Source organism: Buteo buteo, chromosome 2, assembly GCF_964188355.1.
Source record: "Buteo buteo chromosome 2, bButBut1.hap1.1, whole genome shotgun sequence".
In the NCBI taxonomy this organism is placed as follows: domain Eukaryota; kingdom Metazoa; phylum Chordata; class Aves; order Accipitriformes; family Accipitridae; genus Buteo; species Buteo buteo.
The window spans coordinates 76,583,568-76,655,014 of NC_134172.1; the positions used below are offsets into that span (position 1 = coordinate 76,583,568).

A 71,447-nucleotide genomic window follows, 5' to 3' on the forward strand; every position below is an offset into this window, starting at 1 on the left:
GCTTGCAAGGATGGATGCATGGCTACCTACGAGTAACACACCCAAAAGAGGTTGCACGTTTTTCATCCTGTTAGAAAAAGGGTGGATACTCAGGTTAATAATTGTGATGCACAGCCAGAAATAATTAGAGACTGCAAGACTGGCAATCATAAATTACTTTTCTTTTAATAACATAACGAAGGCAGAGTTGCAGAGGTAATAGAAAAGTGCAGCTCAAGCAGAGAAGTTCAAATGAAAAAATCAAGGCCAAATCCATTTCTTTAATTCCTTTCTTGCACAAAGGACAATATAATATTCACGGTTTCCAATGGACTAACTTTAACTATAGGTGACTTTTTCCACAGCTAACTCATCGCAGGGAGAGGAAGAAATAAAATCTTAAAGGAAAGCTCCGCTGTCTATTTAAATCTATGAAATGTAGCACTGGAAAGTTTTCCTCCACAACTGCAGAGGGATGCTCTGACCGGGTGATGGTGGTTGGAGACAGGATTGGGTCTGATCTAACAAGCTGATTGCAGCTCAAAATTCCAAGAGAAATTCTGGATACTGGCCAGGGATGCTAATGCGAGCACCAAAAGCATAATTCTGCAGTGGGATTTTCTTGGGATATATCAAAGTGATAGTTTTTCTGTTGCTGGAGACATGCTGCCAGCCTCCTGCCCAGTTTGCTCCCAGAGCTAGTGCAGAAGAAATTAATAGGCTTAATAGAGGTGGCTAAGCTAGCATGGGACAAATGATCCTACAGTGAGACCGAATGATTGACTTAGTGCCTGTCTTCAGAAGCTGAAGTTGGGGGAGATGAATCCTCCTGAGAGCAGCAGCCTGGGGACTGGCTTTGTTTTAGTTCAGTATGCAAGGAGCGCCGGAGTTTGGAGCGGTGAAAGCAAGATCATTGAAATCTGCTGAGTTGATGTTATCCATTGCAGTGATTTTCTTTAATTACAGCAGAAGCTGAACATCCTTTTGTCTGTACTGTATGACAGACTTATTAAAATATAATGTAAAACTTGAAATGTAACAAAAGGAGGTGAAATGATTCCTAAATCACTGTGATTCTTTTGGAAAAGAGGAAAGGCTTTGCTTCCATGCCCAGACCTATCTTGCAGAGATAATATCAGTATTTGAATTACAGTAGTATCTTAAAGTCCTGAGCTCGAGGTTCAGTTGTCTTGGGTGGTATCAAGCAAAAAAATTGTACAACCTTTTACATGAATATCATTAAATACAGTTTAATATATTTTCCATAAGAATGTAAACATGTCTGAGCCAAAAATGGGCTCAGTTTGAATTTTATAGATAATGTAGGCTGGAGGTTCCAGTGTGACTTTTAAGCAGGAGTCTGCAATTTGTTCTATTTTAATTGACCCATCCATTTTGATGGGTAGTCTCATTAATACAGCACAGTTTTACATTAGAAATATCCCCTTTGAATGATATGAGGCCTAATGCATTCATCCCACACTGGAATAAATATAATGTGTGGTAAACATATTATACCTGGTGATCCTTAATGTAACTAATCGATCATCAATTTTCAAAAAGGGAAACCATCATTGGGTAGAAAATAGATCAGCTATTGAGCCAGACAATTATCTTCCCTCCTGAATGAGATTCTGCGTGCCAAACCAGAAAGAAACAGCTATTTGGCAGAACAGTAAATGTAACTAATACCTTTAGGACATGTTGGACAAAATTATTTGTTAATAGTGCTCCAAGGACTGGAAGAAGGCTCCAGGACCAAGGTACGTGTCCCATTAGTGGCATGAAAACCACTTTATGGTGGTACAAGGCCCCGCATGGAAAAAGTTGTCACTGCCAAGAGAGGTACCTGTTGACTTCACGACTGCTGGAAGGACCAACGATGTCCTCCAGTCCACCTTGCCTCCATCGGGGCACCTTCCTGCGTGGGGAAAGCGACACCAAGACACACTGCTCACAGCAGCGCTGGGAAGAGAGATGGGTGGCAGGGTTGGGCAGGGTTGGGCAGTTGCTACCAGAAGTTCATCACCACTTGGCCACCTGCGGTGCCTGGAGCACCCTGTCGGGGCTGGTTCGCCTCTCGCGCTGCCTGGATGGAGCTGTGGTGCAGGGGAACGATGTCTCACCTGCCTGGGTCTCTTTGACCTTGGAGAGAAAACTACCTCCGTCTTTCCTGAGTCACCCGTGACTGCCTCCGGGAGCTGTTCTCACCAATATGAGAATAAGAGGAGAATTAAGCTACGTTGGGTTAAATGAGCTCCTAGCTGGATGACTGGCTGACTCTCTCTGCAGGGATTTCAAAAGCATCCCTACGTTTTGCTGCCCTGCGAGATGTGGCTGCCGGGCTTGGCACGGTCCCCACGTTCCAACCCGCCCCAGAGCAGGGCTCCTCACCAACCTGCCGCCGGCTCCCACTCCTCCTGGAGACCTCAGCCTCCAGCTAAAGGTAACACGATAGAAGTCCTTCAGCAAAATGAGATTATCCGCTGTCGCAATCCAGTTTGCTCTTTTAAAAGATGTCTGTCAGTTTACATCAAACCCTTTGTTGGCTAATGGAATATATCAAAGGGACGCTGTCAAGGGTTTTTGGGCCACAGGTTTGACCTACCTTAAAATAGCTGTTATTAAATGGGATAGTTATTTGAAATTCGGGTGTCTTTTTTTTAAGAGGAAAATGACACTCTGCCCTTGTAAATTTGATGCCTGCAATTACATAAAAATGAAAACAAAAGATCCAGATCAAAAGAGAAAGAAAAGCACTCTTTATTTTGTTAGGGTCTATAGAAACTTGGTTATTTCTCCTTTTGCAGCTTCCAAGCCTGCTAGCTGAAGCAGCCTGTTGCTCGAGCTGCACTGTCATTGCTGCTGAGGCTGATACACACGCAGAGAGATTCTGGCATGAAGCTCCCTTCCATTAACATATTTTTTCTATGAATGGCACTGTTTGTCCTGCAGAGTGGAAAATCCCTCTGCTTGAAAAAATGGTCTCGAGGGACCACCTCTGAAGGGAAGAAAGAAATTTATTCTTCCAGGCTCTCACAGTCTTGGTCCCTCTGCCGAGAATGACAACCAGCGTGACTCCATGTGTCAGCAGAGGTCCTGGCTCAGGAACTGGGCTGAGAAATATGGGGTAATTTGATGTTGACATTAAAACCTGTCACCATCTGCAACAGCAGGGGGAAAAAATAGCAATATTTGCTAAAAGGCAGAAGATAAAATCACTAGATGAAATTACTGCTTCAGAATGACCTTCTAAAAATACCTGCGGTGATCAGTCTGGATGGCTGGAGAGCTACAAACCGGGAAGGTGGAGACTCTGCTCTGAAGCCAGGTCTTCCCTGGAGGAAGGTAATTTGCACCTTGCAAAAACACTGTCCCCAAATAAATCACGGTCATAACAAACCACAAAGACGACAGACAAAAGGAGCCCTTTCCTTGTAAACAAAGGATCAGGAGGGAAGGCTCCAGCTCCAGCTTCAGCCAAGAGCCCGGTCATTATCTCTCATTAGCACAAAGGTTAACGAAGAAGGTCCTAGCAGGCAGACTGGGGCTGCAGCTTGGGCAGACCCAGGCCGTTTCTCTTCGTACATGCTGCCAGTGTGTCTCCTGCAGCCACCTTCCCCTACAAAACAGGCAACGATTCATTTGCTGCTCTACTTTTCCCGTGTCCAATGCCACCTACGGGAGTTTTCCAGGGAGCTCTTTGCAGCAGGAGCCCGGTTTGCTTTTCCTGCTACCTCTCAACAAGGGTGACATTACTGACGGACTCATGGTAGGGCTGCATTCCCTATTTTGTGCATAAATCCCTTTTGATTTCACAATCTGTTTGCTACAAGCAGGAGCACTAGCACGCAGCTGGGTACAAATAACCCCACGGGCCCGTGTACACTCTTAATTTCCAATGCATTAGCAGCACACTCCAAAGCTCCATTCCAAGACACAGCCAATAAAAATGAATTAACTGAACAGTCATTAGGATATAATGTGGTAGCATTAAGGTGAGTCACAATATAATTACCATTATTTCTAATGGAGTTACCACGCCATTACTGCAGAACAACACACCTCACCTCTACCTTCGAATGGGCACACACCTCATTGCACACGCACTGTGGTGCACGCTCGATTCGAGCACAAAAATCAAAGAGAGATCCAGTGCTTGCTTGGAAATTTGCAGCCCCAAGTCAGACGCGTGCAAAGCCCACAGGTGCTGTTAGTGGCTGGACTTGTCAGAAAATCTGGGTCTGCGTCAACGGCATCAAAATGAGCCTTTTGTGGACTGCAGTGAGTTTTGGATCAGACCCTCAGGCTTCTTGACATGGATTCCTGAAGGAAGGTAGATTAGGCGTTCGCGATCTGTGGGCATTTAAGTAAGTTTTGAACCTGAAAGCCAAATTCAACCACATTCATGGGTGGAGTAGCAGTCAGAAGGCCATGGACTTCTAGCAGGCTGCAGCAAAACCTGCAGCTGAGGCAAAAGCACGGACTCCTGATGGCCCCATGAAGGAGAAGGCTGTGGCATCTGCTCCCCACTTCAAGCTCCAAGGAGACCTTTGGCTTTAGCAGTGTCCTCTGCAGTTTGGGGTTTGCTTCTCTCAGGACTCCTGGTTTACAAGGTGGTCGGTGGACTTTTCGCAATGTTCACTTCACTGCCAGCTTTGGGGCATGTTGGCTGGTTCCTGAGAGGTTCTTCGTAAGGAGCCTGCAAAGGCAGAGAATATGGGATGTGACATAAATGTATTCTGCTAATGCTGTAAATTAGTCATCTCAAATATGTATTTAATATAATAAATTTGGAAGACAGCTACTGTAGGTTAAGTGGCAACTGACAGCACTTATAATGAGGATTAATATACATACAGGTCCTACAGATTTGTTAAACTTCAATAAATATTTATTATAATCCACTGGTTCTTAACTTACACTTGAATAAATTGGCTAATGTTAAATAAATAGAGAAGCATGACCGAAAGGAATGGGCAAGAGCCTGTTGGTGCCACTGTAAGTTCATGACTCAGGAGGGGTATGTCCTAAGAAAAACCAGCCTACTTTGGTTTGGCTTCAATGCCGGTCGGTTTAACAAGATTTGCATGAGACCCTTCATTTCCAGATGTGTTCCAGAAGGGAATTTCTTTACAGTTTTAGATGAGATGATCCTTTTCAGTCAGAACACAGCTAAGGGTTACTCGTGTCCTTCCTAGAGAGCAGCCTTTGCTCCAGTTATTCCAACAATCCCAAGAGGAAATTAGTGATTCTTGACTATATTGCATCCTGATGCAGTCTGAGCATGAAAAACTAACCTAACTTTTGCAGCTTGAGGAAAAAAATACCATTTACTTTCCCTTATATTGGCTCTGTATTTTTTAGGGGAAAGGAACTAGAGCTGTGGCTGTAAGTCTGAAATGCAGCAAGCACAAAATTGCTCCCATCGAGCTGTTGTGTCCCCAGTAGTCTGGGAAAGCTCCAGTTGGAGATACCTGACCAGAGTCTAGATGTGGTCTAGGTGCCATCTGACCACGTCTCAGCATGGCATGTCCGATACGGCTCTTCCACAACTGGTTTGATCACAACTAGCTCAGGTCCATCATGCTTAGCTGGAGGCACAGCAGTGTGCTTGGAAGGAGCAGATTTCCGAAAGTATTTGGGTCTTTTAAGACATGGGAGGAAGTTCAGTTGAATTGCAGAAGTGCTTTGCCAGAAGTAAGCATCTAATTCACTGTTGCGCTTTTGGAAACATTACCAAGCACCTATCTGTCTGCATGGGTTGGTGCCTAATTGCCATTGAAGGTCTGGCAGGCGCAGGGACTGCATTAAAAGCTCCACAGACATTTTAGACCGGTGTGGAAGGCTTTGCACAAGGTAGAGATTAAGAAGAACAGCAAATTTTTGAACTGCCTATCACGACGGTAACAGAGCACCTTGTTTTGCTAAATCATTTTTGCACACTGCTTCACCTATAGGGTTTTTTTGTTGATTTTTTTTTTCCTGACTTATCAAAGGATTCTTGGATCTTTCAGAAGAATTTTTACCCATATCTGATGATAAATTGCCTTCTCCTGTAAGTGCAACACAGTGCTCACTCTGCTGGCTGGCACCGCTGTTCATTACCATCTTTCATGGATCATCTTGTTGGCTTCCCCTCCATCATTATGTCTTTGCCTACGATAACCTCCTTGACATTGTCTTACTGATATTTTCTTAGCCTTCCTGGACCCTTCTCCTACTGCTGTCATGCGCAGGCTTGCAATGAATATTTCCTCAATCCCATGTGACAGATAATAATGTTTTTCTTAATTGCTAATCACATCTATTAGTGAGTTACTTGCAGGAGAACAGTTAATTCCAGACCACTTAGAAATTCTGCAGAAGGGCTGAGGGTACGTGCCATGATTCCCAGGGCAACTCCTGAGCTGGTGAGCTCTACACCACTGGCACTGGAGCTAGAAGTGATGTTGTTTCATTCCCAACCCTGGACAAAAGAGGAGGAGATATTAACCTTATGGATGAGATTGATCCCACCCAGCAGCACAAGGTGTGTGTAATGCATTTTTTGGGGGGAACACAGACCCCGTAGGAAAGGTGAACTTGTAGAGAGTGGTTGATCTGAGCAAGGGCTTGGCTCAGCAGAGCATCGGGCACGAAGCTGCTGGCACAGGTCCCTCGGAAGATGTCTCGCCTGCTCCTGGGCAGGCAGCGGAGCCTCACTGATGCCCCTGGCTGCAGTGGGTTGCTCGTTTTTAACACCATCAGCACAGCGCTGCAGGATTTTCTTGGCTCAGATGTTGTCAGAAAGTCAGAAACAGTCTCACAGATTAGATAAAGGTGGTGGGGTGACCCTCAAAGCCAGGCAGTCCCGACAATTTCAGGGAATTGAAATGAAGCCAGAAGTAAAGACTAAGTGAGAGCCTAAAGCATCCGTGCAGCACAGCCTGATGGGGAGATAACTGTAGGAAAACGAGAGGGAGGGGGTAAAATGAAGCGGTGAGCGTTTGTAAATGGGACTCCTCAGAAACTGAACATGATTGCCTAAAAACTCCCACACTTCCTCTGAACAGCTGCTTTCTCTGTGCTAAATAAATCATGTATCTTGTTACCTTATCCTGTACGCACGGAAAAAGATGTGTTTGAGAAAAAAAAAGCGCGGGGCCCTTCCAGCACTTTGTTTTTCCCATCAGCCTGCGCCTCTCTCATGTCAGTTCCTGATCTCGTTTCTCTCCCATCCTCCCCCAGTTCCTCTGCTCCCAAACCAGTCTGCTCCAACCCTGGCTCTGGCCAGCCATCAGTAGTGACCCCAGGCACTCCTGGTCTGCGATTTGCCGTGGGCGAGCTTGATAAGAAACCTGAGAGCAGGTTCATGCTCCGTGGGATGGTGTGGAGATGCTCAAGGGGACTTGGACCATCTCCACTGGTGTGCCTGCTGCAGCCCTCATCCCTCCAACGATGCTCTTCTTGCTCCTTAAAACCTCGCTGAGGATGGTACCCTGCAGCAGGCGGCATTTGGGGCTGCAAAGGGTACTGCTGCATTTCAGGTGTGAGTTATTCGAGGTAGCGGGTCTTTGCAGAAGAACGCTGCAGCGCTCCACTAACGTCAGGAGATATTTCTGTAGCGTGCACCAAGCCACGAGTGTCCTTTTTGCTGTTAAGCACCACAAATGTTAATCTGGGAGGGAGCGGGAGGCGTGCTGGCTCAAGGAAGATGTAGGAAACCAATTACAAGTTCTTACAGAAATCCAAATGTGTCTTCCTAAATACGCCGCCTCTCAAAATGAGGCTGAGATTTAGCTTTCACAATAAGCCTGAACTGTGAACTTTTTAATTTGCACATGGTTTCAGGAAATCTAACTCATCCTATCAGAAAAAAAAGCCACTTTAAAAAACCACTCTTTTGCTTGTTTCTTTATTCCAGGAGCAGAGTAATTTATGTACTCATTTAATTTTGCTCTGCCACAAACAAAACCACAGTATATAATGTGATCTCTGTTGCTGGAACGCTTATTGTTGGAAGGACATCGGAGAAGACATAAACGTCCCTGACACAAAAGAAGATCCCAGGTTTCAGAGAGATCACACAGATTGGAAAATACGGGGGTTTTGGTTAAATTTATGAGTGGTCCTTTGTTCTTCCCTTTATAATATGATAGCATAATAATCTTTTAAAACCACAGTAAGAGCCAGGTACCTGAGAGATTGGTGCTTTATAAATACTTAAACAGATAGACCGCTATGAAAACCTTTTGTTCTGCTGCATTTTTGCCCATTGTTAATATTGCTCCAACAATGCAGGGAAAAAACCTCTAATAATTGAAAAACATTTGTGTTTGGAGGTGAGGTGGTTAGCGTCTTCAGAGAAATATCTTCCAAAACAAAAAGCATTATATTACACACGCAAACTGCAGAAACAACGTGCTCGTTTTGCGTATATGTGCATATAGAGATACCGAAAATCTCCCAGCCAGCCAGTGAAACAGCCATATTTCATCGTTACGATAGCATCCAACGGCTGTATTTCACAACTTCTGAAAAGTCGAAGAAAAACCCAACCCTTACATCTCGCTGAACAAAAAAAGCCCGCAACATGTGAATGAACTCAAGTCGGCTGGTGGGTAATTGGCTAAGTTATCTCTAATGTCACCGTTTCATCCGCCAACAGCGAGATGTTGATAAGCCCCCGGGAGAATGCGGGGAAGCAGCCCGGCCTGCCCCAGCACCCCCCAGCCGTGTCCTTGCTCCCCGGGCAAAGCAACCCCTTCTCCTGCCTCAGTTTCCCAATTAAAAAAGGGCGAGCATCTCACCGCTGCCTCCCACATTAGGATTTTGAGAGGGAAGGGTGTTAGTAGTGTGCTATCAATGAACACAGCTTCTGTTTGTCATTAGTTTTGAAAACTATTTTATTTTCTTTCTTCTGCAAAAAACACCAAACAAAAGGAAAAAGCTTTGGGCGGGGGGGAAGAAGCACCTTTTGCATCGTACCGCATGAACTGTGTGTCGCACAGACGTGTTATATCCATGTACAGTGGAAAAGGCTGGAGTTGGCCTCTGGGAGAAGTTAGGAGATGTGTTTTTAAGCACCATTACGTTGCAAAATGGTGATGCAATTGCTGCTTTCATCTGGTGGGAGAGTTGCAGGCAGCTGCTTCCCTCGGTCTGTCTTCGCTGGTGGGGCTGAGGTTTTCTCAAGTAATGTGAAATTTTGCAGTGGGCTCAGTTAATGGAGAGGTGGGACCCTGTACAAAAAAGGGTGCTTTTTATTAAAAAAAAAAAAAGAACTTAAGTTACCAAAAGGAAGAAAATTAGCTTCAGGAAGATGAAACTGAAATAAACACTCTTCTTTTGGGTCAAACTATAGATGAGGTGTTAGGGTTGTTTGATGTAAGAGCCAGACCGCATGCTGACTTAGGGGACTTTGCAGGCAGCTCCAAAGCCCAGAGCTGATCTTTCCCAGTCATTAGTAAAGGACAAAGCCAAGAAAAGATTCTCTTTTATAAAGCAAAGAATATAAAAGAAAGAATAACTCATTTATTCTCTAGGTTTTTGGGGTATTTGGTTTTTGGTAGGCATGTGCCAATTTGTCAAGACCTTAATTTTTGGAAAGAATTTATCTCTGTTGAGACAACCACCACTGGCAAACGTTAATTCCACCTACTGATGGAATTTTGGGTCAAAGTAAGAAAAAAGAGACAAAAAAGAGAAAAGGCACATCCCCAGCAACCTGATCAGCTAGGAACAGGACAGAGCCACTTTCCAGCTTCCGTGCCAATAAAAAATAAATTATTCATACAAGTTCTTACAGAGAACAGAGGAAGACCAACCACTGGGTGACCAAGAGCCTCCTCACCACCAGCGAGGTGGGAAGGCGCCTGGGCCAGCAGGTTGCTGGGAGCTGCCCGGCTTTTCCAGGAGCTCCCTCGAGCTGGAGGTGTTTGGAGGTGCTGGGAGGGTGAGTGGGGTGCATCGTTAAGTCAGTTTGGCTTCATCCCAGGAAAGTGCAGCATCCTCTGCAGGATGCAAAAACCTCATCGATCTGACTCTTATCACAGGGTACCGTCCAGGTTTTTCAGTTCGAGATCAGATTTTGGCCCAAAGAAAACCAGAAATCCATACAAAAAATGCTCCAATTGGGTCAATAATCTGCATTTTTATTTTTTATTATTGGAAATATTTATATTATAGTAGCTTGGTATTTTAGAAGGCTATAAATGCATTTTTATATAATCAGCATTTTTTAAAGTCTATAAACATCCACTATGTTTGCCTAATGTACTATAAAAGCTTCCAAAGGAGCTGTTATTATCCAACTTGTCACCTCACACATGCTCCGAGGAGGAATTTTTTTTTTTTCTTGTCTGCTGTTAATAAAATGAAGCAAACCATTAACAGCTTTGGAGCTGCAAGGAGAAGTAAAGGGGCTTGTAATCTTGGACTCCAAAGGAAACGTCTGCAGCTTTGCTCCTCGCCTCTTTGAGATTCCCAACACGCAACAACAATTTCAAACAGACAAAATCAGTTTAGGTTACATAAATTCAAAAGCCCAAGCCTGCTTCTTTTAAAGTAACATCTTGCATTTTGTTTGGAGTGTTGCAATCCCTCACATAATATTTTGAACTGGTTCAGTTTTACAGTCTGCCGTGCATCTTCCTCAGTTTTCTTTGGTTAAAGGAGCTTTAATGCAGAATTATTATGTGCACAGATACATACATTATTATTACGTACGCATAGGCATATATGTATATGTGTATATATGTATGTGTGTATGCAAATATATATATATATAAAAAAATATATATAAAGTCTAGCAGGCTGTGGGGGTTGCACATTCAGGACCCATCTCTCCTCGCACTCTCTGCGTGCCAAACTCCCAGCGTTATCGGCGCATGGAGCAAGCGCCAAACCAAGTCCTGATAAAAAGATGCCATGCATTTTGGAGAGGAACGCAGATATTTCAGTCCCCGCGAGCTCAAGGGTGAGTGTGGTATTAGTGAAGGGAAGAAATCAGTGTGCAAAAAGCAGGTTTGGGGTTTAAACGATCTCTTAATTCACGTCTCAGACATTTGCTTGTTGTTCATCTCCGTTTATAGTTTGCTCCTGTTCCCAACATATCTCGGTGTCGGGACGGATTCTCAACCCTGGGGAACCTGTCAGGGATGTGATAACAACTCACTCAATCCAAAGAAGGGCACGATTGCGCCTGCGATAGCGAGCAGCTCTTAACAGCTCCGCTGCCGCCGGTGCAGGGTCCCGCCGGGGCACAGCGAGCCGCTCCTCCCGGGGACTTTGTGATTTCGGATGGGGCTGAAAATAGCATGAGAACCTGACGCTTTTGTTGCTGGGGTTCTCAAAAACCCCAAGATGCTCCCAAGAGAGTAACAGGCAACGAATCACCCTTGTGCTGGCTGGGCTGGTATTTTGGGTAAAGGCCTTCTTGAATGAATTTGGGGTGCTTCTGGGGTGAGCCAGGGTGGAGAAGGGCTTCCATGGCTTCAGTTATCGAAAGGGCGTGGGCTGGGAAGCGTTGAAAGTCCTGGCTGATGCTCGAGGGGCAGCAGCTTGGACATCCCTGCGGTGATGGAAAAGAGAAGGCATAAAACCCAATGGATGCGGTTCATGCCACTGCAGGAAATTCTGGGCTGTTCTGCAGGGAAATGAGCTGAAGGTGCAAAGGGGACATTGGTGGTCACAAGGACCACGTTGGGGCAGAGGAGTGGGGAGGGAGGAGAAGGTTCCCTACAGGCTCTCTCCCCACTGCCAGTCCTGTGGGGGGTGGCAGGTTTGGTCCCTGGGATCAGATAGAGCTGCCTGGGGGCTGCCTTATGTTGTGGCCACCGCAAAGATGGCTCTGGCATCTCAGGGACACCAGATTCATGGTTTTGCTGCCACACACCCCATCGTGGGCTATCCAAACAGGGACGGTGTGGAACAGCCTGTCCTTGGGACCAGGAGGGCAGAGGGAAAACCGAGTTCCCAGCGTGGGTTCAGGAGGGCCGTCGGCTGAGACGGAGAAAGAGCCAAAGCAGCCCAGGACAGAGAACAGACGCGTCAGCCGTAGCAGCTATTTCTGGCATCGTCCTTGGAGCTGGGGACCTCAGACATCAGGGCATGGGGAAGCACCACTGGGACCTCCTGGGAGTCCTTCCCACCTCGCGGCACTATGGGGTGGTTCCTGCAGGCATTTCCCATCCTTAGATGACGTGCTGTCAGCTCCCAACAAGTACAACAACCTCAGATGAGTGTTGCCTGACGGTGTCACACGGATGTCCCAAGTGGAGGTATCCGTTGGGATCGGCACTGCCGGGTCTCTGTGCAACAGTGCACAGACCCCGTGGGTGGGCATCTCCATCACGCTTCGCTCCACGTTCGTTGATTGCTGATGGGAGCAGAGGGCGTTGGGCACCTCGTTGGGGTTCATCCAAACTTCCCACCCCGGGTCCACATCCAACCACCACCACCCAAGCATGCGTTGGCAGATAGCGGTTCCTCCAGCCCCGATCCCCCAAAACCTGCCCACGGCAGTGGTCCATCAGCAGCATGAGATGCCCTTGGGGTGTGAGGAGGTGGTGTGGTCCTTCTGGGTGAGCCTCGACGAGGCAGCACGGTGTAGAGACCTGGTGTGGGCAGGGCAGGGGGGTCTTGGATTCAGAAAGTGGGGGTCTGCTGCAAACAAGCAGGACAGGTTGGCTGAACGTAGCCAATGCCATGTGTGCCATCATTTATCTGCTCTCCCAAGGTGACATCCCCAGGGCTCTGCTGTCCTGGACATCTTTACTTTGAAGCTGGGTCTAACTTGAGTTTCTAGAGACGTTCACCTGCTTCACTGAGCGCAAGCCAAGGGCAATGCCTGTGCTGCCAAAATTGCCCCTCCTCGGTGTACCGCTGGGTGAAACTTTGGAGGCTGGAAAGCTCCCACGACCTCAAGGCCCATACTGCTGTGTTTGTGACCCCCATTAACCCACCGTAGCAGGGGGGTTTCCCTGGCTGGTGATGGGGCTCCCCAGTGGTCCCCATGTAGGACAGGAGGTCCAACACCTTCCCAGCCTTCGGCACCTCTGGAGACACAGGAGGACAGATGTGGCCAGGCAACGAGGTGCCCAGGGCGCCATGATGAGGGACTTGGCCCCAGCATGAGGTCTTTGAATCCTGGTTCTTCCCTCTGGAAGGTGAAAATCCGAATCCCTCGAGCTTCTTCCCCACCTGGATGCCTTTCTACTGTGGAGGAAGAAATAGAAATGAAAGAAAGAAAAGGAGAGGAAAAGAATAAATACGGGAGGGAGCCAAAGGTCTTCCGGCACGGACAAGGTCTCCGCTCCGCGTCTCCCAACGCCGACGCTTACCAAACATAGCCAGGGCCCCGCGAAACCTCGGGCCGGCAGAGAGTAGTAAGATGAGCTCCCTCTTTATTTGGCCTAGCTAAAAATAGCAGAGAGGGGAAAAAAAAAAAAAAAAAAAAGAAAAAAAAAAAAAAAGGCAGAGTCAGGACCCTGCAGGACCAGTAGTCAATGGGCTGCGAGGAGCGATTGAACTCCAAATACTGCTCAGCAGCCTCCAGCTGACAGGCTATTTTTTGCCGTGGTTGACTAAATATGGGCAGGGAGGGAAGAACACGAGAAGGGGCCACTCGCCCGGGAGTGCGTGTTTCGGATGCTTCGCTGGGTATATAAGCACTGGAAAGGTGGACTCGCTTTCTGACCAGCTCTACCCCCCCACTTCAACCCCCCCCCTCCTCCCCGGGCTGTGCTTGTGTATCCCTCCTGACCCCCAGCCCGGGTTGACCCCCCCCCCCCCCGGGGGGGAAAGGAGAAGGAGGGGGGGGGGTGTTGGGGAGGGGGTGAGGAAGAAGAGGAGGAGGAGGAGGAGGAGGATGGGGGGGGGCGCAGGCACTTCTGCAGGCGCAGCCCTTTCGCATCAAGGTGTGCTGCAATCCGGGCGGGCAAGGTTGCTTCTCTTTAACTCCTGCCTCGCCGGGAGCGTTCCCCGGAGCCCCGCTTTGCCTTCCTCCCCCCCCCCCCCTCCTCTTCTCCCTCCCCGGCTCCGGCTCCGCCGCTCAGCCCCCGCTGTACCGCGCTGCCTTCCTCCCCCCCCCCCCTCCTCCTCCTCCTCCCCGGCAAACCGCGCTGCAGCAGCGGGGATGGAGTTGTAGTGGTGCTGGGTGGAGGGGGTGAGGGAAGGGTGGATGGGGAGGGGAGGGTTTGCCTGTTTTTTTTTTTTTTTTTTTTAATTTTTTTTTTTTTTTTTTTTTTTTTCTCCAAGTGAGGACTAATACCATTCCTGGGCCTGCTCTCTTTTTCCCTTCCTGCATTAGAGATTGGCTATAAGGAGAAGGCTGACGGCTGCAGCATGAAGCGCATTATTACCTTGTGATTCCATGACCCTCCTCTATGCATCCCTAACTCTCGAAAGCTGATTCAGCTTTCAGCTAGTGCTCTGGTGAGTCCTCTGCTGCAACAGAAGCTCCTAACTGGTATGTCTTTTTTTTTTTTTTTTTTTTTTTTTCCCCCTCTTCTGCTCCCTGCCTTGCCTTTAACTGCTACCAGCTCAGCTTGTTTTTAAACACTTTTTCTGGTCGATGCAGGACTGAGTGCCCATCCAACTTACCTGGGGACTTAAATGTGGGCTTTTGCATCCGGCAAATGTATGTGTGTGCGTGTGTGCCGCGTGTGTGTGTCTGTGCGGGGATGTGCTGGGTGTGTGTTTGATCTGTGGATGGGTTAGGAGACCTTCCCCCCCAACCCCCCCCTTTTTTTTTTTTTGTTCTGCTGTGGCATACTCTGCATTTAAAAAAAAAAAAAAAAACCAACTAACAAACTGCAGAGCAAGCAGTGCACTAGAATAATCTGAACTGAAATGTTAGAACTTTGACATGCAACCGTTCTGCAAGGTTAAACCGGCTTTTAAATGCCTAATTCAGACACAGGCTGGCTAATGACACCTGGGGGGATTGGGGCTTTATTTATTTATTTGCAACAAACTAGTGCTATGAGCTAATACCAGCCAGAGCAAAAGGGTGAAATGTGGTTAAACTTAGCCTAACTTGCAATGATCTGGATGCTGCGGTGATTAACTGTTAAAATGCCGAGAAATGAGCGTTAATTACAGGCGCATGGTTTGTGGACGATGAGAAAGGGAATGTGAGGAGGAGGAGGAGAAGTTAGGTTTTCCCTGCAAGGGTTTGGAATTCAGGTTACACTTCATACATCAATTGACTGTTATTGCTTCTGCAGCTCAGAGTTGACTATGGTCATTGTGTTTTATATGATAGTGGTGATACCTAGTCACATAAATATATAGGCATCGGTATTGTGAGATGGGTACTGTGGTACGTACACACGCGCACACAAATTTAGGTACGTTTTATAGCATGCATATGCATATTTTACACATCTTTATACGGAGGTATGTAGATGCTATATATAAGCAGGTGTAACATATCATCCAAATACAGTGCATCTCCAGGCTGTGTTGAGAGTATGGATACATGTATATGTCTGTGCCGGAGAGAGTGTACACTCAGCAATTGTGTGTAATTGTATAGGCAGAAATCTGTGATTTGTGCTGTTAGTTTAATTGCTGGCTTTCTCTCGAGCGCATGGTTGTGTCTGTGTCTCCCAAGGACCGAGCCCGGCGCCCAGTCCAGCCCAGTCCCTCTGCCGTGGGCTGCGCTGGGGCGAGGGCATGCCTTTGCCTCGGCCCCGCTTGCCTCTCCCTTCTCCGGCACCCAGCCCTAAATACGGGCAGTGTCCAAAGTCCCCAAAGTTTTGTGCTGCACAGCTCCAGCTCCACTTTGCCGCCTGGACCCGAGCAGCACCTTGAGCCGGGGGCAGAGCAGGGATATAACACACAGCACCTTGCTTTCCAACTCTCCCACCATCCTCCTTCCCCCTCTGCCCCCAGGCAATATTTATTTGCCCCTTGGCCTCGGCACTAGCCAGGTCTCCATCCATTTTTCTCCCCAGAGCAGCCACAATTGTATTGCGCATGGTTTTTTTTCTGATAAGAGCAAGCCCAGGAGCTCAGCCAGCCTAGGTGGGTCGAGGACGTTGGATGACGCTCGCCCACCACCACTTACTCTTGGTGGTAGCTGCAGGATGGGAACCACGGGGTGCCTCCGGCGTCACCGTTAAAAGCACCGTCACGCCGTTTATCTGCTCCTCCACCAAAAGGCACAACCCTGGAAAGCGCGAGCTTCCACCCGGAGCCTCAAAGCAAATTTAAATCTCCAGGATGAACTTTGCTGCCGCGGTTGTGTCGTTGCCTTCAGTTTTAGTAAGGATTTAAAAGGTCATTATTTTAGCTCTTGCCTAGTGCTTTCTTTGGTGGCCGGCAGCCGCCGTCCCGCTCGTCTGCAGAAGTTGGGGACCGTTCAAGACAGCCTATGTCAAATGCATTTGAAGAAAGCAAATTGGGTATGAGTTGCAGATGTGTAATTGTCCAAGAAGTCCAGTAGCTGCCCTCCTGTTGTCGATCTGAAGGAAATTCAATACCATGGAGTACCTTGGCTGTGCTAAACCCCCCACCAGCACTTTGATTTTTGTTGGGGGTTTTTTTTTTTTTTTTTGAATCTTAAGCACTTAGACTTTCCCTCGCGCTCCTCAGCTCTCCCTTTGCTTTAATTTCACTGCAGTCATGCATTACAATGGTGCCACAGCTCCATCTCTCTTCCCCTTAATCCAAACTAAAGGTTGAAATTTGCCTCAAAATGAGACAAATGATGACTAAAAGGGCCAACAAACTCGGGGAACGAGGAGGGGACCTGCACAGAGCCAGGACGGCGGCACGTGCCGGCGGTGCGTGAGCGGTGTAAAGCCATTTTGGGGGCAGGGGGCTGAGCGCGGCGGATTTACACCCCGGCTCCGCGCGGCCTTTGCTTTTCGCGGTGCTGGAAGTCGATGGGGAGCAGGGAAATATTTACTCCCCAGCCGGCAGCGATATTTTAAAAAGCCGTAGAAAAGCATCGAAGCAATTAGGTATTCCAAAGCGCTTAGTTTGCCACTTGCTAAGTTTACTTAAACCCTCTTTAAAGGGTTCATTAGGAGACCGCGAGGAACGGTAAAATTCATTAAGGCGAAGGCAGCCATTCCGCCTTTGCCTGTAAATTGGTATCGATCGGCGGCAGCGGGGCGAGGGGCGGCGGGCGCAGGTGAGCGTGCCCTGCCTGCCCTGCTGAGCGAGCAGGCAGCGAGCAGGCAGCGCCCGGCGTGACCTCCGCCGTCGCTCCCTGCCTAAATCCTGCCTATAATAGTCTCCTATTCAGCCCGGGCGGCGTTTTTGCAGCCCTGCCACTCGGCCCACATTGTTCGGGGAGCTTTAAAGCTCAGCGCGGCTGCGAGGAGGCGAGGGAGAGGGGGAGAGAGCCAGCGGCCGAGCCCCACGGGCGCACAAGCGCGCGGCGGCGTGCGCGGGCGCGCGTCCCACGGGGCTGCGGGAAGAACTCGGAAAAGACTTTGGCCCCAGCTCCCGACACCTTGCTTCGGCTGGCTTTTGTGTCGCCTATCTGCAGGTGTCTCCCCGAAACCCCTTAGGTGGCGTGGAGCTCAACCGGATGACTTCTTCGAAGCGATTTTTAAGTCCTTTTTTTTTTTTTTTCTTCTTAAATACCCTGAACTCCCCAAAAGGCATGTGCTATCTTCTGGGGTTTGCTTGTCTGCGAGGTAGTGTCTCACTCACAGTGACCAGCAGAGGAAAAATCATTGGATTCACTAGGTAAGATGCTTTCTTCTTCCTATGCTTTAATCTCTACTTACTGATGAAAGCAATTGCTTGTCTGGGGCTGCTGAGTTTTCTTACTCTGGCAAATGGAGCAGTCCTTCCCTGTGTCGGTTTGTAAATCAGTAGCTGGCCATCTGATTTTTGGCTTTCTGAAAACAAATTGGCTTTTTGTTTCCAAACTGCAGGATGGAGGCAATCGGGAAAAAATGTGTATTTAATTTTCCCCCACATGGCTTTGTCTAAAATGATATCTATGTGCGTATAGAGCAAATCCCTTCCACTAAAGCACATTTTGGTCTTTTTAATTGCTGAAAGTTTACGATTTCAAATGAAACACCTACTTTTTAGGTGGAGTGGGAGGTTGGCTTTTACTCTGTGCTGTTTCTGTGACAAAGAGCCCCTGCCAGGGCAGCCACCGGACCGCTGCCGCTTTGTGTCCTGTGAATTATCCAGTTCCTCTTCCCAGGGACCAAAATCCATCACCTGCCGAGGGCAAAGCCCGGGATTACCGGCGAGGAGCGGGAGCTGGGGGTGTGTGTGTGTGTCTCCGCACATGGGCTGGGCAGGAGGAAAGTCTGCTGGTTTAAACTGAGCCGTGACTCACTCTCGGGATGTAAATTGTAAATCAGTGTTATTTTTCCTCCTGTGACCATATAAATGCGCATATTGAAACTACCTGCTTGAGAGACATACTTCTTTATATGCCCATATGAACCTGGCAAGCTATGGAATGTAAAGAAGTATGTATTTCAGGTGGGAACCCTTCTCGGAGGAGCAATGTGTGACCCCGGGCAAAGCGGGGGAGAAAGACAGACAGATTATTTTATATTATTATTTTTTTTAAACTGCCTGACCTGGCAGACCGACTGGGGAGTCAATTGATGATCTTGTTCCAGCGCGTGTATTGTTCTGTCACTTTGCCTGTGTCAGCAGGTGGAAATGCTCATCAGGACATTAAATATTCAATATGCTGACTGCGGCATGGGCTTTGAAAGGCGATGCCAGAGGAAAGCTGGCTGTCCGCTCCTGGGTTTTAACAGGGATGCAGGCCAATCGCTCCTTTCTCCTGCTTCCCCGTCAACCCTTTTCCCCCCAAAAAAATAAGGCTAGATAGCAAAAAGAGCTGGCTGATCTTTAAATCTAGGAAAAACAAAAGGAGATGGGTGGGGGGAGAAGAAAAGAGAGAAAAAGGATACAACAGTTGTGACCCAGGCGTGCAGTGTTTTAGCTTTAAATTAATGTGCAAACTCCGCTTTTCGAACCTTTCCCACCTTAAAACTTTCTGTGCTTAAAACTGGAGAGAGGGAGATCTTCCTTGTCGGTGTGACGAGCCATCGAGTCAGCAGATCACAGCTAAAGCCAGAGGAGTGCTCTGAATATAGGGGTCTTATTTTCCCAAAGGAAAATAGGAAAATTAGCTCCTTTAATTCTGGAAGCCTTCACTAGCTTTCGCTTTTCCTTTCAACCTTTTCCAATGTAAAACAGTTGGCTGTTTTTCCAGGATCCTACAATAATGAGGCAAGATGAAAGCAACTGGGTTTAAACACAAGCTTAACGTTCTGCCTAGGTGGGAGTCGCGGCCGAGGGTTTAAAGCTTTCAGCCCCAAACATCCTCACACTTCTGCGACGCCTGTAACGACGGGCAAAGCCAAACTCCTCAGAAAGCCGCTCCCCAGCTCCCCAAACTCACGTTCCCATCTCCGCGGGGCAGCTGAGAGCAAGGTTTTTGCTTTTGAGTGATTTCCCTGCAATCCCGACACCCCTCTTCACTTGGCTCGTGGGCTCCTAAGCCATCGTTTGGTCGGCGTGATGCCTCGGCATCCCGCGCCGAAGTTCAGCAAATCTCACCCGTCGCAGCATCCTCTCCCGGGCACGGGGAGCGGGCGAGATTCGGAGTTTGGGTTTTGCGGAGTCTTTATCAGGCTCGATTCCGTCGCTTCTTACACATACACCAAAGGGGATTTAGCTGTAAACAGGCGCTCGCGGATAGCGGGTTAGAAAAGGCAGGCTGGGCTATCGGGGAGGTTTCCCGCGTGTAGGATTTGGTGGGGTTTATTAAGAGCTTTTTTGGTTGTTGTTTAAAGTAAATACCGTGGGTGACGGAGGTGTGGGAAGTGCTGAGCCCCTTCCTAGCGGAGGAGGAGCCTTTTCTTTGCCAGGTGGCCTTGGGAAGGCTGAGTTTGTGCTGGAGGGTGGTTGATTTGCACATCATCCCGTTGGCATTTGAGGATGCTCCGGTTATGCCGGGCCCTGGAAAGCCGGGGTTTTCCTGGCCGGCCGCGGCGGGGTCTCTCGGAGCCTCGCTGCGGGGATGCGGCATCCCTTGGGCTCAACCCCACCAGCAGCCACCCTGCGTGGGGGGTGGTCCCCACGAGGATGGGTCCTGTGGGTGTCCAGCCCCGTTTTGGGGTCAGATCGAAACATGAAGCTGGTGGATGCTGGGAAAGGAGCTGAGCCCCAGCAGGGAAGCTCTGGTGCCCAAGCGGGGTTGCAGTTTCGCTCCCTTGTAAATCACCGATGTTAGCTTGAGTCTCCGGATGAAAAATGAGGACAATTCTCACCATTCTGGATATAACATAAAATTATATGTTATATATAATTTATATATAAAATCTCCCTCCGTTCCTTGCTGAGCCTTTGCCCTACCTCTTCTCCTTTTCCTTTTCCTTCCTTCTGTCCTTTCCTTCCTTCTTTCCTTGTGCTTTTTTCCCTTTTTACTTTTTTCTTTTCCTCTTTCTCTCTTTCTCTTTTTCTCTCTTTCTCTTTTTCTTTTTTCTCTTTCTCTTTTTTCTCTTTCTCTTTTTTCTCTCTTTTCCTCTTTTTCTGTCCTTTCCTCTTTTTCTGTTTTTTTCCTCTTTTCTCTCTCTTTCTCTTGTAAATCTTTTTCTCTTGTAAATCTTTTTCTCTTTTAAAATATTTTCCTCTTTTTTCCTCTTTTTCTTTTCTTCCCTTTTTCCTCTTTTTTATCTTTTTCCGTCTTCTAATCTTTTTTGTCTTTTTTCCTCTTTTTCTCTTTTTTCCTCTCTCTCTCTCCTTCCTGTTCTTTCTTTCCTCAGCACAGGTTTTACTAAAACTCCTGTGCCACTGTGCGTTGCTCTCGCGAAGGTGCTCATGGTCTGATTTACAGTAGATACCTGCATTCCTAATGCAATTTTTATCTCCTTCCCCCCCTCTTTGAATTAATACGCTTGTTAATCACATGGAATTGCTAACTTTAGGAAGTCACTAAGTGCTCAGATTTATTTTTTATGTAAATATTTTCAAAGCTATAATTCTGAGCGCTGTCTCGCAGCATGGGAGCGGAGGTGGCAAGGGAGGCTTCTCCTGTGGCGCGTGTCCCGAGGCATCCGGGCTTGGATGATGATAAAAACCAATATGGGGTGTCTGCGTGTGGCCTCCCCAGAGCCACGGCAGCCCCTTGCTGTTGGCGTCGATGGAAGCAGATGACGGCTGCAGGCCTTCGGCAACCAGTTTGCGCCATTCTTCTGCTTCGTGGCAGCTCTTCTTCCCTTTTACACCTCTTTGGATTAAAACTGCGACTGTTAACATTGCACTAGATCCACTCTATTTGGTAGCTAAAATTAAGCCGCACCGTTTTCGCTCTTTGTAAACTGGTGAGCATCTCCCAGCCTGGAGTGCCGTCGCGGGCTGCGAGGAGCATCTGTGCTGGACCCGCTGCCGCGCAGCAGCGCCGGGATGCTCAGGTGCGCCCATCCATCCTGCAAACTGAGGACTGTGCAGTGTCGGGCATGGAAACAGGAGCTTTGAGAATTGTAAAAGCCATAAATCCAGTGGACCAAATTAGTTAAATTTTTCTATTCTATGCCTCACAAAATCCAGCCGTTCTCGAGATGAATTCTCCGCATGTAAGCGGAACTACCGGCAGGTATAAGATGGATATTTTGCACGTGCACACGAGAGCGCAGGGACGAATTTGTGCCATGCGGTTTTCCCCGGCGGGTTTATTTTTTTTAGTTTTGTGTGTTTGTTGTGTTGATGATCTATTATTACTGTTGCTACTATTACTTAATATTGGAAGACAGGTGGTCCCATAAATTCCAGCACCCTCTTTTGAAAAAAAAAAAAAAAGGGGGGGGGCATGTTTGCAATTCAAGTTTAATAGTGCATTCATCAAGAGCAATAAAGCATTTTATTGCACAAGTATTTCAAGGGATGTGCTGGCCCTGGTAAAAGCATTAGTAAAGGGGTGCATCAGCAATCTCATTTAAAACTGTCGACCCAACGTGAAAAATGTTGCGTTGAAGAATAAACTGCTATTAAGCATGATTAGATTGACCTGCAGGACAGATATTTTAGCTGCAGCAGCACAAGTCGATCAAAGTGAGCATCGCTTAGATTGCAAATTTTTTTTTTTTAATGCCCTAAATTAAAAATGAAAGAGTCTCAGAATATTTAGGACCAGAGAGTGACTTTGGGGGTGAGATTTGTGCGTTCGATTCAAAGCGGTTTGGAAAGGTGGGGAAAGGGGGAAAACGTATTAATTGCTGCCCCTTTAGCATACATTGAAAGTATGTTACTCAGATCAACCAATCAAAAAAGAAATTGTGCTGACTCAGCATTCGGGCTAGTCTGCACGTCCGATTGCAGAAGAGATCAGCACTGCACTGCAGTATCTCTCCCTGCCTTTGACACCAGCCTAGCTGGGCAGGGCTTCCCTTGTGTTTCCCAGGACTGGTTTAGGCCAAGAACAAGAGAAGGCCCTGAAGAGAGGAGGAGAGAGTCAAGGTTGCACGAGCCTTGAGCTGCTAACGATCCTTTTTAGTCAGTAAGAAAGAGCTTCCATGCTAGGTTTACCCTGCCAGATGCAAGCGGCATGAATTGCTTGGGAATATATCTATTTTTAAAGACTTTCACCACATCTTGCACTTAGCAGTGACTGTGGGCGAGGGGGTGGTGTGTTCCTCGCAAGAGAAATATCCTCACTCCTCAGCTCGGATCCCTTCCCTGAAAGCCCAGAGCCGATTTAAGTACCGCGGTTGCAATTGCCTCCCAGAGAAGATGCTAGGTTTAATGTCTGCCGCTTGATGCTGAAGTTGCTCTTGACCTCGGCCAAGCCGGCAGCGATGCTGCGAGATGCTTTCCCATTGGGATTTGGGGGGGGCATGGCGAGAGCAGCTGGGATGGGATGGGATGGGGAACTGAGGGCATGGGCTCCACCGTTGGCTCACTGGGCTTGCAGATGAGTCGTGCAGCTCCCCTGCCTCAGTTTCCCCCAGAGGCAGAGTAGGTGTTCGCCCTGGAGATGTTGAAGCCGCTGCTTGCGCTATGAGGCTGAAGCTAGAGGAGGCCAAGGCCAGTTGATGCGACTCCCCAAGGACAAACTTGTTCTGGGTTTTGTAAGGACTTCCCTGCTTTGGTGTTGGCTTGCACGGCGATGCCTGGCGTGTGTTTTGGGGAGATGGCACAACCTGGCTGGACTGTGCCCCCTCTGCCCTCATGCCGAAATGCAAAGACTTGTCCAGACTTCCCAAAATCTCTGAGCGGGTGCAGGGCAGCGAGATGCCGAGGCTGGACCTCCACCGGGACCCCGCGGGGCCGTAGCTGCCTGGGGGATACCCACGCGGGACCGAGGCGTGCGCTGAGGTCCACGAGATGCTCCAGCACCACGGGGCTGCTCGCTGCCTCACGGATCCTGGTTACCAGTCCGGGCGCAATACCGGGCATTGCCGGCTGACTCTACCGGCACCGGGGAGGTTGTGCAAAGCCGGTGTGACCCCCGGGCTTGCCCAGCCGTACCCGAGCAGAGCCGTGAGTACCTCGGTGGGTACCTGCATGTGCAGGAGGAGCAGCGTCCCCGTGGGCTGCCTCCTCCCGACCGCCGCTGCGCCCCGTGATGCTCTGAAGGCATTTTTTGTTTGCACCGTTTAACAAGCACCAGGGTGAATCCCTGGTTTGGTTTGTGTTTTTGCAAAGCGGTCTGTAGGGAGGAGCGGAGGCCGACGGTGGATATCCTTGTGCGCAAGAGGAAGGCTTTTAGACACAGATATGCCTTGAATAAAGCAGAATTTAATAGTCAAAGGTTTTAGCAGTTGGAGCAGTTGCTGGTGGTGCTCAGGAGACCAGCTACACGCTGGGGCTCGGGGGAAGCAGGACGACTGACATCTCCAACAGATGCAGGGTTTTCCTTTTTTTTCCCTTTTTTTTTTTTTTTCTCATGAAGCACAGGGCCATGCCTCTAAATGCCTCGCCATGCCCAGATATGGCCTGCGCTGGGACCTGTGCCGCTATCTAAAAAAGCCCTGGGCAGACTGATGAGCCCAGGGAGACCGGGGAACAACTGCTATAAATAGCGTTCATTCTCAGCTGCCCTTCTGGTGGGACCGGATTAGGTGGCATCTGGGCAGCCAAGAGGCGCGGGACTCGTGACCACTGACCGCAGAAGTCACCCAGCAGCTGTAAGGATGGGAGCCATCCCTGCAAAGCCCTTACATAGGCAAGTCGACCCTGGTATTTGGGGAGTCGGATAAAGCCACGGGAGCAGGAATCCAGTGACCTAAGAGCAATCAAGAATAAAGTTCACCGCGACGGCCGGGGCAGCGCTTCCAATCTGAGAAGCGAGGCGGTGTCGGAGGCAGGACTTGGCTTTCGGCTGTTGAAAACTGTTCAGTGCAAAGGAAGGAAAGCGTCAGGAGGGAGCTGGCAACGCGGGAAGCAAAGTGTCGCAAAGAGTGGCTGAGATGAGGAGGCTGGTGTCCCTTTCTGGGATGCCGTGGGTTAATTTGCTGGCAGTGAGATTATTGAAAGCTCTGATTTAATATTTGTGTTTACTTCGGGTAAACGAATTAACAAAAAAAACCCCAAGTCTTAATTATTTAAGGCACCAACTTGATTTGGGCTAGTAGAAAATAATGAATCTCATGCAGTGATTTCACTCCTAACCTTGCAGAAGGTGGACAGTGTGTGTAGTTTATGTCTGCGTGGGTGCAATATAAGTGGTGCCTATATGCGAGGGGTGCGTGTAGCTACAGGCTGCAAGAGTGTGATCCAGCTCCTGCAACAGCAGTGGAAAAGGACTGTATTTTGCTTGAATTAAGCTCAGCCTTGAGTATTTGAGGGGAAAAGATGGAGCCAGGGAGTGGGGATGGTTTGGCCGAGCAGAGGAGATGGCTGTGCAGGTGCTACCTGGAAGGGATGTCCTGAAATATCTGCAATCCTTTTTATGGGATAAAAAGCAGGGAGTGAGCTGCAGCTTGTCCCTGAGTGGGTCTGCTGTGGGACGGGGACTGGGATGCATGGGCAGGCAGGGCGAGAGGGGTATTTATACCCAGGCTTTGTCCCTTCCCTTCCTCACCGGTGTCAGGGCTGCGATGCGCAGGGAGCCGCACCACTTTGCTTTCTTTAAATTAAGCCAGCTTTGTCCTAAAGCCTCGTCTTTGAGACAATAAGACGCACCCGCACCCACTAAAATCTATTGTGCCATTTTTGCAAAGACCAGCAAAAGTCACCCGTGCGCCGTCCCCTCCCTGTCCTCCACGCTCATTTGGCCTATTTGAAGCTGAATTTATTCCTGGGAAGGTTCCCCATCAATTTGCCTTGCTCTTTTGTTGACAAGTTTATTAAAAACCTGGGCAACTACATATTAAACTTTTATCAGTGTCGAGGAAGAATACGTCCTTTGAGCGGCCACAAAAGTTATAGATTGGGTCTTAACGTTTCTTGTTCCACCGTTCGGCTGAGTCAGCGTAACAAATAAAAGCTGCCACCTCTTTTTTTTTTCCCTTTCTTGAGAGACAGTTCCCTTAACAGTGTAAGTAAGAGTGTCCAGTAATGCAAAAAGGTTTCAGGTCTGGGTAAACAGGAGCTTTTTTTCTTTTTTTTTTGTGTGGCCATAAGTCTTTAATAATTTGTATTATTAACTTAAAATGGAAATAAAATACGAAGTTATCGCTTCTTAGCTCTGAGCCAATAGTTTTGATAAAATAACAGATACTTTATAGGGTTTATATGAAAAAACACTCCCAAATTAATAATGTTTGTTGTGCCACAAGTAATGTGCTTCCATCCACTGCGAGGGCATGAAGGGGTTGGGGCAATGCTTGGCTGGGGATGTACCTTTTGTGCCGCTGCAATATGGGATCTTTGCTCTTTTTCTTTAGTCATAAGATGAAACAAAGAGGAGGCCAATATGTTGCACCAAAGATGTTAAAAATAAAGCGTTAGAATTGCATAACCTAGTTCCCGTTTTGCCATGCAGCTGAGTTTTTAGGAGTTGGAAGAAGCCTGAAAAATAATCGGTGAGAAGGAGTTTGAACTGATACAACAGACAGGCAGGGAAAAAAGTGAGTGTCTGTGGGACTGAGCCACAATTCTGAAACTCCGCCAGATAAATAAATAAATAACTATCCCCAAACAGCACCTTTCTCTGCCTGTCACTGTGTCCAAGGATTTTTTAGTTCTTAAACAGGTTTGCTGGCATAATTTGTCAAGTCCAACAGGGAGGTTTCCGTGTGACAGAGGATCATTTTTCACCACGCACAGTGGTGCACCAAAGCAGTCCTGCAGGCTCTGAGCAACTCCATAATTAGATAACAGTTAACATACGTGTATTAGATGGATCATCATTCATGCTATAGGATACAGCAGAGCCCGCCACCGCCGATGCTGTGCCCTGCCGAAAGCAAGCAGGGAGCGTTCTGGACAAATACGTCTTCCTCCAGGAGTTTATCCGCATCACCATTTGCTCCAATTATAACTAATTGGACACATATTGCATTTTCATAGCATCTAATTTTCTATTGATTTTAACGGGACTGCTGGTGTTTTGTACTATTAAGTGGTATCTCGTATCAGTTGCTGTTTAAAAATGCTGAGTACACTCCCCTGTATGGAATTATGCAGTCAGCACATGTTTTAAAACCTATTTAATTGTTTGGTCCATAAAATGCACAAACTGTATTAGGGAACGGCTTTGTTCTCTTTTGAGTGTGTGAGTTGAAAAAAAAATCCAACCCCACAACTATTTCCACCGCCGGTTTCAGGAGATGCAGCTCCCAGAGCCTTGCATTTGAGGCAAACAGATTCGGAGGGTCCGTCTCGGTCCCGCGTGGAGCCGGAGCATTTGCAGCTCCCTCCAGGTATCGATGCTCTGCATTGCCAGAAGAGATCTGGTCTGTGCTTGAAGTAGGACCTTTCTTTTTACCGGAGGCCTAGGACCAAAATTTGGATTAAGGCAGAGATTCTCATATTGAAAGTCAAGATTTTGATAAGGTCACACTTGACTTTCTGTATAACTGAGGAATAAGGTGATGGTTGTAGGGTTTAGGGCTTTTTTCTCTGTCGTAGGTATTGCCACGTACCCTGGCAATACATCCAAATAAAACCGGACTATCAAATTAGCCACTGCATTTCAGCAAATACTCAGTGAAGCAGGATGAAAGCAATCGTCCTCTGTTCAGCATCATTTAAAGAAGAAAAGATTTAAAAGAGAGATTTAGGGGAGGAACGGAGAGGTGGCCTGACAAAAAGCGTTTCCAGCAGTGCGTGGTGGATCATTGGATCACGGATATTGGATAACGGTATGAATGGCAGAGAAGGCAGATAAAAGGCGATGGAAATTATGTTATGGGGCAGCTGAGCTACCCCAGGGTGCTGGTGAGTTTGCTGTCAACTCGCCGCCTTCGCTGGTCGTTAGCGAGGACCACGTTGTGTCTGTGGGAGACAGGTGAGTTCATGGGGGTGTATGAATTAAAGAGACTTTATTAAGTTCAGGTAATAGTTTTGGTTTGAAAGACTGAGTGGCTACTGCAATGTCAGCAACTACTTTAGTGCACAAAGGAACTGAGTGCTTTTTAATTAAGTCAAATAAAATCCAAGCGGGAGACTCTCAAGCCTTGTCTGGAGTCTACTTTTTGGGTTGAATATCTATAATTTTAGAAATGTTAATAAAACACAGTCCACTTTTTCCCTGTAATAATATAAGTTAAATTAATATTTGATGTCTGTAAGGAAAAGGATGAAAGCGGCGAGGTTGTATTTTTTGGTTTACAAATGGCACATTGTGCAGAATACAGCGACTGTGGCATTGATTTAAGCATCCTCACAAAGACACCATGCAATAAAGTTGAATCATCTGCAGTACAAGTATGGCTGTTTGGTGGAAAAAATAGCAAAGGGAGAGAGTAGACATTTTCCTGTATTATCAAAAGGCACTTCATTTTGGGGAAATTTCCTCCAATTTAGTAACATTTGGATGGAAATCAAATAACACATTAGCTTGAGGAAAGGGGAAAAAACCTTCCAAAGCTAATTACGAAGGGAATGTGCACTTCATTAAGATAAAGCTGTAGGAAATCAATGTTCTGTATTGTTGTTTTTTCCTTTTGATTGGATTTTAGAATGATGAATTGTTAATGCATTTGATCTAAAAATGATTTGTTTATTCAGATGAAGAGCAACAGTACTTTGTCTCATTTGGCCTTTTAGCTTATAATGATAATGGCTTCGAGGGATGCTCATTTCTCAAAAGGGTATTGGACTGGAATAGGCAGGAGATTTCTGGACTCAGAAGGATGGGCCCAATGCAAGGGTTTGTTGTAGGCTAATTCTATTGCATGTTGAATCTTCTGCTTCATTAGGAATATCGACAAATGCTGATAAATTCTTTGGCTTTTCTGTACTGTCTATAACGTGTCTTTATTAGAATATTGAGGCTAAAGTGGAAAGGTCTTCAATAGAGCAGATCCTCTTACCTTGCCTACTACTGATCCTACTTGCCATGGCCGTGGTTTGGTAACGTGGGGCTTTTGCCTGTTCTCACGCCTCTAATCGTGGACCAAAAGCAAACCAGAAGCACTACCCAATGGTCGACAGAGAGGGAAAAGCGATGCTCTCCTGCCAAATCCTGCCTGCTGAACCTGGCAGTGCGGAGCAGGCAGAGGTGAACCCCGTACCCCCCCATTTCATTTCGCAGGGGTGGGGGCCCGCAGGCGGTCAGGGGATGCGCGTTGCCTCGCAGGAGAGATCGGGAGCTTCAGCACAGCTCCGACCTTTGGACGCGTCTGAGCGAAGCCTCTGTAATTCATCTTGCTCGGATGGCTCGTACAGCCTCGGAGCCCAGGCTGGCGGCACCTGGGCTGGCGGAGAGCTCTGCTCTCCCTGCCGGGAGGCTACAAGCCCCGGTGGGATGCAGCCCTCTCCAGCCGATAATGTGGGCTGCTCTTTCTCGGCTGCTGGGAAAGCCTCACCATCAGAGAGACATCATTAGTTTTGATTAATGGCATCCAGAAGAGAAAACCTAATTTTCTAAAAAGGAAAACCTCACCCATAACTCACTGCAGAGAATTTAAACAAAATGTTACAGAACATCTATGCCAACTCGCATTGATTTCAAACGTGTTCCTGGGCACTCCTCGAAGAAAAGCAGGATGGAGTCGGGACAGCACTCCTCCCCGGCAAAAGATGCTCGGAGTAACCCCCGTACCACTCTCCCACGGTGCCACTTTCAAATGACTCTCCCCAACTCAACGGGACCAGGACAGAGCAAGCATACCTGAGGAACGGAGCGTGTTTTAAGTGTGCAGTGGTGATGCTCAGGCAGCTTGGTGCACGCTAACCCCAAATCCACGTGCCCATCAGAGTTTGGCTTGCAGGCTCAGCGCAGCCTCGGTTACTGATGGCACTTCCACCTCCGCTCAATCACTGGTAAATAATTACTTTCCTTTGCCTCCTGTAACTCACCAAAGGATGAATTTAATACTTCCAGGTCTTCACTGTCTAAGTTTCCATTTAGTTCCTTGGCTTGATTGTCTCTTGAAAAGGTACCTAGAGATAACTCGATTAAATTAATTGTGGAGCTCTTTTAAAAAAGCTATTCTCTCTCTTTCTCTCTCTCCCCGTCTCTCTCTCCATTTATTTATAGGCAGCTTAGAGTAACGGGTTTGGGCAGTTAAGTGATCTGCAGTACTTACCGTTACAATGCAAAGCCTGTATTTCTTGGGGAGCTATAATGCTGGCCCACTTGCAATATTTCTGTGTGCAGTGGTTATAAGCGCATGTGCTTTTTCCTAGTATCATCTTGCAGGGTGGTGGGCTGCAAGGAAGAAGGGGGAAAGTCACCTTTGCCTTATGACGCATATAAATTCTTTAAATAGGTTATGCACATGGCAATGTGCAATATCTGCATGTGGCTCTAGGTTAAGAAGGAAAGGCCTGACTTTATTGGCTCCCACTGCAGAAATGATCGGAGCTGCTGTGATTTTTAAATTTGATTTACTGAGTTATTTTTAGCAGTGGGGTGTTCATGCTGCAGGGCTCTCCAGGAGAAATCAACTCCCCAGCGCTGCAACATGAACCATCGCGCCAGTGACTTGGGCAGCGGCGGTGTGGCAGGGCTGCCTGGCAGGGGCTCGCTTTCGCCGTTTGGGGGCAAATTGCCTGATTGCGAAATTGCAGGAAAAAAAAAGCCATTTTTTTCCATTTCCCCCCCCTCTTTCTTTTCCTTTCCTCCCCTTTCCTCTTGGTTTCTGGCGACGGCAAATACAACCATTGCTTGTCTCAAGCAGATCTTAAAACCGCTGAAACCACTGATTTTAATGCCAGATGAGAAAAGACGGGAGGTGGCGGGGTAGGGAGGCAGAGTTTGCTAACCTCTACAAAAGATTGCAGGTATTTCAGCCTTTTCCCTCCCATTTGCCAAGGAGAGCCCCAAGGGGAGAAGAGCTCTGCAGCCCTGAGTTGCTGGTCGGAGCAAAGGACATCTCTGCTTTACCTGCTGCTGCGCGTTAGCTGGCACTTCAGATACCAAAACACAGGGCATGGAGGAGGACAGGAGACCGTAAAACATTGAAAGGAAGAAGGCAGGAGGTGACAATTAAAGTATCTGGATTAAAACAATAGCCTTTACTTATGTCACACTCTAATAGCAAACATGGCTCTCGAAACAGACGGAGCCGAGTATCAGGTTTAAAAATGCTCCAGGCTGGTGGTTACCGCTGCAGACTATTCCACTGCTATTAAACCTGCCTCTTTAATTCAGACCCACTCTTCAGCCGTAGCCTCTAAGAAGCTTAAATAAATCCCGACTGCCTGAAAGTGAAGCCATTTGAACTGGTGCAACATCAGGCAGCGAGTTCAGAAGAGGTCCAGGCGACTGGGAAAGAAAAGACCCCGAGGAATTCCCCTCTTTGCTGGCCACAGCCCATGAGGCCAAATGCTTTGCTAAAGCTGGTAAAATGGAACCAAATCAACTGTTCAATGGATTTGGTCCCCTTCAACCAGCTGTAGCTGTGCATTGATCTCTCAGACGCACCGTGGAGGATAAAACACTTGAACCGGACCAAGGCAACTCAGGTAGCAGAAGACAAATGGCCACATGAACAGCACCGATAAGGAAATTATGATGACTGGCATCTGCAGATCTATCACTCGGGCTCTAAACTGGTGGGCTGAGCCTGAGTCATTATGTGGTTGCCAGTCAATTCTGCCTAACGGAGACCACTCAAGATTGATAATCTCTATCGTCCTCCTATATTGATCTCAGCTGTAATTCAGGACTCTGTATTTCAACTGCAAATGCTGTGCATTTTCATATGTAGTCGCTCATGCCCACCCGGGAGCCCCGTGCCTCAGTGTTTCATCTGCTGCAACGAAGAATAAATGTTTTGATCTGAAGTTCCCTCCTTGTGTTTTGTACTACGCGCCGAGCTGCTCATTCCATAGGCTTTAGTGAAGAAATGGGTTGTTACAGGGCTACCGGAGCAGGGAATGAGGTGGGAATGCCAGCTGCTTCCTAATTGCCCCAAACTGCAAATATCCACAGCTTGTACTAGCCAACAAGTTTTTTTTTTGTTTGGGAGATAACAGCTATGCTCCTAAAAAAGAGTCCCCTGTTTGACTTCCTTGACCTAAAAGACTTGTAAAGTGTCTACCCCAGTGTGGTCCTTATACGCACTCATGTTACGCTAATGGACTTAAAGAAAATCACTCACTTTCCCATGTAATAATGATTGGTGGGAAAGTAAGCTGGGCGTCATCTTTTCCTAACCATCGTAAATCTATAGGACTATCACAAGCTATGAATATTGCTGGTATAACGAGCCGTTTGGATGCAAAAGTCCGATGTGAGATTATTCATGTCCTTACTTCTTAACGACACCTGGCCCAAGTTAACCCCTGGCATCAGAGAGTGCAGAGATTTGTCTCTCTTCACACACCAGAAATTTGGTTCACTTGATTCCACGTCTCTAGTCCTTTAGCTACCATTTAAATGTTCTTACTAGGGCCAAGAGTATTCATGTGCTTTAAGATAAGGAGCTGTTTGCTGGATCTGAGGCTTAACATGCATCTAATATTTATGTCACTGGGTATTTAAAAGGCAAAGACATCAGGAGCAATGTTACTGCAGGAGCACCTTTCCTCAGCTAAAAGGAAAACAGTGCTTACCCAATTCTTCTAGCTCATTTTTCTGCACTTTAACAGTGCCTAAACATCCATGCCAAAATCCTACTGAAGTCTACATGGTTTTTTTTTCCCCACACACTTCAATTAGATCAGGCATGTACCCAGTACTTCTGCCCAAGAACAAGTTCAGATTGAAAAGCACACACGCAGCTGAGAGCTCAGGTCTCCAGCTCTCTTTTTTGGGATGCAGTGATCAGTTCCCATACTGAAAAGACTGCTAAGATGTCAAAACTTCACTAAATGTGACTAGTGCCTCTATAGCTGCCATGCAGTGAGACCATCCTCCATGGTGAAACCCTCTTTTGCAAGAGACTGGATCTGTGCAACAGTGATGACAGATACATTTCCACGTTGCTGCTGGGAAGATGTAGGTACTAAACTGTTCTATTACTTTCTTCCCTTTCTGTGGTTCATCAGTATTGAAGTGTAAATAAGCCAGCAAGGAGAAGCGGTTGTATCAGAACTGCTGAGAAGCATTTCCTCCCTTTTTTTTTTTTTGAAAAACGCAAAATGTGGGAAGTAACAGATGAACCCTTGGAGAAGGATATTTTTCCTTCATGCCACCAGCTGATTTCCTGGAAACATGTAAAAGAAATTACTGTTTTTCTTATTTTTTAATTTTTCACAAATGCAACATCTTTCCAAACATCCAACAATGCATCCAACAGGGCTTTGACCTGGCCTAATAGAAGAGACCTAAGCCTTTGCAATATCCATTTGCTGACATTTGTGCCTGCAAACAGAGGAAAACAAGCAGCTCCAACAAATCCCCGCATTAGCACGGAGCCGGTTTGCAGCCGTGGGTAGTAAGGATGCTCGTGGCTTTCCAGATGCAGCCACACAGCCCTTGGCAAAACAGCCAAGTGGCCACCACCTCTGCAGCTCCACGTCACATCTTGACGCATTCTTTCCCAGCCAATTATTTGCGTTGCAATTCGCAGTGCTGGTTTCCGAGCGCTACCCCATCCCACCTCCTAATTTCCATCTCGGAAGCATCAAGCGAAGGCATCCGCTGAGACAGGGATGATTGCGTGAGTAGCAGTCGCTGAACAAACATCACCTTAACGCTGTTGCTGTCAGTCCCGAGATTCATAAACAAGGAAGGATGAGGTCGAAAGCACAAGGGAAGGGGAATCCTCAGCTCAAGTCCCTAATTGCTGGCAGTCTGGGCTGTGAATGATATTGGGACTCTAGAGGAAAAGGTTGAGTAGAAACAGATGCTTCCAGCAGGCTGTGGCCTGGGTTTCCAAAATACCACGCTCCTCCCTCCTGCTCCCGCAATCTGGGTTATTCTCTCTCACTCCCCAGGGCTGCATCCAATGTAAACAACGCCATTATTAAAATTCTTCCTTGGTAGTGATAACTAAGTTACTAAAAAATGTCAAATGGGGAAGCTGGAGGCATTACGATTCGAACAAAGCCATGGAATGTAAATGAAAATGTTTTCTCCTTAAAGATGTGTGGTCCATATTTAGGTACCACCAAAGTCACCTAAGCCTTGAATAGCAGGAAAGCTCCCAGTTCTCTTGAAGCTAGAGAAGATATGAGTACACGGGGATCCCAAAAGTTGGGCCATGTATTTAGATGCCTAAATGTGGACCCCACCTTCAGGCACCCATCCTTGAAGATTTCTGGCAGTATTTTTATTGCCTAATTATATCTTTGTGGAATGAGCAATTCAATTCTCTTAGCAAGGAATTTCTATAACAATACAGCCTATTATGGTCTGGTCGAGGAAATACGAGGCCCAAGCAGAAGGCAGCAGGTAGACTTGAGGGGAACTCTCTAGGGACAAACCTAAGGCATGGGCCAAAAAATTACAAATATCCCTCCCAGAAGTTTGTGTTTCAGCCCTGCTCACTCCCAAATCCCTCCTGATGCAACAGCAGGGTTTTGGAGGAAACGGAGCTCCCTTACGGCTGCCCATTGCAGCCAGGAGCTCCCCAGGTCATGAATCTGCCCATGGTCTCAAAACTGGATCTGCTTCTCTCAGTTCCCCATAAAGCACAGGTCTGAGTAGAAGTTTTGTCACTGCCTTTAAAACCCAGGATCAGGTCCTGGCTAAGTCATTATAAGCCTTTAGCCAGCCACCATTAACTACATCAAATCTAATTGTCCTCCATATGCACTAAGAGGCTGCTCTGATGGCCCACCAGCCACTGCTGGTTTCCTGGAAACACTATTAGCTTCTCAAACAAGACAATCCTGAGGACTCAGTCCTGCAAACCTTCTGTGCAAATATTAAATAACAGTGAATAATTAGCAGGAATAATCCTTTTTTGCTTGACCCTCTTCTGTAATAAAGACCTTTGTCGGCAAATGCAAACGTTATTTTGAGGAGCAATTCATAATCTAGAGCTGCTAAACACATCAGCCTAAATACACTAATACTCTAATATCCATATTTATACAGGACTTAAGACAGATAAAAACAGACATATTATCTGTCCCAAAGACCTGAAGGCATTCATCGCTCAAGTGTAGGAAGAGAAGGTAGCAAAAGAGGTGGTAAAGAAAGGACCCACTTCTCCCTTTGATACATCTGCAAGCGCATCTCTGGGTAGTGCAGTCAGATCAGCTGGATTCTGTCCATGGAGTTTTATTATGTGCATCCTTTTCCTTCATCTGTTTTTTTTTCTGAGAGGAGAGAAAGAAAGGACAAGCAAACCAACAGGCAGATAATTGTTCTGTGCTGACAGTTTGTCAAGTGAAGGAAGCACAATTTTAGTCAAGAGATCTGCATTAGCACAGCGCTTGAGCAGAAGTCTCTTCTTTTCCTCCCAGATGGCATTGACATATAGCCTGAAGGGGCTATCAGGATACAAAGCTAAAGATGGTTAAAGACATTAAAAACTGTACAATGTGAGCACCATCTACACCAGGACCGTCATCTAAGAGGAAGATTCATCTTGACATATTGGGCAGAAGACAGAGCTTCTACTGGTGTTATGTATAGCTGGTGAGCCAAAGGTATTTTTGAGATAGATGAAAAATATATATATATTCCTGCTACTAACCATGCCTTTTCTAGTGGGTCTTTATTGACTCTTGAAAAACTATGACCAATGAATGTAATGATCTGCCTTCCCCTTTCTTTCCTGGTGAATGATAGCTCCTGCAGGGTATTTATCACTGAGTGCAATGACTGGCTTGAGCCGTTCATGTCTAACTCTGCTTCCCAGCAAGCTATTGAATGCATCCTCTTCATCACAGGGCCACCAGGGTTTCCCTGGTCCTGCCAGGGCTTCTGTTAATAATAAATATTGCACTCAGAATAAAATAGTAAATCTTGCCATAGGATGGAGGGAATTTGAATTTCTGCATTCCTTGAGTTTGGTGTTGCATAAGTCCCTGTAATTTACTTGCACAGAGAATGGGCTTAATACTCTTGCCTTTTTTTAATAAGCTGCGCAGCCATTTCATACAGTGGGTGCAGCTGGAGGGATAGAGAACTGCAAAGAGAGGACTTCACCTGCAGGAAAATATCCTCTACTTCCCCCAAAAGCGATGAAAATGTCAATACTATTGACACAACCCCTAATTAAAAATGACTGCCATAATGATGCATATGATAGCCGTAGGACATTAGTTTGGATTAAACATAAACAGCGAGGTGTGCTGCACGTGGTTTCCAAAGGAATAAAGGGCTGGACGATGGTATCTTCTGTACATCCAAGCAAGACGAGAAGAAGGATGCCTCGGCTCCTATGCACGTGCTGCTCCTTCGCCGCCCAGCCCCAGTGCCCTTTCCAATGGCGACTGCCCGCACAGCCTGAGCTATTTGCAACCATGAGATAAAACGCGTCCACGTGCAACTTCTTTGGCTGAGGTTTAAGCCAATTCCCTTTACTTTGTGTCTGACGTGGCCAGACAGCACGGGCATGGCTGGTCGTAGCAGCTTGGCGGGTTCATGCATTACCTCAGTTACTGCGGCGGTGCTGAGCTGTAGTAACACCCTAGCCTGGGGTGTGGATAAGTCCTCCTTTTTCTCCCAAGGAATAAAATCCTTCATTTTGGGGTATTCAGCAAACAGAATTACAACAGAAAATAGCTTGTCGATGCCCCGTGTAAATTATTTTCTTATGCAATTGGTCTGCCTGGATTGGACAGACGCCCTATTTTAATGTTCATCTGCTCTTACCTTATGCTTGTGATATTAATGCACACCCAGGCTTCTCAGCTGGCTATAGGTAGTTGTCTGGTATTGTACAACAGCAAAAATAAACACCGCAATATTCCCTGTAGTCCCAGGGCTGCGAGGTAGGATTGCACCACAGAGCTGGGGCTGAGCACAGAAGCACCATCTGCTACAGGTGGGCTACGACCAGCTGAATAACTGAGTGACGGAGGCAGAGCGTGGCCAGACTTTCTCTTGAAGGCACAAGAGACTGAACACCAAGGACTTCTTTTCCACCTCCATGTGGGACAAGTATTTCACATCACTTAGCACCTCCTTCCCATAACATTTACCTCCAGTTCTTTCTGCCCTCCCCCTCCTATAAATCGTTTTGTGCAGTGAATGATAGATCGCTTCTGCTTTCTCCTTTTGCTGCTATGAGGAGGTGGGAGAAAGAATGAGAGAGGGAGAGATTTGAAACTATTTCCCAAATATGCAAGAGTTCAGCCGTGAGCTGATATCCTGCCAGGGGTAAGAGGTGGCCCCGTGCTGCACTCGCTCAGGAACAAATAATGAATTATCCTGCAGTCCCTCCTCGGCGTTGTGAAAGGAATTAATTTCTATCGCCCTTTTGTGAGGCAGCTCATTCTCCTGGACCTGGGCTCCCCTTCCCCCAGCCTCTGTCACCCCCTTGGTTGCCGGACAATTTACTGTAAGACAATTAGCTCATACTGTCTGCTCCTGCCCATGAGCGTGGATGGAAACAGATCTGTTTTTTCCCCAAACAGCTGCTCTAAAGACCACAACCCTCCTTTTCAATCTCTGTCACTCTGCGCATCGGCTGCCAAAGGTCCTGATTTTGTGCCATCGTAGTTTTACTGAAAGAGTAGGAAAAAGAGCTGTGTTCCCTCACGGGGTGGCTTACGTGGCTGGTCGTGCCTTGCACTGGGCTGATCTGCCCGTTTGCTTCAGCGAGGTGTGCTCCTCGCTTCGGCTCCGAGCGCCCATGGCTGGGAAATGGCTAATGAAGTAACTTTCCATTACAGGGACTCCCACAGAATTTAAGGGGAACTTCCAAACCCGAGCCCTCTTCTCCCTTCCTGTGCTAAAGCTCCTCTTTTGTGAAATCCCAGCATGCTTCATGCTTTAGTAATGAAACACAGCAATGAAATATAAGTAGACTTTTGTTTAATACCATGGCAGCATTATTCCCAGATGGACACTAGTCATAGCTGGTTTGCCCCATCTATCTTTGCAAGAGAGTTTGAGGGATTTACACAAAGAAAAGGGGGTGGGGGAAGATGGTGGTTGTTAAGTATTTAGGGGAAAAGTGGATCACCTGGAAAGCAAAGGCATAATTCATCTTTCTATGGTGAGGAACATGGCCCAATGAGCCAAAAAGTATGAGAAGGACAAAATCTTAGACAACCCTTTGAGCTGGTACATCTGTCAGTCCTAGAAAGAAGCAGGAAAAGAAAAAAAATAAGTAACTGTGCCATTTGTGCCATAGGGCAGTGTTCGACAGGCAGCACTTCCCAAATCTAGTGATCCTGACCCCAAAACTACCATTGTAGAGGCTTAAGAGTCGCATCCTTCTTCATTTTCAAAGCGGAGGATGGAGTGTGAAGCAGTCAATAAAAAAAAGGGATTTGGGGAAACCAGAAAACAGCCAGAAAGTAGCTACTAGCTAACAGCTGGGCAGAGACTTAAGCCAACTCCAGACCCTGTACCTCTTAAACCTGGGAGAAAAGTTGAATTTGGATCCAGAGCTTCTGCATCGTGGCTCAGGTCCATTGCCGGCAACCGCAGAGGATTTATCTGGTGAATACGCCCAGCCTGACTTTGCAGATTCCGCATGGGCAAGTCCCCCCCTTGATGTCCGCAGGGCAGGGCTGTATCAGGGCTGCCGAGAAGCCGGTGCTCGCTGAAGCCTCCCCATCGATCTGCCGGCAGAGTTATTGCAGGATCCGGCCGATATTTGCCACGCTGCCAGGTCTTTGGGCTTGTAAGCGGTTGTCAGACTACGTGGGGCAGTTAGGAAGGAGCTGGCAGGTGTCTTGGCCTTTGTTTTAGACACTGTTGGTGTCCAGAGCTCTTCTGCTTGCAGTTGCGAGTCCTTTTTGCTCTTCTGAATAGGCAAGGTGAGGCTGGAAAAGCCCAGCGGTTTGCTGTTTGCGCTGATGTTGATGGATGCAATTCCATGACTTTGCTAAGGGAGCTTCATCGCCTGCGAGTGAAGCTGGAGTTAAGCCTGGTGTAACACCCTCACTTCACTGTGGGGATGAGCATTTCATTCTCAGGTGTGTTGGAAGTGCTAAAGACATCCCAATAATACCTTTTCTTCATTTTAAAACTTTGATTGTTATATCCAACATGCAGTTTGACACTGGAAATTTTTATGTGGGGTGTTAGTAGGTTTTCAAGCATGGACAATTTGATTCATGAGTGGATTAATCTGATGCATCTTTTAAATGGAAAACTGACATAATTTTCCATCAGAGACCCGCTAATAAAGCACATTTACTCGGTTAATCCATTTTTTTCTGTACTAAGTGCACTCATAAGATATAAAAATATCAAATCAATAGCCAAAGAGTATATAAAAATGAGACTGAGTGATCAGAAACCATGTGTGAGCCACCCTCTCCTTGGCTTCTTGGAGGACTCCGATTTCTGTTTCTGCTGCCGAAAGACCCGTTCCCAAAGTCGCCCAGGACAGCGAGGCTGCAAAACCCCAGGTGTCCTTGTAAGTCCCAGAGGGGAGCGGGTGCAAGGAGCCACCTGCTTCCAGGGGTCTCACGGCATCAGCTCTCCTGCAGCCCTCCCTATTTTTAGAAGTAGCTAGTTTGAAGCTGGTGGGTTTTTCTTCTTTATTAGTTTTTTATTATTATTATTGCAGGAGGAGCTGGGTAGCAGGGTTGTGTGTAAAAGACAAAGCATCTTCCAGTACATTTGTGCCAGGAGCCCGTCCCAGCCTGCCAGGGAATCTGCACAAACTCCCCTTTTTTATTTTTCAGTTGGAGTACAGCAGTGTTATTTCAAAGAAAATGCCTGCACAGCCTTCTCTCTGCAAACACTGCAACCATCATTCGATCAGTGCAACTCTCTCGCGTGAGCTAATTTAACAAGCGGTTGCTTTGCAGGCTGTGGAGAATTGCCTCTTACCTAATAATTCTGCTAATTTGCTTAACTTTCCCAGATTGCAAACAGCCCTGCTCTGAACAAGCAGCTTTCTAAATGAACCCCCAGACAATTTCTTGACAAGAGGGGAAAGGAACGGTGGATGGCTTGGGAGGTTGAAGCTCACAGTCTTTTATTTTTGACCTTTGGGCCAGCATTCAGATTTGCTTGTTGGGAAAACTGTGTTCAGGATATATTTTCTTCAGGGATTTACGCTACCCTTTTGCTTGTAATTATTCTCACTTGATGTCTCCCATAAATTAAAGATGCTTCTATTAGCGAGCTCCAGTCCTCTCAATTATCTTGCTAAAGTCTCCTTATTTGTGGCTGGGAGCTACACCGCCAGGATTGCCATCCTTGCAAAGCTCCTGGTCAGTGGCTACAGGCAGGGAAATAAGGAACGTACATGGGTAATACAAATGTCTGAGCAACCCCAGAAAGAAATGAAAACTGCAGTGAAGGTAAATGTCAGACTATTTAAAGACAATGTTAACTATTGATTTTTTAGAGGAGACTACCTCTTCAAAGGATGGCAAGCATGCCTTCAGATACAGACGAGGCAACCTAGATGGATGATGGAGAGAGGGAGGCAAGTGAACTGGGAAGACAGAGATTTTCCCGGGGAGCAAAATGAACCCTTTATGAAGCCTTTGGGATTAAAGAGGTGGCTTAGTTCTTTCACAGCGTCCACCCTTCAACCCATTTAAGCACCTTGCCTTTTCCAAGAAATGAAGGGCAAAGAAGCACTGATGAGCAATAAAGAGATAAGCAGCAAAGTACTCCTTTCACCAGTGTTTTCCAATGAAAATTGAACCCTCAAGCACACCCAGTGATCTGTTGTCTAAGTGGCAAAGCTCACCCAAGTTCCTGATTTTCCTTCCAGCAGAGATGCTCATTGCTCATTCTCACACCCTGGAGCAAGTTGGACTTGTGCAGCACTTGCTCTTCCCACCCGGACCACCACCGCGGCGGCTGGGACCTGCATTTGCCGCTGGTGCGGAGATGCAGGCAGCTAGCAAAAAGGGGGGAGCAAAACTACCATTCTCCCTGTACCTACAGCTAGGAACCTGTGGGAATTGAGAACCAACCTGGCAATTTTCTATTATCCTTTGGTACAACAGGATAGGCTACGATTTCTTATGGTTTAAGAGAAGCTAGAATAAAAGCCTTGTTTTTTAAGAAATACATGTGTGTATACATATATTAGAAAAAATACGCATATATATGTACACAGGCATTTTTTTTCTTTATATATTTATACTTGCCTTATGGCCCATGCTGTGATATCCTTGCCAAAGCACCCAGGAGCAGATACTCCTGGCCTCGGTTGCATGCATCTGCAGGGAATTGTGCCTTTCAAGCTGTAGTGCAGAGACGATGCTAAACATGGTGCTTTGGGAAAACGGCATGATAAGAATTTAGTTAGGGGATTTAAAGGTCTTCCAGACCTGCATTTTCAAAAAGGGAAACTTCTTATCTCGATGGGTGTTTTGGAACAGGAGGAATGAAGGATCTAATCTAGTGAAGCGTAATGTCAGGGAGGGCAAATTAATTTTGCATTTGGATACAATGCCTTTTTTAAAGGCTAATTTGGGTCTTAAAAGAAAAATTGTTATACGCATCCACACAGCCAAGGAAATGGGTGACGCTGGGGGATCGCTACTGACTTTGGCACATTTTGAAGCGGGTACACGAGAGGAACACACCCTCCTAGCACCCTGCGTTTCCCCTATACAAGTCTTTTGGGTGCTTCAGTTTGAAGATCCCCATAGGGCTTATAACCCCAGGTCGCCTTCTTTGGCAGCCAGCTCGAGTTGCAGAAAACTCAAATTCCTGGTAGATCCTAAACACAGCGCAATACGGTATTACTGCCTGGGGTAACTTTTGGTTTAGATGTATTATTTCAATAAGGAGGTCTTCAGACAGTGTTAAATGACAGATGATATAATTTTTGAATGCGATGTTCATCTGAATTTTATTTTCTGATGTTTTGACTCATTGACTTGATGTCTCTCTATTATGCACACACCTCTGGAGATGATGCTGGCAATGATTATGCATAGCATTGAGTTAGTGAATAAAACTACTCCAGGAACTGCTTTACAGATCACAGTATCGTTTCCTCTGTAATTGTCCCACAAACGGTGGAAGTTATATGGAGAGAGCAGTGTGCTCTGACAGACTGCATATTTTTGCAGTGTGCATCAGATCTCACTTTGGCCTCTGAGACTTATTTCTGATGGTTCTTGGGGATTTAACTTTAAGACCAATGTATTTTAGTATCCATATATGCTCCACTGTTCATGTCATCCGGCAGCAACTGAGGATGAGCTGTCTCCTTAATATGGATGAGACACCAATTTATCTAAGTTATCACCTCCCAATCTCTCATTCATCTCTGCTGTTAACTGCTGTGTTTCTGACATCCATACCTAAACTATCAGCAACTTCTTCTCCTTCAATTGAAACCATAAGTAATTTTTGGCTGGAAGTTCTTGTTATGTATATAATGGCTTCCTCATCTCCCAGCTAGAATTCAACCACGAGGTGACTGAATCGAGCTCTGGACACCGCATTTTAAACCCACAACATTGCACAGATCCACGCAGCACACTAAATCAAAAGTCAGGGTGTCTTGCCGCCATCTGAAAATATATGACCAAATTAACATGTCCCAGGCTTACTTTGAACACCACCGCCGCAGCCCCAGTTGTGTACAGCCCAGGCACTCGACTGCAAAGTCAGCAATACCTTCCCCCTTCCTGATGCATTCCCAAACCGGCAAAACTTAGCCTTACTCCTGGTATTCTCTTTATAGAAGCTCCCAGTGGTATTATGTATCAAATAAAGGTCTCATTACTTAGTTTCTGGTTCCTTCGTGCCATTGCTCTCATTAATCATCCTGTTCTTCAAGCCGGTGCTACAAGCCATTATGTCTCGCTCCCCACCCCTAAATTAGAGGGTTCCCTCCCCTGCAGTTCCCCTGTCCCTCCGTGCTGTACGTGCCACGGGGAGCACCGACCCGCTGGGGATCTCCTGGCCGTGAGCTCTGGATTTGAGTCTTAACGCAAAGAGGTGGTCTTTCCCTTTCTGCCCAGTCTCATCTCGGGGCACCTGGGGATGCTCCCGCTGCTAAATACCCCAACGCTGTCGGCTTTGTGCCTCGTAGCATCTCTAGATGCAGCCCTCCTCCCAGGCAAAAAGGAAAACTCTTTGGTTGTGCCCCAAATCTGTTAATTGAATCCCCGATTTCCCTCCAAAAATTGTTACGAAGAATTGAGGACAGGGAATCTGCATCATCTCCTTCTCCCCCCGTTCGAGTTCCCATTTGATTTCATTTCCAGGGAGCTCCGAGGTCCGGCAGAGATCACTCGGCAGAGTCCCACTCTGCATTTTCCCCTGGCAGAAGCGCTGCCCTTGCCATGCAGCAGCACTTCTGTTTGCAGTGGGGGACCCAGGGAGTTTGCTACTTTCTCTGGGTAATATATTTTTCAGGAGCACAAATGACTTGCTTAAAGCACTGGAATGTAATTCCCTTTGTGCTGAGGATGAAATGCAAAAAGGCGGAAGAGCCAGGGAGAGCAGATCCCCCCTCAGCTCTATGAATTCACCAAATCCAATGGTTTATTCATTTTAATTAGCCTTGGAATTCATATATAAGTGTGTGTGTGTATATATATATATACACACACACATATGAATTCATATAATGACACATAATTAATTTAGAGTTTGGCATTTCAGAACAGGTAATTAAAATAGTTCATTGTTGATTAATCACTTGCTAAATAAATTATTAGCAATATCACTGTTAGCATTATGTTTATTACTACAATTTAGAGAAATTAAGGCAGTTCACTTACATTAAATTAAACATGAAAGCGCAGATGTAATGTACCCTAGACAATATCTATTTACTCGGAGAACAAATGTGATGTGTGCATTACAGTACATTTGCTAGGTCATACATCTTGGATGGCCTCTTCATGTCACCACCAGAAACCTAATACCGACACACAGATGATTCCCATCTCTTTCCGTAAATATAAAAATAGGATCTGCTGGACTTTAGCACTTGTTCTGCACTGCAGCGTGCTCCAGGCAGCTCTGGCTAAGCTGCGGATGCTGAAGGCAGCTCTGACCCGTGTGGGATGCAGGGTGGCTCTGCGGCACCGCAGCCAGACCCGGGGAGTGGGGAGGTAACGGGGGCTTGAAGGGCCACACCAAATGTAACCCTCCAAAAACCAGAAATGGGGAAGAGAATCAAATTTTTCACTCCTCAGCAGGACCCCGGGCCACCATTATGAGCCAGATTATAGCCAAACTGCACAGAAATGGAATAAATCTCAGCCTGACTCTGTGAGGTGCTAAAGGCTTAAACAGATTGTTTAAGTATAAGTTGAATTTGATTTTCAAGCAGCTCTCGGCTGGGGCGGGGAAAGATTTTGTCCTGTGGGGAAATAGGTACCCCTTGCTTTTGACAACTGTTTTGCCTGGAGGACGTTCAGCCTAGAGTCTAAGGGAGCAATAGGGAGAAGTCAGTAGAGATGAAGAGGGCACAGAGCACCTCACGACACGTTTTCTGGATCTGTCTCTCTGTGGTTTTATAGCTATGGGAAATAATCTATAATGAGGTGTATAAAATAGCTCTCTGATCTCTTTGCTTCTGGCCCAAAAGAGCACAAAATTGATAACTCAATTATCGCTGCTGGAAATACAAATAAATTAAACGCACCTGGTGGGAGGAAGGCTAACGGAGGGACACCCATGCGGCACAGCGGATGCTGCTCTTTAATTGCAAGCTCAGAGGCAATTAAAGCCCTGGGGCTCGGGCTGGAGCAGGAGTGGGTGCAGACAGAGCCCTTCGCTCTCAGACACATGGGAATAGTCACACTCAGCGTGATGGAGCCAAATGTCCCTCCGAGCTGACGGCACAGGTTGGCAGAAGCACTGGGATCGTGGTGTCACCTTCCCAACCCAGGAGCAGAGTCGGGGTGAAAGCTTTGGAAGTGGTGAGCTCCTCTGGGAAGAGAGGGACCGGTTGAATGACCGGTGAGCTTAGCTTGGTTGTAGGGTGAGGAAAAGCAGGGCTGGGTTTTAACAGTTTTCAGCATAAGAAAATAATTAGTACCTAATCCTGTCCCCAGCAAATTCCTGGGAGTTTTTGTTCTGAATTTGCAAGCAGAGCGACGTAGGATATTGAGGGTCTTCTTCAATTTTTGCCAAGTCATCTAGCATTTGCAAAAACCCCTCTCTCCACTGAGGCTTGTTTTTAATGACTCCTGTGCTGAATTAACAGTCTACACCGGTGTGACAATGACAACAGTCACTAATGACCACTCTGTTTGTCTAAGCCACGTGCTGAGCACTGATTTCAGTCCCTGCCACAGGCTCTCTTTGCAAAAAGGCTTCTGGGTCTTTTTAAGCAATTTAAAATGTGTAGGATGAGCTGGCCTGTCCATCCCTGCTCCTTTGATATTTTGCTGCCTGGAAGTGTCCTTGCATCAACAGGGAGCACCTCTAGGGAAGTGTGACCTGGAATGATGTGAAGAGCAGGAGGAGAAAAGCCTTTGAAATTTCATATCGCATTCTGATGACCCACCCAATAACCAGTGAAATTATATTTAAACAATCTGCCCTTTGATGCAATCTCAACCAGATCAGAAGGGCAAGTGCAGTTTTGTGGAAAGGCCTGTTTTTAGTGGGCAACACACTTCATGGCCCCGTGGAGGGCGTGCGACGGTGCAGACACATGGGATACATGCAAGTATTACTTTAAAAAGGAAAGCAAAAGCACTCCAGGCGATCCCCAAAATCTTTGTGCCAGAAACATTCCACCATATCACATTGAACAGGACATTTTCACCCATGAAATTGTTTCTTGCATGAGGGAGGGCATAGATTTAGCTTTGTGTCGTGCCGTTGCATGGTTCAAACGATGCAAAACCCCGGCAGGGACGCGTACCCTGTGATGGTCGTGCAGGGGAGGAGGCATCACCTGGGGAAGGTGCCAGCTTTTCTCATCCCAAGCACCATTCCTCCCTCTCAACCTGCCCATAGGCGTGCATTGCTTTTCTGCTGGAGCAAAACAGGGCAGCATGATAATATTCACTTTATGAACATGACAGGTTTTTATTTAGGCAGCAGCATCGCCCGTGAAGAAGCCTGGTGCACGTCATCCTTCCTCTGCCCATTGTGCGGGGCAGATGTTAGAGCAATTCTATCTGAAAGCTTTTAGCTCCCGTAACTGATGATTTATATTTGTGCTGTAATAGCCAGATATGGCAATAATAGTAAGGATTTAATTGTTTTAATGAAAGCGGCTTTTGCTGCATTTGAATCAATTTGCTAGGTTTGGATGATGGAATATAAGACTGGATTTGGCCATGCTTTCCCTATGCCCTGAACAAAAAGGTACAAGCCATTTGAAAAGAACTAGCTTGGCATACTAAAACTTTTAATAAGTAATATCTGCATAACTAAAGGCAATAGGAACAGCCCAACCTGAAGAAAAAGGGTTTTACAGGAATTAGTGTCTCACTGTCACATTTGTAAAAGGGACACATGCATTTTTCAGATCTTTGCACATTAATGGCTGTATTTGATTCAAAATACAGTCAGTGAACCCTCAGTAAATGGAATTAAATGGTATGTGTCTGATTTGAGGGTGACAATCCACCAATTGTTTCTTGTTTGAATTACTACCTGCGTGGCTGGGCACAGCGGTAATTGAAACTATAATGTTTCATTCCTCTTTAGCTATAATTTATCTGAAAAGTTCATTCACTGCTATTCTATTCTCCTTCCTGAAATCTCTCCCTTTACCATTACCGTGCTGTCAGGGACCACATCCTTTCTGCATGCCCAGATTTTGACCTGGCTTGGGCTCAGCAATTCAAGCACACGAACAACCTGCGTTTCCCTGGACCAGCCCCATCTGCCCCCTCTTGCTTTGGCCACGGGTGACTGACTGGGGGCTCGGCTGCTCTGCAGGGCACAGGGCTCCTTTTATTCAGCCTCAGGTCTCTGCTTTGCCTTTGGCTCAGAGCTCGGGTGAGCACATCCTCACAAGGCTCTTCAAATTTCCCTTCAAAACCAAGAATTTGCAGTGGCATTGAGACCATCTCATTTTGTGTGACCACGATTAACTATTGCAGGACCTGGACCTACTTGTAGAGCGATAGCTGTAAATGGAGAGGTATCAGAGGTTACCCTTTCTTCTATCTGTGCCTTGTTTCATTGCTTTACATGGTTCTTACATGCTATACAGAGGTGTCTGTAGCGGGGCATATGCTAGGGGTAACAAATATATTGCCTCTCTCTTGACACTACCCATTTATAAGCAATTTCTAGTCTGTTTTCACCCAATATTGATAAACAGACGAAAATGGAATGTGTTTTATTCACCCATAAAGTCTGACATTTCCAAAGATGGAATCAAATTGTCCTCCTCATCTATCTGCGGATAGCTGGGTTGCTGGCTAGGTACGACTTTACGCCCACAGAGTAATGACACCTAGTAATGACACCTAATTTCTGAGATTTCAGAACGAGCTGGTCTGAGACAAACACGGTTATTTTTCTTACAAATAATACAAAGCACAAAAGCCAGACTCTGTGTCCCAGGATGGTCGTGCTTATTCCGTGGGACGAGGCTGGAAATCCCTGGGAAGCCCTTGTCAGCAATGGGGCAGGTACTTGGCAGAGGCATTTCTACAAAGGCATTTGCATCTTCTTGAGTTGGTGCCACTGCCCGTGGTCTGGTTATGATTCAGGAATGATGAACCTTGGATTTTGTCCTTGCTTTTGGGGTGATTTAGATGAAAATCCCATGTGGTTTGTGTGCAGGTTGTCTGGGAATGTGGTGATGCTATGAGGAATTGGAAGGAGAGACAGAACCCTCCGCTGCCCGCAGACACAGAGGGGTGGAAGAAGGAACAAAGAGGAGATCTTAGGAAAGAGGATAATGAGATTTAAAAGATAATTAAGGTTGCTGGTTCCCAAATACCACAGTGCTCATAGCTGGGCTGGTGAGCCCAAGGGAAAGCCAAGTGTTGGAGTAAAGTTGGCAGCTGAGGGGGGGCTGCAAATCTGGAAGTGCCGCTGAAGGGAGGGTCCTCGGCACCTCCAAGCCCCAGGGCTGGTCCCTCTCTCCAAGCACCAGATGTACAGAGATGCTCCTGCTCTGGGAGGCATTCATGGCATTGATCTACCAACCTTCACCTCCGCCGGGGGATCCTGGCACCTTGACAAAGCGTTTGCGTTTGAATCTAGGCTGAGCTAAGGAGATGGGTGGAGAATAGCAATGAGCAAGGACAGACTGGCATCTAAATGTGGAAGGAGTGTGGCAGCCCATGAAGAGAAAGCTGGGGAAGGGGTGGGGGTGGAGTGAGATGAAGCACCTGGAGGACAAGTGCTGAGAGGGGAACACATCACTCAAGGGCAGAGGAGGACAGTTCCCCCCCAGGGAATTCCCTGCCTTTCCATACCAGCACCATGAGGACCCCTTGGTCCCTGTGGTGATGGCAGATCAGGGGAAGGACATCTCTCCTCCATCCTCTTCTGGACCCAAAAGCTCTTGAGTTTCCCCTTCCAAAGCTGATAATGTCACATCCACCAGCGCAGGAAAGCGTGGGGCTCTCGGTGGGCTCAAATGTAGTAACTGTGCTGGGCAGAGGGAGAAATACCAATGCAGGTCATGGCATTATTTTCTCTAACCAAATCCCCAGCAGCAAAAGCAGTCCCAGCTGCCTCAGATGGGAATTTCACCCCAAATGAGACGTGAAGAGTTAGTCTACAATGTTCTCCCACTGCTTCCATACTTTCACACAGAAACCATTGCATACACACAGACTGTCTTTGTTAGGGGTTGTACTTCATGCCTGGGGTCACAACCATACCAATTTAAACTACCATTTAAACCTTGCCTTTTCAAGTTTACCCACTAAATATTTTTTTTTTTGCTTGCCTTAGAGTGCAGGCTGAATAATTAGAGCAAGTGGCTGCATTTCTCAAAATAAAACTGGGATTTGTAAGCACCAGAGGACGTCGACGGTGCTGGAAGGGAAAGGTAATTGACATTCCCTTCGGGAAACCTCTTCAAAAATTCAGGCTCTGGTTGCTTTGGATTTATTGTCAGTGGTGCAATACAGGCAGGGAATATGATAATCCTTGCAAGCAAACAAACAGCACAACCAAAAGCAACCAAAGCAGAAGTTCAGCTCTGCTGTGTGTCTGATGGCAGAGAGGGACTGGCTGTGACCTGGCTGATCTTCCAGCTCCTTCATATCAACCATGACGTTAGGGTATCATAATGCAAAAAAAAAAAAAAAAGCCAATAAAGTTCTAAATGGGACTGAAAGCTCTCATCAGCAAGTGCAGGACCCTGCAAATGAAGGGCAGGAGGGGCTGAGCACCTAGCTGTCCCTGGGGCGCCGGGGGGAATGTGGTTGTCCGGGCACTGGCCGCTCCAGAGCATTCCGAAACGCCGCAGTGAAGTCCCGCTGCCCGCAGCGGTGCACAGCGACACAGCGCTGATTAACTGCAGGCTCCCCCGGGCTTGCCAGGATTTCCAGAGAAGCAATGGAGAGAATTTGTGTGGCATCCCACACTCCACCGTGGTGAGAGGAGAGACTGTCTGCTCCCCAGCCTGCATGCCATAGATAACTAAATACCTGTATATGTGAGATATATATATATATATATACACACCCACAGTGCTGCAAATGCGGTGTATACGTGCCAGGTGCACAGCCTTGATTAACCCTTGCCTGAGTCACCCCTCCTCTTGCAACAACCTGTGCATTAAATGATACTCTTAGGAGATGAGTTTGCACCAGCCTCTCAGCAGCTTCTGCTTAAAGGGCAGCTCTGATGTCCTTGCTGTTGGGATATTTCCAGAAGGGAATAAATTGTTGTCCCTTATTCCAGTCCCCCTGTTACAAACGGCTTGGTCTTTCTGAGATGGGCACTTGCACCAGGGCTTTGCAGCACCCGGCAACCCAGCCTTTGTGTGTTAGGATGTTTTGCTCCCAGTTAGGTTGAAGCAAAGGCTCAGCTATTGCTCATTCATCTGGATTTACAGAAGCACTTGCAGTGCCCTGAGCTCCAAACTGTTGCAAAATGAATAATATAAAAAAAAAGTTTTAAAATCCAAATTAAAGCAGAGCAGCTTACCATAACACAGACCCGACAACCCCAACATATCGGATCCTCCACTCCTGCAGCACTGACCAGGGAAGGGGTTTGCTGGGTGCTGGGGTGCCATGACCTTGGGGCAGGTTGGGCAGTGAGACCTTGTAGCAAATCCAGCTCCTTCTTCCCCACCTGCAAAGGGTCTGGGGGAGTTTTCCAGACCCTTCAGCTCTTTACTAGGGGAAGAGAACAGTCTCGTCCCTCGCCTGCTTTCGAAGGTGCTGCTCCCCACCCCAGGCTGCGCAAACCTTTGACGTTGCCACATCTTTACCACTCACAACCTGACGGACCACACGCCTCATTTCTGCCCAGCACCTCTCTTTTCCCATTCAGTGATTTTGTAAAAGGGTGTCTCCAAATCTCCCCTTGTTGTACCTCTGTTTCCAAATTGCACTTGGGTGTCTTGTGGTTTCACTGCCGCCGAGAGTGCAGCAGCTATGGTGCATCCAAATAGCTGATTTTTTTTTTCAGGATCTGAGTCAGGTCTTGCTTCCAGTGATATCAGCTTGGCTGCTGCGGTGGGAACACAGTGTTAAATGTGTTGAAGTGAAGGAGAAAAACACTTGGGAGCATCAGGTGCAGCATGGGGAAGCGGCTGGCAGGCTGTGCCTTGGCTCCCCTCCACCCGTGCTGCCCTGGACATCGAGGTCCCTGGGCCTCCCACTGCTGCCCATCTAAATTCGGTGTCTGCCTTGAGCACAAAGCAATGTCTGCCCTCCTGGGCTGCTGAGCTTCTGCCCGGGAGATGAGGAACACGGCTCATCCCCGGGTGGTGGTACGGACGTCCCGCTTTGCCTCCGGCTCGAATGCCAAGGTGCTGCCATGGTGTTGTGCCCATGTCCCTAGATATTTTTCCATGCTCCAGAGGCACACGTGCACCCGCGTTATCCCCGTGCGCCGTCCCCTTGGTCCGAGAACACGAAGCCCTCAGAACTGCGGGTACAACTAAATGCCCTCCCCACGCAGGGCGGAGAAGGGGAGGGTGGCCAGAAGGGCTGTCCGTAGTTATCACGGCCAAGGAGAAGGTCGTACCCTGATGATTCCCCCTGACCTGAGTGGGGTTTCCCTGCAGGAGACCCGGAGGAGAGGGGGAGCCCGGTACTTCAGGTGGAACTGGTCCCCACGACCCTGCACACACGCACACACCTGGGCAGAGGGTGCCCCTCCATCCTCCATCCGCCGCTGTAGCTCCAGGGGTGCTTTGGGAATGCAGTGAAATGATTAGATTTAGAAAAAGCCTGGGAAGCACTTAATTCGTGATTATCTGCAAGCCACTTATCCCATGGAAAAGCGCCTGCAGGGAGCCAGGCACGGGGTTAGCTCCAGTCGTAAAAATCGCCTGCGAGCAGAAAAGGTTTGGTCCGGCAGCGCGAATCCTGCCGAAATCAGCGGGAGGTTCGTGCCACGGAGCTGGGCTATGCCGGGGAAGGAGCAAAGCCTCCAGTGGGATAGTGATGGGAAAGAGCCGCAGTGCTCCCGGCCGGTCCGCAGCCAGGACACGCACCGGCATCGCTGCCCGCCGAGCCACCGTGGCGGTCACCAGAGGCCACGCGGGTCCCACGCTGGCTGGGGGTCTGGCCACCACATGCTCGCACATAATTCCTGACCTCCAGTCGAAAATATAATTCTTTCTGCCACGTCTGACATTTAGCTGTACAGCGATCCTTGCCAGGAAATTGCCATCATTTCAGTTCTGCTCCCAGCTACCGTTCTGATTTATATTTTTGTTTTTATCCAATTTTTCTGACTTGTTTTGGTAGGGTGGACAAAATGTTCTCACTCAAGACAGATGACAGTTTGCCGATAAGAGGAGCAACTTATCACAAACAGCTCCGATTCTTTCTCAAATGCTTAGTCTGTTGGAACAGCTTTAAAGTCTAATGTGATATTGTAGGTTAGCCCCAAATCTGCTTTCCCTCCTGTATTTCATACTTTATGGCTCTGAGCATCACTCCTTTTAAAACAAAACACTTCAATCTTTTTCAGATCATCCATGCTTTTCTTCCCTTTTTTTGGTTTTTTTTTCCCCTCCTCTTAATTTAACTGTTTTAAAACTTCCTTTGGTATGGCAAATAAAATAAACATCGTAGATGAGTGACCTCTTGGAAGCCTGTTGTCCTTGAATCTAACTTTAGAAATCATTTGTCACAGGCACAGAAATGTGCACTGCAATCAGAATTAGCTGCCAGAATTTTTTTCTTTCAGACAATTATATTGTAATTTGAGTGGCATTCTTGATAATAGTTCAGGTTCTCCAGCCTTCCCCCCATGCCCCAGCAAACAGTGCACTAAAAAAGAAAAGTTCTCTCCTATCCTGCTTTAAAAATCCTTTTTTTATTATTTATCACATGGAAAATAAATGAAAGGGAAAAGAGAGACAATGAAGTTGAACAGCTTTGAGCTCTGGAGATAAGCCCAGTAGGCTAAGAGGGTACTGTACGGTTGGTTTTAGTTCAGCAAAAACAGGACATTCTACCAGAACTGGGTGAATAATTTGCAATTAGTAATTTGGGCCAGAAAAATTCAGGTTATTTCAAAACTTGCAGCTTTACTGAGTGAAATGCCCTCTTCTGCTCATGATTTGTATGCTAGCAAAGCATAATATGCTCTGATCAGGTGCTTTCACTGCTTGAAATTGTAGATTTTGTAGCAAAATCACTTTTGGTCTGCAAATGTGTTATTTCGATGTGACCATTTATCGCTAACACTCAGGCTGCATCGATGCCTTGCACAGGACATGGGAAGCACCGGTGCCTGCGAAGGGAAAAGCCCCTGGGCACGCGTATCGATGAGCAGCTCAGGTACGTTCAAACCTCCTCCTCTGCAGCGCAGTGATACCACCAGAGCTCACTTCAGATGCCCATACTGATATTTGTGTTGCAGACACATTTTTGTGACGCCTGCTCCCGCGGCACGAGTGCTTGGGTGTGCGGGACGGGGCTACAGCAGGGCTCTGTCAAAATTCAGCTGGGATTGAGTCTTTGTGAATAATCCATTGGATTGCTCCCTCCGCCCTCCATTAAACAGATAGTTTCAATTTTTATATATCAATTTTTATACAATCCCCCGTCTCTGAAACCACCCTGTGTATCTGCCTGTACTGGCATAACTGAGTAACCAAAAGCTGGCGAGCTCTGCTGGGTGCACGTCCCCTGCAGGACAGCACGGAGGGACAGGGGACATCATCCTCCTCGGGTGCAGGATCAGTCATTGCACCCCAGAAAGCTCCTGGAATTCTTTTGGGAGCTCCCGCTCCCATCCAGGGTGATGGCAGGTGGTTTCACATCACTGTAGGGTAGGAAGAGCACGTTCCTGACTGCTGGATTTAGACCACAGGTGAGACCTGTAGAGGGAACTCACCTGAATTAATGTTTTTGGGGAAAAGCCTCTGGATTTGTAGCATTAACTGCGAGCGGGAGAAAGAGTCGGTGTCTTGAAACTAGGGTTGCTGAAGGTGCTGCGTGTCGGTCGCTCGGGGGTCAGGTCTCTCAGAGGATTTTGGCAGTCCGTCTCAAAATCTTGAAAGACCTTTCCGGGGCTCAAAATACAGCTGCCAGCCTCCATTGCTAATCACATCGCTACAAACACCTCTCACACGGATTTGGAAGGAAAGCGTTTGGTGAAAAGCAAACCTGCCTGGCCCTACTTACCGCACGGTGTCAGGGGAGGGCTCATTTATCAGCCGTGCCTGAGCATCGCTCCTGGATGCCACCGCAAAGCGGCTGCACCTGAGCAGCACTAACCTCTCCCAAAGGGGATTTCACAGCTGCGCCCTGGCCGATGCGGAGCCGGGCTGAGCATCCCTGCAGGCGCAGCACGGATCCTGCCGTCGCAGGAGAAGTCACGAGCCGCAGCCCGCAGCCGCCCTGCACAGCACCAGCAAACCTCTCCCAAGGTCAAATCCCCCCAAGCAGCACGAAGGAGCCTCCAGGGACCCCGAAGACTAATGAAGCGTGAAATTCAGGTCTAAACACGTGTACGGCCAACAAGGTGCCTCCTTCACACCCGGTTGTTACCTGGAAATAGGGCACGCGGTGTCTTGTAAGGGCACGAGCTTCATTTTCCCTGTGATTGAACCACCCCCCCGCCGGCACTGGCGGCTCCCCCCGTGGCTTCCCGGACCCCCTGTGTGCAGATACAACTGAAGGGGACACGCTCACTTCTCTGCGTGATGGAGTTCTCCTTCCAGTAAAAAAAATATCTATGTGTGTACTTCTCGCTTGTATCTGAAGAGGAGATACCGTGCACCCGGCTCTTTCAATTTTTCATCCTCCTGGAAGGAAAATGTGATAGGAAAAGCCTAAAAATTAAAAAAAGACAGAGTGAACAGCCATACCTATCGCCTTTTTCAACGCAATCCACCCAATTATTTTCCTTCCCCTGCCTTCTTTAATTTTAAAGCTTCCTCCAAATGTAGGTCCCAGGTCAGCAAGGCATTAAGGCACTCCTGAAGTACCTCAACTTTAACCATATCCCGCGGAAAGGACACTAATCATCTCTTGCATCTTTAACTAAAGACACAGCATTTTATCTGGGATCCAGAGTGTGTCTATAAATATCAGCCCATCTCGCAGCCAGGCAAGTGCTCGGTCCATTACAGAAATGGGTAATCTAAATCACAGAGCTGGCCAGGGCTCGCCCATGGTTAATCTTTATAATAGGAGGGAGCTGGACCAAAATCTGTGTATAGCTGAGATGGCAGGAGGTCCAGAGAATATATACAGTGCAAACACCAGGGAAAGCTATTCCCATAAAGATGTCCAGAATAATCCCGTCTTCTCCAGATTCTCTCGCAGCCCCACGGGCCACCTCGGGACAGAGGTACCTGCACGGGCAAGCGGTGGTGGCTGCTCCGGAGGTGAGCAGGTAGAGGACATATCTCCAGGGGACCCCTCAGAAAATAAGATGACCAAAAAACCTAATTCTCAGCTCTTCTGCTGATGGAGGAGGCTGGACAGGTGACCACAGGGAAGAGAAAGTGGGCAAGCTGCTTGCTATTGCACTGTATCTAGATCCCCGGCAGAGAGATCCTGAAATGCATCTGTACGTCTAAATGCAAAACCTAAAGGGATTTCCAATCCTTTGATTTTTGCTAGCATTTTGCTTGCTTTTTATTATTCTAAATACACAGGTTTTTAAGGCACTGCTTCCTCAGAGAGGGCAAACCTGTATGACACCAAAAAAAAAAAAAGCCTTTTTTGAAGCGGAGTGGGCTGTGGGTTGGGCTGGAAGAGGAGATCTCCCTTCTTCCCCAAACACAGCCTGGGGTCCCTCTGCAAACCCCGGGGCAGATGCTCACCTGCAAAGGCTGTTCTGACACGCTGCTGTCGGCGGTGATGCTGCTAGGGACGGTGCCAGGCCATAAGGTGCTGTAGGCTGCTCTGTGTGTGGTTAGAGTCATTTTTTGTGGTTAGTAAGCAAAATGACCCAAGCTCATTTCTGTTCTGTGTAGAGGAAGGAAAAAAAGGGAATAAAAGAACTCATTTCAAAGTAATTTGCTGGGGATTTTGTATATGACCAAGAGGTCTGTAGAAAGTGGGAATAGTTGCAAAAATCTAACATGGCCCTTTAGAGAAAAGTATCGCAAAGTTATCAAACGTCGACAAAATGTGATCATTTCAATTAATTTTGCATGTCTACAGATCACAAACTGCCCCACTCCCATCTGCCCCGCCTGGAAGCTGCTTTTCTTGTTAGTTTGATGGGGTTTTGGTCAATTCTCAAGAGGGATGTCACGGCACTGGCTGGCGGCTCCTTGGCAAGGATTCGGTCCTGGGGGCTGGCACATACAGGGTGTCATCCTCCTCCTCCTCCTCCTCCTCCTCCTCCTCCTCCTCCGGGATCAGCCACCGCATGGACCTGGCACAGGTTCTGCTGCTCTTTTCTGTTCCCCATGTCTCTGGGGAAGCACGAGGAGATGTGGGGTGGGCAAAGTCCCCTACCCGTGGGACAGAAAGCACAGGAGTCCCTCCAACCGTGGAGATAAATTTCAAAGCCACCACCGAAAGACAGCCGCGTCCCATAAAGCGCTGGCTGCTCTTAGGAATGAAATGGAGATTTCTCCCACTAATTATAAAAATGGCAGGCAAAACCCTGCACGATATGATTTCTTACATTAAACAAATTTTATGGCGGAGAAGACTTTTAGTGGCACTATTTGCAGACCTGGCCTTTCGCCAGCTCACTGTCATTAAATCTGCCGATCTTAAGTATCAGCTGCACTTATTCAAAGGGGCTATAAATAAACCCCTGAAGCCTATTAAAAGAGCCAGCTTCCTCGGGCTGTTTGTCAAGCCTGCGGACAGACTGACATCGCGAGCTTTGGGGTGACTCTGGCTGGTGCTGAGCACGGGCAGCGCAGCACGTCTCGGGACGGGTCTTTCACACGCTCACAGATTTATCTTTCACGCTGCAAGACACACGCGACTTTTTCATTAAAAGAAAACCTCAGCTTACGCTGGCAACGAATAGCACTTGTTTTGTTAGGGCTGGACAAGTCCTTGACTAAATGCCTGAAACCTGGAGCTGTTTAACCTTCACCTAGCTGCAAGGGTTAAAAATGAACAGGAGCATGGGGAGAGGAGAAGAAATGGAGCTGGGATATTTTATAAGACAAGGAGGTGTTTTAATGTAAAATACGGAGAAGTCACCACTCCCAGGACGTTTATGTGTTATCAGTCACACTCACACTCAGGACTGCCACCGTTCTGGCTCTCCTCTAGCATTTGCCCAGTAAAAAACTGTCAAGCCCACAGTGGGTGGGTGCCCCCCACCACCCCAAAATGCCCACGGGTCGCAGGCAGGATGCTCCAGGATGCAGCAGCCGTGCTCTGTGTCGCTGGAGCAGCCCCTATGAAAGATGGCTAGCAGTACTAATGTGTGCTTAATGACCCATGGCTCAGAAATGACTAAGATGCAGGAATTAAATTTATAATCAACTTCCCCCCCCACCCCCCTGCTCCGAAACCTTGAAACCAAAGTTCCTAATCAGAAAAGTCCATGAAAGTACCTCTTTGCTTCCAGGCAGGGCAGGTGACTGCAGGCAGCCGCAGTATTGAAGTTGGGTGCTGTCACCGTGCCAGGCATGACACGGGGCTGCTTCGGTGGCGCGGTAAATTGATGACACAATCTCAGGAGAGCTCACTAGTTGATGCCAGGTTTATTTTTGTAAGTGCAAACTAATGAAATTTAGAGGGTTTAATAATAAAATAAAAAAAAGGAGAAGTTACAATTTAAAAATGAATTTCTTAACTGAACCCAGCACCAATCACATTAAGGAAACGAGCGGCTCAGGCTTTTTCCCAGAACAGCCCCCACGTTTTTTGGCAAGAGGCAGGGAGCTCCAGTTTGTCCCAGTGAAGCTCCTGGCTCTGCAAAAGCGATGGACCACGGCTGCGAGCAAGAAGGGGCTGTGCAGGGTCCCTGCAGACACCGCACCGTCCGTCTGTCCTGGGTTCAAACAGGGGAAAACCACCGCGAGGGGTTTGTGATGATGTTTGCCCTGCAGCCGGCACCGACCTCCTACTGGAGACCATTTATCCCCTTCCCATTCCCCCACCGCTCAGCCCAAGGGGGACCTCCCTCATCTTGTTCTGAATTTTGAAAGGTAGCAAAGAAATTGTTTAAAAGGCAGCAAAAGGGGAGGAAAACTAACCATAAACTCACAGCACAGGCATCCCAGAAAATGAAGACGAGCATCCAGGAGGAGAGCCATTCAAAGAAAAAGACAACCTTGAACATGTCCCAACAGGAAGGATGCATAATTTAGAGCAACCTGGAGGCATTTTGTAGCTTGTTTATTTTACAGACTTTCTGCTCTCTTCTCTCCTACTTCTCCACTTCTCTACTCACAGATGTGCCCCTAAATACTCTGCTGGTTTAAAGAAGATGGAGGGGTTTTTTTTCAAGAGCAAGGACAGGCACATCCCCAGTCACTGAGCCCAGCAAGGGCCGAATCTGGAGAACTGCTGTGGTTTGGTTTTGCTCTGAAACAGCAATTCTCTAACCATAATACATTAACGTGTACCAGCTGTAAATAAAACCACCCAGACAGGAGACTTTTCAAAACCATCAGAACTCTCTGTTCCAGCCCTCAGCTGCAAACTGTTTAGGACCTGCAAGAACAGAGCTGGTTGGGGTTTTTCTCGCTTTCCAGCAGAGCCAGGTAAAATGAGCAGAGGGGCGTTAGGCGGTCAGCACGCCTTGGCCTGGGCTGGATTCAAGGCAACACAACCTTGAAGCATGTTCCAAAGGCAGGAGGTGAGGAGGTGAGAAGAAACCTTCAGATCTCAAGCCGTACGTGCAGGTGCCCTAAGCCCAGTTCTTCCTCTCGGCTTAGCCCTCCTATCACGAGTTTGCAAAAATCTCTGGAAAACCTCTGGGGACCAAAAGGCAAGTGAGATTATTCCCCAAATGTGATGGTTTTGTGGCAGCCCAGTAAAAGCGCTTGCGTGTGCCTGGGGAACAGTCACAGCAGGTTGAGCCGAACACGGGAAGCGGCTGCCAGAAGAAATCAAGAGGTTGGAGACCGTCTGAAGCAGACACATGGCAGATTGTTTTTTGAGTCATTCTGCATCCACTGCCATGATGACCCTGAAATCCATCTGTGCTGCAACTGGCGGTGCTTGGGCTGAGGTTTTTCCCTTCTACTGTGTTTCTCCTGCCAGCTGTTTGGGCTGGTGGCCTTTCTGGAAAGAGGGACACTGGGACTGGAGGAGAAGGAACTGGCACTGGGGAGCATGAAGAAGCACAGAAATCCTTCGGCGTCCATCCCCATCCCTGGGCCAAGGAAGAAAATGAAGCTGCTGAGAAAAAGGCTAATGAACACACCTAGGGAAGTGAGGAGGAGAACATTAATTGCCTGTACAAAAGTGCAGCGAGTCTGAGCAATAAAAAAAAGAGGGAACGACTAATTTATGAGTACAGATTGTATGTGGAGAGCATGACTTAAAGTTCGGAAGAAAATCCATGTGCCTGGAATATTAAAATCAATAGTTGTAACCTATTTAGAAAGAATTGCGTGGGCAAAGAAGGTGCAGGAGGGACAATCGATATCAGAAGTGACATTGCTGTGTTCCAAGCACCACTAGAAACTTAAGAGAAAGTGACCTCAAATACAAATAAACATCAGAAGACACTTCTCCAGACCACCAACTCTCACTAGAAAACAGGGACTACTGGCTCCTTAGTCACATATCTATAATATTTAAGAAAATTTCCCTACGCTGTCGTGGGGAACCTCAATTTGAATGACGTGAGATGGAGGGCTCGCTCTGCTGGTTTTTGGATTTTCTAAATGTCATAGAAGAGCGTTTCCGAACCAAAACCAGAAGGATCCTCAACGGGATCATCTTGACAGCTGGAGGACTGATCGCAGATCCAAAAACTAGCCACAGCCAGCACAGAGGTGACCCCATTTTGATCGTACGTGCTGGGCACAGACAGAAGAAAGCCTGAGCCAGCAGTAGGTCCCTTTGCTTTTCAGTGTTCTAAGCCAGGTCACCTGGAGGATTTTAAACAGAAAATGTGAATGATATTTGGCAAGTTGTTGTTTAAAGGCACTCAGGCTCCTAGGGAATCCAGCAAAATCTCAGCGTTGGGAAAGAGAAGGTTATTCTGGTTAAAAACAGAAGTTCAAAGGGGAGTGAGAGTAGGTCTAAATTCACAGAAAGGAAGGAAGGGAGAGTGACTAATAATGACCCAGCCCCAAGCAGGAGGCTGTTAGGTGAAACTTATGGTGAGCAGAGCTGAGGGCAATAGAGAAGTGCTCTTTAGATATAAGAGACTAAAAGTAGTTGTCTAGACAGAATAGCAGACATTAAAAAAAAGTGTATAAAAGGCAGACACTAAATATTTAATTTCTCTATTTGGGGGGAAAAAAAGCTAAGTGAAGTAGCAATGTAATACGATGATGTGAAATATCTTCAGTTCCAACTCAGGATGTTAAACAGCTGCTACTACAGCTAGAGGATTTTTTTGATCAGCAGCCCTCAATATTCAGTGCCTGAGAGTTTTAAAATCTGTCCCAGGAGTGCCCCAGGCCGGCAGTGTCTGCAAGGCGAGGAGTTTTCCAGAAGACCGAAGCAGCGCTGACTTTGTGCCAATGCATAAACGTCGATGAGGAGGATGACTTGCGTAATTATAAATCTGATTGTTTGATGTTGATTTTGTGAAAAATAATGGAAGAGCTGATAAGGGACTTGATTAATAACAATTTAAGGAGAATAACTAATTACAATCAACACGAGTTAATGGAAAATAGATCTTATTAAATGAAATTGATATAATTTTTCAAGAACGTGATTACAGATTTGATTGATTTAGTACATTTCATCAACACTGTTACGTTTGACTTCTGTGAGGCATTTAACTTAATGTTGTCTCATTTATTAGGAAGCTAAAACAATGTAAAATCAACATGGCATGTGCTAAATGGATGAAAACCCCGCTGATATGTTTAAACATATCAGAGAATCATCCCAAGTGGCTGTGTTTCAGTTCATCACTTCTAGCAAATGGTAGAAAATCAAAACTCATTACAATCAAAGTTTGCTGATGAGATTTGGAGTAGGACCACGGTCAGTATGTGGATCGGTCTCTTCCTCAGACCTGCGACTTTCGTGAACCAGATAAAGCAAACACCAGCCGGTTTAACGTGGGCACACACGAAGCCACACTTCTAGGAACCAGGTTTTCACCGCGGGGAGGAGGGATCCTATTACACAACGCTGGAAACCTGATAAAATAGCGGAGTGAAATATCTCCAGTGTAACATCTAGTGGGACACTGCAGCTATTTCTGGTGTCTGCAACTCAAGAAGGATGGTGATGAATGGGAGAGGGCACACGAGAATGACTGAAGCGTTGCAAAACATGCCTTATAGTGACAGATTCAAGGACCCCAATACGCTTAGCTTAACAAAGAGAAGGTTAAGGGATGGCTTAATGACAATCCAAATGTATTCAGACAGGGTACAGAAATGCAGAAAGGGAGAGCTCTTCAATCTAATAGACAGAGCTATAAAAAGAGCCAGTGACTGGAAGCTGACACTGTTAAATTCAAACTGGGAAGGCTGTGCTTTTTAAATTGGGAGAAGTAACATCAGAACAACTTCCCAACAGATGATTTCATCATCACTGGCCATTTCAAAATCATGCTGGTTTGGGTTTTTTTTTCTTTAAAGCCATATCCTGGATCCACCAAAGATCACTGTGAATTGACATACAGACACACACACCACATGGATGAGGTGGTCCTTCTTCGGTTTTATAATGTTCCTAATAATGAGTATTGAAGTCATCATCCCCGAGCACTGAGTGGGATGATTCCCTTTCTCAGAGTTATTGGTCTGGCCTTGGTGGAGACTCACACGGACACCTCAGTGGTATTAGTACCTCATCTTTGCCAGTGGAAAGGCTGGAAAAGTACTATAAACCCAAACGAAATGAACCCAGCCTACATCCCTCTGCTATAAAAAAAACCCCAAACGCAGTACCAAAGGGAGCAGCTCAAAGCAAGTACATGAAGGACCTGTGTTCCAGTGCTCCAGTTAATACTGTGGATTCCCATCTGCTGCTTTAGTTTGATAGACTTTTCAGGGAAGTTACACATCTGTATTCCTTAAAAGCTGCTAAAACTGTGAGTAAAAATACATGGTTTAATAACACACTCATCTATGCCCAGGAAATCACAGAATGAAAGAGCACCACGATCTCGCACAGTGGGGCTTTCTGCAGGAGCTCTGCCATGTCTCTGCTCTCCTGGAGCTGCTGAAATTTCTCCTTTCATGGAAATTCTTCAGCAGGAGCCCTGGCTGCAGACCCCTCACTCGGGCAGTTCCAGAAGCCACCCATTGACTTCTTCTGGGACTGGTCTGCAAGACCCAGCTGACATAGAATCATAGAATCTCATAGAATCATAGAATCATAGAATGGTTTGGGTTGGAAGGGGCCTTGAAGATCATCTGGTTCTCACCCCCCTGCCCTGGGCAGGGACACCTTCCACTAGACCAGGTTGCTCAAAGCCCCATCCAGCCTGGCCTGGAACAATTCCAGGGATGGGGCATCCACAGCCTCTCTGGGCAACCTGTTCCAGGGTCTCACCATCCTGGCAGTGAAGAATTTCTTCCTTATGTCTAATGTAAATCTACCCTCTTTCAGTTTAAAGCCATTACCCCTTGCCCTATCACTATGTGCCCTTGTAAAAAGTCCCTCTCCAGCTTTCCTGCAGCCCCCTTTAGGTACTGGCAGGCTGCTGGAAGGTCTCCCCGGAGCCTTCTCTTCTCCAGGCTGAACAACCCCAACTCTCTCAGCCTGCCTTCACAGGAGAGGTGCTCCAGCCCTCTGATCATCCTGGTGTGCCTCCTCTGGACTCGCTCCAACAGGTCCATGTCCTTCTCATGGTGGGGGCCCCAGCACTGAACGCAGTACTGCAACGAGAGTGGAGTAGAGGGGGAGAATCACCTCCCTCCACCTGCTGGTCACGCTTCTCTTGATGCAGCCCAGGATACGGTTGGCTTTCTGTGACATCTTACTGTGCATCCAGATGCTCTGGGGACCTAACAGGTATATCTATATAATTTAGATTATTTCTTTTTCTTTGGATACTGGGACATTATTTCTGGGTTTTCAAGCTCTGAAAACAATGTTAGGAAAAAATTTTCCTTACAAAGAAAATACTGTGAGGGGTGGAGGTCGTTAGATAAGAACTGATATCCAAAAGTGGGACAATTAAAGTTGTTTCATAATTGATTTATATGTAAGGGACTTTATCTTCTGGTAAGGTCTTTACCTTTAAAAGCAGGTCTTTACCTTATATAAAGAATATAAAAGAGATGTAATTTGTTATCTTAACTTGTAATGAGAACAGCGAAAAAACACTTTTAAGCCCCTCCTCAGCTTATTTGTGATTTCACTGTGGTTCTTCAATAGCAAAATCTACCCAGCTGTAAATTTAGGGCCTCATCGCTGAAGCTGGGAGGCTCGACCTTGTCTCATCCCTGCTGCCCACACCAGAGCTAGCTGCCCATGCTGAGCACCACCACAGACTCCGGGTCCTGAGCTGTGCTGGATTTAGCTCTGGCATGTTTCAAGCCATCGCTGCTGTCCCCACCGCCTGCCACCTTTTTGCTGCTGTGACCAGCATCCGAGACACACAGCTGATAATCCAGATTATTAATTAGTGGGGAGGAGGCAGCACTGTAGGATGCTGCTAATGGCTGTAGCTAACCCCACACACTTCTGTATCCCCTGCTGAGGGCAGAGGGCATCAGGCAGCAACTTCTTCAGCAGCTCCAATTCAGTCTGCAAGAGCCCTCTGCTCCAAATGCCATTTAATCCAGCTCCAGGTTAGCCGGCCAACAAGATATCCATTGATTTCAGGTTTTGGCCCAGGAACCGCACAGATGCTTTTGAACTGAACAACTTAAGCACAATGCTTATGTTTTGTCAGAAAAAGCCTGAACCAGCAGAAACTCTTTTAAAGCCAGGGCAACATCTTTACCATAGAGATAAACACTACTTTAATGTGGTTCACTGTAACAACAGACCATTTATTAGAACACTTCACCATTTAATTTATTCAGCATTTTATATTGAAGAGTATTTTCATTAGGATTCCAGTGCAAAACCGAAGAAGGCATTAAATCTTTTAATATACTGACAGCTCTTTTAATTTATTTAAGCACAGGATTCTAATTCAAAAACACAGACCTTACACAGAGCCCTGTCTTTACAGTCCTGGCATAGAAGGTCCTATTCATTTCAGGGTAGGGTGTTATATGAATTTAGTTTGAGATCCGACTACGTGCTCTCCTTTGGTCAGCAACCTGCTGCATTGCTGCATCTGCCAGAGCTACCTTTAGAAATCCCTCCGTGGGAGCCCAGCTCCATGCCTTTTGCTTCTACTAATGCTTGGGAGCATCTAGCCCTTTGCATTTGGCATCAGGCTTTGTTTGGTCCTTGATGGACCGCAGAGCAACCAGCACGGCTGGAGCAGCAGAGATCAGCAGGGATACAGCGGCAAATATAGCATGCCCTGAGGTCCTCAATGAAGTCTTCAATTTAGCTCTCGTTAATTGGTGTTCCTCGCTCTGGAGCACTTGATAAAGTGATCTGGGAGATCCACTGCAATGTATTGCTGTCGCGGTTTATATTGAATTAACTAGCGACACTCAATTCTTCAGCTCTGGGGTGATGTATGGTGAAGGTCCTCCAGCCCTGCCCTGGGAGGTGCTGAGCAGCATCAGGACTGTCCACAGTTGTCACATCAAAGTTGTCACATCAAAGTTGTCACACCCTGCCTGAAGCAAACCCTCCACTTGGTATTCTGGGTGCTCAGCTCCTTGGACACTCAAGCCCTTGTGGCTTATTACTGATTTTCCCAGACCTGCCATAATAAATGGTGGAGAAGAAAATTGTCACCTGTGACAAAGCCCTGGGTGATATTGGGGTCCCGGTGGCTCCTGGTTTGGCCGCTTTCCAAGACCGGTGTTGAAGCAGAACCTCGGAAACAATAGCGCATTGTCAATAGGATGCACAGGACATCATTAATAAACATTAGGGAGCTTGATATGATCTGGCGAAAGCAGTACAATGAAATGAGGTACCAAAAGCAGGATGGAGAGGAGGGGAAGAGACCTGAACAGGGTGTTTAATGACTCACCGGGCTGTGAAATGCAGCGGAGAGCGGGGCTGGGATAGAAAACCTTTTAATGAATTCACCATGTGCGCACCCTTTGAAGGCTTAGCTCCCCGTTCCCCAGTAATGTTTGACCCACCTGAAGATACTGATCATATAGAAAATAATAACCAGTAAGTAATAATAGTAATAATAGGAAGAGCAGGACCCTCATCTCCAATTCATATTTATAATCCAGCAAATATCTCAGCTAAAGCCAGAAGATTTATGGGTTTGCATCTATAATTAATATCCTTCTTTATGCAAGAAAGGGTATATTTTCATACAAATAAATCTGGTGGTCTAGAACTGGATTTTGAGGACTAATACTTAAATCCCCAGCAAGACATGGTTATTGATTGTATAGATGCGTATACAACAGAGACACACCATGCACATATATATCGATAGCATTGTACATTTATTTTTAAAATAAATAGATATGGTTTCTCTTTTAAATGCAATAGATGAAGCTTAAGCAGGAAAAAGGAGGAAGATGGGGAGGTCGGCTTGGTGTCTGCTTCAAACCATCCCTGTTTCCCAAAGATTCAATTTGCATTAGGCCTGTTGCTAATGGCAGGGCTGTTCCTGGGCGCCAAGACACATAAAGGGCTTTGAGACAAAGGCAATCGATCTAGTTTTAGTTTTATGAGGAAAATAAACAGTTAGGCTGATATAACAGTAAAAGGGTCAAACAGGGTCAGGGCTAATGAAGTGACTCACAGCAGGTTAAAATTAAAACACCCTTCCTTTTCTCCGTCCTCCCTTGCATACCTCTTCTCCACAAGCGACTCCTCCGTCTGCCCAAAATCACACGTGTGGGCGACAGCAAAGCACCAGCTAAGGGTCGAGCCAGCTCGTTCGGGGCTGGGGGCAGGACTCGCTTTGGCTGAAGGTTTCCATCTCCAGCAGCATCCACTGAGCCATGGAAACCTCCAGCCAAGGCAAGCCCTGCCCTTCAACTCCTCGCCACGACCACGGCATGGACCACAACCACTGCATGCTGCCAAAGAGGCTCGAAGGTGCCCAAAATTACCCCTCCAGGGCTGAATTGGCCACTGGTGGTTGGAGACTCCCTTTAGGGAGCTGTGTTGTAGGTTTGGAGCTTTGCAACCTCAGGGCTAGCTCAGGTCTCCTGGAGTAAGCCCCTTGCTAGCCCACGGCAGGTGAAGACCGTCTTGCTCAGTATCTTTGGGCTCTGGTCTGCACTCAGGGGGTCTCCTCTCTCTCTGAATACTCTCTACAACCGAGTTTCAAAAGGTTTATTTGTTCTTTTTATTTTCTCAGGGTTTCTTTTCACAGTTGTAACTAGCAGAGTGGGATTGTGCTGGGTCAGCAGTTGAACCCAAACTAGGAAAGGACAGCTTCTCCAGTGCAAGCAGGGATTTATCTGAAAAATATTGAGAATTACTGGAAATTTAAAGGTAGGCACTGTTCCAAGGTCAAGGGTGTAAGCATCACCTCACTTAGTGGTGCACTTACCAACAGAGGTAAAGTACTTCTGCTGTTCTGGATCTGAAGAGTAAAGATGTGAGCAGAGCTCAGACGTTTGTATTTATACTGTCCTAAGCTGTATAACATCCCCATTTAACTGAGATTTTAGTTATTCATGTTTAAATACTATTCATCAAAAAAAAGAAATCCCTTAGGCACTCGACTGTTGAAGGAGCTCATCAGTGATTGCGTGCCAGCGCGAGAGCCCCGTTCCAACCTTATGGCACTGGCTGCCATGAGTGGGGAAGGAGCTTCTTCCCCCACATTATGGGGTCCCAGAGGAAAGATTATAGCCGTGGGAAGGAGGAGGAGGGAAATGGCAAAAATACCGGTGCAGTGCCGCAAAGCGATGGCGAGCCCCCAGGCAGGTTGGCTGCACCCTGCTTTGGGGTGTCAGCTCCATCACCCGCGGGCTGCACGGGCAGGCAGATGGTCTCCTTCCTCCAAACATTACTTTCCAGTGTCAGAAAACCTCTGTGGAAGGAGGGGAAAAAAAAAAGAAGCAAAGGAAACCTTCTGGCAAGAACACAAAGGAGCTGTGCTGCTCCAAAACTAGTCGCCACGGAAAAGATTTCCCTATAGACATGTTGCCGAGTGCACTCCCTGTATGAGTTTTACCCCCACGAAGAACATGGGCTGTGGGTGCCCAGACACTGCCTTTATCTGTGGCTGTGAAAGGGGGAAAAAAATTCGTGGCCATTGCTTTGCAAGGCTAAGTGCAAATAGCACAAGGGCTTGGGCAGCTGCAAACAGTGTGGGGTACTTAGCCAAGGCAGAGCTTTGCTGCAACTTCATTTTCATGATTTAGCATTCCTGCTGTAAATAATTGATACTAATGTAAGTGAGATAAGAGACAGACTGTCTGTGGGCCAGGAGGAAGTGGATCCTGGTGACATCCACCCGAAAATACGCTTGCGGATTTGTCTCAAATAAAAACGTTGAAAAGGCAAACACAAAATCTGAGAGGCGGGGAGGGAAAAGGGGTAAGAAAGGTAATCTGTGGATCAGCTCCGAGGACTCTCATCTCTCTAAGAAAAAGCTGCCACTATTAATTTCCTTAACAAGAGAATTCTTGCACTAACTAGCACTTTTTAGCTCTCCCTAAACACTGCTCTCGCACTAGTCAATAAGCTGTGTTCGTGCATTGCCAGTGAGCTGGGTGGGTATTAGCATGGTTTAAGGAATTAAAATGTCATTACGGGGGTGCGTGGAGTGCACCCCTCTTCGTCGGAGACCGTGCCGACGGGAAAATGCCAGTGAGCTCGGTATATTTGATGCCTTTGGCTTAGGTTATCCACAAACCAGCTGAGTACCAGGAAGGAGCTCTCCTGCATCTTAGTCTTTGAAACCGGAGAAGGCAAAATTATATATCTGGTCCGGCGAGGGCAGCCGTGAGCTGGGCGATGGAGACAGCCGCTGCTGGGGTGGAGAACGGGAGATCTCCCTGCTGGGAGCGTTCGAATCCAGCATGTCCCAGGGGCCATTACACAGTATCTGTTTCTAAATCCTGATTTTGGAGGTCGCTATTGGCATCTCACGTCTTCTGAGCAGTCGGTGCCCGGCGGCAAACAGACATTGACTTCACCCGACATGACGTAATGCCCGCTTTCATCCTGTCTAGCATATATAAAAAAAGATAATGTCAGCAGAAAAAAAAAATGACATGACCGTTGATTGAGCCACCTTACAGGTCTTCGCTTCTCTCTTCTGTGTCTCCATCCTTACACCCTGCCTGCGTTATGGGTTGTTCATCGGCCCAAGGACCTTCCCGTAGCTGATGGCTTTAAATTGCTGGAGGATGCCACACGTAAGTGAAAGAAACCTGCAGTGGCAATTCCTTCATTTTAAACTATTCCCTTGTAAACGTAGCGAAGGGTCCCTCAGGTCGTGGGTCTCCCATGCCTACAGCAGGCAGGTTTGTTGTACTCGTGTCCCGAAGGCCACGATTTTACACATCGCTCTGGTACACACACATACAGAGCTATAAATTTGTTTTAAAACATACTTCTTAACAAATAGATTTCATACAGGAAGCCAGATAAAAAGAGCTGTTTTGGAAATGAGAGGAAAGAGCAGCATTGACTCATCAGTGATACGGACGGAGAAAGCTAGAGAGACTTTCTCATCTCTAACATGATTTTATGATTGAGTGAATAATGCATATTAGCATAATACTAACTAAAAAAATCCATACTCATCATTTACTATTAATTAGTTATCAACATTATCCTATTATTAATTATTAACATTTACACTATCAATCAGCCCCTGGCTGACTGATAGCTTAAAATCTTGCATAAAGATTGTTACAATAGCTACAGTACATCACATAATGTGCTTCACAGTCGGGTTGTCATATCCTCATCTATAAAGCTTTTTACTAATGCACTTTACAACATATCTTACAGTACATGGATGAAGAATGCGGCTGCACCCAGTAATAATTCCATTAATTATGAATAAAGCATTTACAAATGACATCCTTATTTAAAAACGGTGATGAACACATTTTGTTTTAATGCGGATGCACTGTGTAATTTGTAATTCCATAAAAAGCAATGCTGGCAGCACGGGTCAGGGAAAAAGGGCTGAGATCTTATGATCTTTCTTTACATCAGAAAGGGAAAAAAACAGTGGAGAAAATAATTGACAAACAACAGATGTTGGGATAAAGCTGACCAAACTCCAAGGCGATGGTGGGAAGGGACGTTTAAAGGTGCCATGCAAAGCTGAAAGGCTGAAAGACCTTATCCAATGACCTTGCACTGCGGTTGTGTCAATAAAACTCTATCCTACATTAACAGTAAGGCTATATTTTCATTGCTTTCTCTCATTTGCGATGTTTTCAGCTGGCTGGCAGCTCACCAGGACTCGTTAACCACGTAGAGTTTGCCTTTGCAGTACCTTGGTAGCGCTTTGTCCTATAGGTTGTCGGAGATGGCAGAATATTTATTACATACAATATTTCAGCAAGGCTACTTACGTCAAGAGGCTATAAATACATTACTCTTCCTAGTTTACTTAAGGGATAAAAAGTGAGTAGCTAAGTTTACAGATCAGGCTCAAGCTCTATTACTGTGTGGTCTGTTCATTTTCATATACATCTCAATTGTTTGAAATTATTTTCCAAATTAATCCTGTGAGTAATGCCTGACTTACTGATCATTTCCAAGTGCTGCTGGTCAAGTTGTGCAGCAGTCGTATTTAGGTTATTACACATATTATGCAAGAAAGGTTAAACTCATGATGTTTTTTGGTAATAAAGCTGTAAGTATTAATGTTGGTCATAGTTTTCAAAGGAGAGCCATAAGCCAAGAGCTTCTTATACCAAGGTGCAACCTTGGTGTGCTAAAGATGTGAGAACTGGGGATGCAAAAATCCCAGCAATTCACTTCTGACCACACTGGCTGGCGGCCGAGAGCTTTGGTGGTCAGCAGAAAGTCACCAAACTCCTCCCGATTATTTTTTCCTTAAGTTTATCGGTGTTTACAGCAGTCTGGATGAACAAGGTGCCTGGACAATTCACAGACCATGGTGCCATGTCTTTGTTAGCACGTAGCCAAAGCCATGCATGGCAGTGAATGCTGAGTGCGATGCAAGTTTCTGCAGAGTCGGAGAGTCCAGAGAAAAGAGACCTGGATCCGTCATGGAAAGATAAGAAAAAAGTTTGCCTTAGGAAGGACCTAGTTTGGGGTTCAGCCAGACCTTTTTGCAGGTGTCCTTCAGAGATGAGGCTGCAAACCAGAGCCAAGCCAGGCATGAATTTCATGTGAATTATTTTCACGCTCCCTTTCTACGTCCTATTCTGGTATTCATGGGTGACAATTAGTGTGAAGCATGAGATGTGACATGGCCCTTTCCCCATATTTTCAAGTCAATAAAATAGTAAAAAGTTAATATACAGCGTTTACTGCCAGCACTGTCAAAGAGGGTATTCTGCAGTCACCCTCTCCTCCCAAACCCAAGGAAAACCAGGCAGCGTAGGAGACGCTGCTGTAATTAGAGGTCCCCTTGTGCAAAGCTGCTTTGAAATTCCCAATATTTCTCCAAACCACCAGCAAGTTGGTTTTCAGAGCTGGCTGACAGAGGATTTATTTATTAAGGTTTTGGCTGTTTGCAGCAGCGGCTGGGCAGCAGCTGTTCCGCAGAGTTATCAAAAATCTATTTCCTCGCAGAGTCGCAAGTAAAATACCAAACCCCCTCTGAAAAGCTGAGCGCGACATTTACATTTTAATCTCACAAAACACTTTGGTTTCTGACAAACTGGGTTTTTCGGTCTGTGTGTTACGGAGAGGAAAGGCAGCGGGGTTACAGGAGGAAGCTTTATAGCCCTGGGAGTGCGCGCAGGCTGTTTCGTATACGTGATACGGCCGGAGCAGCACGGTGACAGCAAAGATTGTCATCCTTCAGCGCTGCTGGAGCCAGGTGAAAAAGAAAAGCAGCTTGGTCCCAAAAGCTAATGGTGCACGGGCATCTGAGTTTGGTTAGCGATGGCATTTGCCGGTGTAAAACAGGTCGGGGTTGGAGGAATAAGCAGCCCTGTGGTGCCGGCTGTCGTGCACAGTCACTCCTGGCTACAAACAGAGCCGAGACTGGGGGTTTGAACTGGGGGTTTGCGGTTGCCATCTTCAGCCTCGGCTGCCAGCAACTCAAGAGCAAAGGATGCTCAGCTCCGAACCGGGCTGGCCCTGCCGCGATGCGGAGGCTTTTCTTGCACCCTTCAGCAGGCTGTACATGTGCCGGCAGCTCATCCTTCGCCGAAGCCAGCCGCAGCCTTTATTTCAATGTCTATTTGCATCTTTGCCTACAGGGCAATTGGGATAAAGTGGAGGTGCTTGTTGGACCCAAGCTCTACAGTTCGCTGTCTGGCCACGAAAAGCATCTCTCTTTTCCCTGTTATCACTGGTGCTGAGGTCCTGTACTGCCTCCGTAGCATCGCTGCAGCAAGATATGAATTATGGATGAAATGAAAAATCCCAGCCCGGTGCACAGAGGGAATATGCAAAGCGTAGAGCAATCACCTCTGTGCATGAGCCTTGCTGCTCCTTCAGGTGCACGACGCCCGAAAAACTCCGCTCAGCCTCAGCCTGAGACTCCTTCATCCCACGGGTCTCAGGATTCCCTCCTCCCAAGGGCTTCAGGTTTTGAAACGATGATATTTGAAAAGCATCCCTTTATGCTTTGTGGGATCTGCATGTGGAGGTAGTAAGGGTGCTGCACGGATAAGCTTTCTTTTGAATTTACACGCAGAGCACCTCCAGCAGTGCAGGCATCAGGCAGGATGGGTGCCTGCTCCCAGCGTGAGAAGGGCTCGCCCTGGGGAAATTTGGCCCGTTGCAGATCCCCCCGCTCCAGATTTGCTCCCGAGCGGATGAACGCACGTCTGCAAACGAGGCGGTGCAGGTTGCCGTGGGCAGGAGCCCCCAGCCGAGCCTGGTTTGCAGGGGCGAGCCTGGCACCGTCTTCGCCGCGAGCAGAGGAGCTCCCACGGGAATTTGCAGAGGCGACGGCTGGTTCCTGCCAGAGCTCCCTTCTGTGGAAGCAGAGAAGTGAAGGGTTGGACAAGTGCTTCGAGGTAGTCCCAGGCTCTGGCTTTAAGGGGCTGTGGTTTGGGGAAGCGCAGTCTCTCTACTCATAACTTCTCTATCAGAGAAGAATATGCCTTTCAGAAACCATTTTAAAAATGTCTTTT

General features: G+C 47.1%; 3 long non-coding RNA genes across 3 annotated transcripts; 2 read left to right on the forward strand and 1 right to left on the reverse strand.

Annotated features, from left to right (window-relative positions):
- The first annotated feature begins 13,536 nt into the window (after positions 1 to 13,536).
- On the forward strand, positions 13,537 to 41,204 carry LOC142027016 (uncharacterized). The gene is made up of 3 exons (XR_012648980.1): positions 13,537 to 13,880; positions 14,273 to 14,431; positions 39,900 to 41,204. It is a non-coding gene; the product is annotated as an uncharacterized LOC142027016 (long non-coding RNA).
- Positions 16,800 to 29,513, forward strand: LOC142027035 (uncharacterized). Its single transcript, XR_012648988.1, has 3 exons — positions 16,800 to 16,934; positions 17,583 to 17,670; positions 28,607 to 29,513. It is a non-coding gene; the product is annotated as an uncharacterized LOC142027035 (long non-coding RNA).
- Positions 41,205 to 52,322: 11,118 nt separating the features above from the next.
- LOC142027031 (uncharacterized) lies at positions 52,323 to 57,402 on the reverse strand. The gene is made up of 3 exons (XR_012648987.1): positions 56,595 to 57,402; positions 54,885 to 55,029; positions 52,323 to 53,885 (listed from the first exon to the last, which is right to left on the reverse strand). It is a non-coding gene; the product is annotated as an uncharacterized LOC142027031 (long non-coding RNA).
- Between the last annotated feature and the right edge of the window lie 14,045 nt (positions 57,403 to 71,447).